Source organism: Panicum hallii, chromosome 4 (assembly GCF_002211085.1).
Source record: "Panicum hallii strain FIL2 chromosome 4, PHallii_v3.1, whole genome shotgun sequence".
NCBI lineage: Eukaryota > Viridiplantae > Streptophyta > Magnoliopsida > Poales > Poaceae > Panicum > Panicum hallii.
In genome coordinates, this window is record NC_038045.1 from 23,617,497 (window position 1) to 23,689,585 (window position 72,089).

Genomic DNA, 72,089 nt, shown 5'->3' on the forward strand with positions numbered 1-72,089 from the left:
TCCGGGGTTCCGCGCGTAGCGCCAACCATCTGAAATATAGAAGTTGTCCATTAGCATTCACCAATACTTACTTCTATTTTCAGAAATCATATCATACCAACATAGCTTTATTTGAACAACGCAAGGTAATGAATCCAAGTCACAAGTGTTAACTTAACCATCCAAATAGCAACTCAGATTTACATAACCATCTGAAACTTGGCCCATAATACATCACCTGGTTCCAAACCAAACCATACATAGGGTTGCCACATATTCTACAACAAGTGGCTCGCAAGTCATCTAACTACTCACTCCATTACCACACTATCTACATCTAAGATGCTGTCAACTCAAACGAAACTAAAAGTCATCAAAGTTACCCACAGATGACTGACTACCGGAAGAGGAATGATGAGGACTAAGCACAGGATCTCCATGCTCAGAGTCGATCTCAGAAACTCCTTCGACCTCTTCAGGGTCTTCTTCTTCTTCTTCACTCTCAAACTCATCTACAACAGGCTGAACTGGTTGCTCATGAAGCATGTTGATATGGTCAATGGCTTGGCCAAGGGTAATGAGAGTATCGCTCTCAACAATTTGTTCCTCTCGATGCTGAATGGTTTCTTCCCGCTGAGTAATAACCTCTTCCCTAGCAGTGACAGTAGCTTGAAGTTCCTCAATCTGTGTATTCTGCCAGCCAACTTGATTACGATACCTTTGAGCTATGTTGGTCAAACGATAAATACCGTGCTGCTGAAGTGTCTGGTAATGATACTGTGCATTCATAAATCTGACTGAGGTGCATAAAGTCTCTCCGGCTAGAGTTCCCAGTAAGTGGTCACAGTATGTCAATCTGAAAGTCCATTCTGGGTCACGAGAATCCATGGCAGGAAATAAACCGATAGGATATCCTGCAACTTCCTCAGGATGCTGATCGCAAAAGATGTGGATAGCTTCTATAGCTGCTGCTTCAAAAGTATCGGCAAGGCGATGACCAATCACATTTACTTCAATCGGCTGCCACAGAGATAAGGTAGGATGTGGAGGAACAGTCATTTTCACCCTACAACGGGGAACACCCTCTTCTTCATACTCTACTCCATCATAAGGTGGAGGCTCGGTATAGCCAAACACCTGGAGAGATTCCCACAAAAGACGAGGAAAACTCTCCCAATGCAAAGCATTGGTATGAGCGTGTCCTGCGGAATCCCAAAAGAACCTTGGAAGCTCGGCCATCTGAAATAAGGATTCAAATGGTGAGATTACAAGTTTTCACCACACACCTTGAGAAGACTGCGGATACAAATGTGGGTTAGATTGATAGATTGATTTGGACAACAGCTATCCTTACAGGGTAAAAGAAACAAGATAACCTACCCTGATAATAGCAAATTCTGAAGATCGAAAGATTGTTCTAGATCTTGAGAAAGAGATGATTAGGTAGAAACGTTAACCTGAAAACTACCCAATTAACCTTTTCAAACTATACTGGTTACTAACATACCCTCCAGATATCATTGAAGCAACAAGCCATCCCATTCATACAATCAAATCAAGGAATATGCATGCTGGTGTTACACGTCCTCACAATTCAAAATAAACGCCAAATATGTTTTGGACTTACGTGATTAGTTTCGGTGGCACAATATAATTGTCTCTCCCTATAATAACTAGTCGGATATCCTTATTCATCTTAACCTATTTAACCGAGGTTAGCATACCTGCAGAAAACCACAATATATGTGAACCTTTCATGCCAGCACTCATGAAAGCGTCCTCAATCATTACTGTTCACTATAGAAACAGCATCTGTACAATCACCGCCGTACAGACGACGTTAACATACGTTATCGAAACAACGTATTCACAAGATACCGCAAAATGTGGGGGTAATGTTGTTCATACCCTTCTACTGACCATATACTCCCAATATAGTCAACCGAAGTTGGTACATTGGCAGCATCTCAAGTAGGCCACTGCTTGAGAAACAGCGTTCGGTTCACATCACCGACAGGAAGGCTAACTCCCCAGTTAGCTGAGGATCCTTACCTTCTTACCTTACCATCGAAGATGTCGTTACAGAATGTAAAGTTGGGTTGTGCATAAATTTAAGTTTTGATAGAAAAATAATGCTTTTAGTTAGGGTTATATATACATATTATAGCCACCTCTATTTCCCTCATAAACATTACCCTAGGCTTTACGTACTAAGCATAATCCTTAACGAATCCAACATGACTTTGCCAAACATTTTATTGTTCAAATTTTTATACTGAAGGCATTTTTAAGGTAAAATGTATCTCCAGAGTAACCTTATAGCTCTGATACCAGCTGTGGCAGAACCAACCTGAATTATACCAGCTCAAGCACGCGAGTCCACTCCAGAGAGCTTCAACATACTTCAAACGGTATAATCCCTTGGTCTGTCGGGTAGCGTCCCGATAAACCACCGATACAGGATCGAATAAGGTTACCTCACATGAAGGTGAGTTCAGAGATACAGTCACCATCATATTTTACATCACAGGAAATTATTTTACAAAAGTTTCCACCCGTAGTACTAAGTTCCACACTTAGCAAAGTTATTACAAAGTTTGTAGAAACGGCAAAGGTTCAAACTAGGAGTCATTATTACATACCAGTTTTAAAGTTCAAGCAGCGGAAATTCATAGTATGATAACTATACACGTCGCCAGTAAGGACGTCATGCTAAGCCATGGCATAACATCACTCGTTATGATCAGGGTTGGCCGGGGACGGGTCCCACTCCATGGACCAACCATCAGGCAAAGCATAAGGCCAAGGCATGGGGTAAGTAAGGTCTTCAGAGATATTACCTGAAATAAATACATAAAACAAGGCTGAGTTCTGTAATACTCAGCAAGGCTTACCCGGAGATTTGGGTATACTTATCCCATAACTAGACTATGAAGGCTTTAATGAGGAGGTAAGTTTTGTTTCAGCCGAAAAGCAACAAAGAGTAGGTCCTTACTTTCATATTTTAGCTTTCAGATTCTAGTTTCTTTAACCATTCTAAGTAAGCACCTGTAACTACTCAAGCAAGGTAGAGTCTTATAAACATACACCAGTATTTCTCATCAACAACATTACTCTTGTTACTCTATGTGGCAAAAGAGTTAAGCAGTCTCAATCTTCGTGAGAAACGGACGATTCGGAATCAAATTTTAACCCTTGCAAGGTAAACCTAACTCACACGCTTGGAACATCAACAGGTCGTTCCGAAGCAACCGTTTGCCTTTCATTCCGGGTCGTGGAACAAAGCCACCACAAACGACTGCTGGACCGTACGCACATCCAATGTGCAGGACATACGTCTGTAGCGCGACTACATGACCGTATTCCCGTCTGCTTTACAGAACGTACTCCCACAGTCGGTGCGTGTAAACATAAAATAAAAGTCGAGTGGTGGGGGATGAGTCCACTTGCCCGGCCGATTGGTTACTAGGCTTACCGCTTACCATATTTTGCGGCATGTGGCTAGTACTTTCAAACGCTTAACTGCCACTACCACACACTGCGACCTTAACCAAATTCATCAACACAGACGGGGTATTCTTTCTGTCCAAGATGCTACTTATAACCCCGTCCGTCATCCTTATAGTGATTGCAGAATTGTAATCAATCAATCCCTATATCGCGCGAGTGATAGGAAATCACTCGACTTCTACCGGTCCTATTAGCATAGCACTAGTCGGACTCAGTTTCTAATATTCAGTACATGGGTTCCTAGGGAGATGCATCTATGGTTTCTAGACAACTCCTAAGAACTTAATGCACAATTATATATATAAAGGTAAATGCAGTGTAAATAAGATAGTGGGTTTATGTCCGGGGCTTGCCTTCACTGGCGGGGCTGGGGTCAGAAATGTTAATAATTTCTTCCGAACTCGGGTTCGGGGCTTCGGTTGATTCTCCGATGATGTTCCCGGCGTCTTCAGAGACTTCTTTTTCGGACTCGGAAAGATCTGATAATCACCGTCGGCAAGAAACGTCGAGTCTACATGTGATGAAAAAGATGCAATTAAGAAAATGCGTAGATTGTCATTCTACTTCACGACAAAATTACAAGTCAAGAACATAACATCATATAATAGCAAACAACACAATTGCCCTTTACTGGGCAGTCATTTATCGAGTATTAAATAAATTACTGAGTTACATTAAGTAACAGGGTCATCTACCCCAAACATTTAGCTAGCTATAAGAAGTAACATGGTTGACTACTAAACTAATTACACTTAACATTTTTATTTAATTAACTAGCTAATCACCTTGAAAAATCCTAAATTATTATTTAATATAGATCTACTAATCAAGTTTTATTTATTTTAGCTATTTTACACCTAATCATAGGTTGAAATTTTGTAGTTATGCTACACTACTTAGGAACAACATCTTAGAATATTTTCATAATTTTCCATGAATAGAAGCTAGCATAAATGACTCATTTTTGTAATTAACCCAAAATTTCATAACTTGAAATATGACCTACTATTAATCCTTATATTTTTTCACCATGGATTACACATTCAAAAAGGAAGTTATGATAAAAATTTCAAATACAAACATCAACAGAAACACCTTTAATTAAAAATTTAAGCATTTCATCAACATATAACAAAAAGAACTCGAAATCTAAGCAAATGAACAGTAAAGTACTTGAACTTTTTACACAGAGCTATACATAGCACATACAATCTAAGTTCCAAATTTCAGCTATAACACATGCCTACAACATGAGATACAACTAAAACACTTATTTTCTAGTATTTAATCTACAACAGAAATTATACATATATAGCTCAAGTACATTACACAAAAGTAGTCGAATTTAACTCAAGGATTCTAACAAAACTAGTTTGGCCTTTTTCTGAATTTTCTACAAATTTCTATGTATTTTTGAAGTTCACAGCTTTTGAATTGGGGGGGGGGGGCTCTGGAACTTTACAGGGACACCCTTAACATTTTTGAAATCCTTGCACTTATACCCTTGGCTCGTCGGGGAAGAAGGGCAGAGGGGGTGTCGGCCAAATTCCGGTGAGGAAACGGTGAGGGGTTGAAGGAGAAGTGGTCAGCGAGCACTAGGAGGTCAAGGCGCACCTGCTAGAGGTCTTGGGAAGGGGAGGGGGTGACCGGAGAGGGCATTCCCACGGTGGCCGAGGCGGCGGCGGAGGGGTGCTCATCGACGAGGAGGTTCCCAGCGAGGAGGAGGGCAAAGCTTGGGCTCAACAGCTGCAGGAAGATGTGGGGAAGCTATTGGAGCAGTTGAATTGGGCGGAGGAGGGGCGGAGGCAAGAGCTCGACGATAACAGAAGCTTACCGGCAGAGGGGAGAACGGCGGGGAGGTAGTTCCGGTGGAGGTCCGGCCTCGGTAAGTGACTAGTGAGCGTCAGTGAGGTACGGGGAAGCTTTCTAGGGAGTTGTGGTGGTGCGGAGAGGATTGGAGCGGGCTGCCCACGGTGGACAGGAGGGCGCCGGAGTTGAAGGGGATGGCGGCGGTGGTGCTCGGGGTTCCGGAAGCAGTGCTACTCTTGAACCAGAAGAGATGATGCGAGGGGGCGCGCATGGGCAATGCCACGGCGATGGCGAGGTGGCGGCGGCAGAACTGCGGGACAGCGTGGCACGCGCGCGAGAGGGCTAGGGAGGAGAAGCTAGAGCGGCGCTCAGGTTGGGGGCGACGCGCGGAGTAGCTAGGAGCTGGAGGTGGCGCCGGGGAGCGACCGAGGCGCAGCACATGGCCAGGGAAATAGTGCTGACACCGGCAGCAGGGGTGCAGCGGCGGAGCAGAGGAGTTGCCAGAGGAGGAAGAAGAGAGGAGGAGGTCCGAGGGACTTAGTTGGAAAGTGCAAAAACCTCAGGGACCTCACTGTAAATAGAAATTCCCCACTGATCCAGAGCTCTAATGAGAAAATGGTCAAAATGAAAGTTGTAGAACTTTTCAAAACATATAACTTTGCTTTAGGGCTCAAGTTCAGTAACCTAAAGTACAAAGTTTTATTTCACCATTTTGCACTCAAATCAAACTTTACATAAGTTTGTCCTAATAAAGTAATTTTTATGAACTCTTGGGCTTATTTGTAAGCATTTAAGGCTGTTCATGATGACATTCACCTTTTTCGCTTTGACCCTTGGTAATTTTTGGAAAGTTACTTTATACTCCAACTAAATTACATAAAAGGGTTTGTATTTTCATAAATTTACACAAATACCCTTATTCTCATAACTTTATTAGATTTTCACACAATTTCACACACACCAAACATTATTTCTATTGGTTTGATCTATTTGACACCTAGGGTGTCACAGTCTAGTTCTTAAAATCCACTAATGGTGTTTAATGGAGTTAATTTGGTAAATTAGGATCACCCCCATGCTATTTAATGTAATTAGTTTGGTTACTTGGAGTAACTAAACATGTTACTCAATGCAATTAGGTAGTTTAGTTTGTACTCGATAAATGATTGCCCAGTAGGGAAGTAGATGATAGGTTTGCGAAATAGAATATTTGTTTATTGGATTGCAACTTTATTATGAAATGAAATGAAAGTGTATGCATTCCCTAAATTATAATATTTGCATATCATGTAGACTCGACAACTCTCGCTGACGGAAATTATCAGCTAATCCCGGAACCACAAGAAGGAATTTCTGAAGACCCCGGGAACATCACCGACGATTTAACTGAAGCCCCGAACTCCGGTTCAGAAAGTTTTAGTGTTGACATCTCTAACCTCAGCCCCGCCAGCGAAGGCAAGCCCCGGACATACACCCTATTTTCATACACTGCAATTTAAATATTAATTTATTGTAATGAAGCATCTAAGTTCTTAGGAGTTGTATGGAAAACCTAGTTGCACATTCCTAGAATCCTATATACTGTATATTAGAACTTGAGTCCGAATAGCTGCTATGCTAATAAGACCGGTAGAAGTCGAGTGATTGCCTGTCACTCGCGAGCTTTATAGGAGTTGCAATGTTACAATCCTGCAATCACTATAAGGATAACGGATGGGGTTGTGATTATGATTCATGACCTTGGCAGAGACCCCGTCTGTGTTGATAAAAGTTTGATAAGGTCGCAGTGTGTGGTAGCGGTGGTTAAACGTTTGAAAGTACTAGCCACATGCCGTGAATTATGGGTAAGCGGTAAGCCTAGTAATCAATCGGCCCGAGGAGTGGACATACCCCCCACCACTCGTAATTTGGTTTTTCGCACACGCACCGACATGCGGGGGTACGTTCCTCACAGCGGACAAGAGTACGGTCATATAGTCGCGCTACAGGCGTACGTCTTGCATATTGGATGTGCGTATGGTCCTACAGTCGCTTGTGGTGGCACTGATCCACGAGTCAGAATGATAGGCAAACGGTTGCTTCGGAACTATCACTGGATGTTCAAGTGTGTGAGTTAGGTTTACCCTTGCAAGGTTTGAAAAATTCGATTTTGAATCGTCCGTTTCTCGCGGAGATTGAGACTGCTTGATCCCTTTGCCACATAGAGTAAGAAGAGCAACCTTATGATTATCAAAGATGATGTTTGTTTAAAAGATTCTACCATGCTTGAATAATTATAGTTGCTTACCTAGAATGGATAATCAACTAGAATCTAAAAGCAAAAATTTGAAAATTTAGGACCTACTCTTTGGTGCTTTTCAGCAAAAGACAAACCCAGAACTTTTCACAAAGCCTTCATAGTCTAGCTACATGGCTACGTATACCATGAAACGGGTAAGCCTTGCTGAGTATTAGAATACTCAGTCTTGCAAGTTTAACTATATTTCAGGTAATCCCCCGGAGGACTCTGCTCTGCCTGTAGCCTGGCCCTATACTCTTCCCGATGGTTGGTCCGTGGAATGGGATCCGTCCCCGGCCAACACAAGTTCCTCCGAGTGATGTTGGGCTTGGGCTTAGCTCGATATCCGTTCCGCGACGTCTAATAGTGTCATACTTTACTTTCCGCTGCAAATACTCACTCTTTTAAACGGTTTTGTATAAATTCTGACTAGTTAGGTCTTACTATTATATATATGCGAAACTAATGTAATATTATGCCTGTGATGTAAAATTGTCGGTGTTTATATCTCTGGACTCGCCGTCGTGCGAGGTACCTTGTTTTGATCCTAGGTTAGGTGGTTTTATCGGGACTTTACCCGACAGATCACGGGGTTACACTGTTTGAAGTGCGGTTGAGTCCTTGCTACCTTTCAAGAAAAGAACAGCGCACTTGAGTCAGTGTAACTCAGGTTGGTTCTGCCACAGCTGGTATCAGAGCTAACAAGTGTACACCGGAGATATGAAATGCCTTAAAAATGCTTTTACTATAAAATCGGACCAACAAAGTATTTTACAAAACTATGTTAGTTTCGTTAAGGATTGTGCTTAGTACGTAAAGCTCTAGGGTGATGTTTAATAAGGGAATTAGAGGTGGCTATAGTATAAGTATATACATAACTCTAACTTCCAGCACTACTATTTTGTTAAAACTTAAATTTTTGCACAATCAATCTTATATTTTGTACCGACGCTCTCATCGCGAAGGTAAGAAGGTAAGGATCCTCAGCTAACTGGGGAGTTAGCCTTCCCGTCGGTGATGCAAACCGAACGTTGTTTCTCAAGCAGTGGCCTACTTGAGATGCTGCCAATATATCAACTTCGGTTGGTTATATTGGGAGTATATAGTTAGGCATAGGGTATGGTGATCGTTGTTCATACCCCGCATTTTGCGGTACCCCCGTGAATACGTTGTTTCGATAACGTATGTTAACGTTGTCTGTACGGCGCTAATTGTACAGATGTTATTTCTATAGTGAACAATAATGGCTAGGAACACTTTCATGACGTGCTGGCATGAAAGGTTCATTGGATATATATATTGTGATTTTCTGCAGGTACACTAACCATGATTCGATAGGTTCTGAACGGTTAGGATTTGTCGACTAGATATTATAGGAAGAGACGTACCTATATTATGCCACCGTAACTAACCACGTAAGACAAAGATTACTGGGCAGTTATTTTTGTTTGTGAGGATGTAGGACGTGCATGCATCTCTGAACTATTGTTTGTAAGTTAGAATTTGTGCTTATGTTGTCATAAGGATATCTAGAGTGTTGTTATTCACAAGGGCAGTCTTGAAATAGTTATACGGATAGCTATAGGGTTAGTATCTTGGCATCTTTCATCCTCAAGATCTATACTATCCATCTGATATCCAATCTTTACTGTTACCAAAATCAGATGTCTCGTTTTCTTCATCTTGTGAGTTCTCAGTCGGATGAATACTATGATGCATTCCAGCATTTCCATGAGCTTGACTCACATTTTCCCACAGCCTTCTTCAAACTTTAGGAACATTATATCCTATCTAACATTTGAATCCTTTTGATTCAGATGGCAGATGTTCAGAGCATCTATTGGGATACTGAGGGATATGCTCACACTGATTGCCTGTATTGGGAAGGGTTTCCGAGAATTCTGTGGGATACACTTCGTATTTATCACTACCCGGATCGACCCCAGTATAAGGGTCGTGCGTTTAGTGAGGTCGGAGTCCCTCGATGTCATGCCACTGTCACTATTCCCCATCATCCTACCCTGGAATGGCAATATATTGAGATAGAGGTTGTTGAATATTGTCTCGTGGATGCTTTTGAAGCAGCAGCCCTCAAGGCTATCACCACTTTTTGTGAACAACATCCGAATGCGGTAGCAGCTTACCCCATTGGACTGTTTCCAATAGTTTTTGCACACGATGCTGAGTGGATCTTCAAAACAACTTATCTCGGACATTTAGTTGGAGATCTAGCCGAGGAGACCCTCAGGGCAGTGATCAGGTATATGAACGCTCAGTACCGCCTCCAGTCACTTAAGTAAAGGTTTATGGATGATATGGTGAATCTAGCCCAGGATTTTCATAGGAACCTTACCCTAAAAGATGACCAGATCCATTCGTTTGGTCAAGGAATTATAAGGAGGGATACTACTATTGGGCATTTGGAGGTGCAGATATTGGAGAGTGATGCTCAAATTCTCCAACGCAATACGGTAATTGACTTTTTGCAAGAACAAGTCCATGATTTGAACCAAGAATTAGGTGACGTCCTTGGACATATTGAGATGCTCCAAGAACAGCAAATGCCTCCTCTTGTGCCCAATGAGCTAGACGAAGAAGAGGAAGATTCAGAAGAAGAACCTGAGGAAATTGAAGGCGTGTCCGAGATAGATTCGGAACATGGAGATCTAGAGCCCAACCCTCAGGATGATGACTTTTCTTTTGGGAGTGCGTTGTCTGTGGGCAATTTAGATGACTTTTAGGCAAAATGGTGCAACTGATGTTATGGTCCTAAGATGTAGCATGTGTAAATAGGAGGGATGTAATATGACCACTAGGATAAGGTCATTTGTTGTAACATCATGGCTTATAGTAGTTGAACTCTAGTTGTGTATGTACTTTAAAGACTACCAGAAGTATGTACTATGACCACCAGTTGGGTTTCACAATCATTGTCCTTATCCATTTCTCCATCCTATCTATGACTGCTGAGTTGATTCGATGAGATGGACGCGAATTGTATACATTTCTCAAACTCATTGTGTATGCTCATCATCGTTCTTATGCTATTTCGATATGTTGTGCCATGCATCATACCTCTGACAATGGAAGCAAGAATAACCTATTGTATTGGACATCTTCCATGTTTTTCAGATGGTTGGCGCTACGCGTGGAACTCTAGAAGGTTTCAGGCCAGATCAGGCTAGCAGTTCTCAACAACAGCCACCGCCACCACCAAATCTAGCAGAGGTTATGGCACGAAAGACTGAGCTTCTCAATCTTCTAGTGCAGGCACAACAGAACCATCATCGCCAACAACCATGAGGAGGTCGTGATGACCTCAACCCTCAAGTGGCAAGCTATCAAGATTTCTTCAGTACCCAGCCCCCATTGTTCAGTAAAGCGGAAGAACCTCTTGATGCTGATGCCTGGCTTCGTACTATTGAATTGAAGTTCGCCCTTCTTACTATACCTTGTGCGGACTCGAGTAAAGCTCATTTTGCCGCCCAGCAACTTCGTGGCACTGCCCGTTTGGTGGGATAACTATTGCGCCATGCAGCCTGCCGGACATGTTATTTCCTGGGAGGAATTTCGGACTGCCTTCAGGGCACATCATATTCCTAAAGGACTGTTGGAGCGGAAGCTGAATGAATTCCTGGCACTTACCTAAGGCACCCGCATGGTACTGCAGTATGCGCAGGTATTCAATCATATGTGCCAATATGCGAGTTATCACGCTGACAATGATGCCAAGAAGCAGGATCGTTTCCGTCGTGGCCTTAATACCAAGTTTAAGGAACGCCTAAACCTTGTTAAGGCTAATACTTTTAGTGAGCTGGTTAATATGGCCCTAACCCAGGATTACTACATCATGGCACATCATGCCGAGAAGAAACAGAAGGCCCCCACTGGACCCTCGAGTACTCAGTCACCGAGGTATCATTTTGTTCCCAATGCGCGGTTCTGAATGCCGCAGCGGAATACCCCACCTGGCAGATTGGTTTTCCGCCCGCCTCAACAGCAAGGAGGATATAGACCTACAGTGTCTCCACAACAGCCGCAACAATTTGGCCCAAGGCCAAATGTTCAACAGTTTCAGCAGGGGAGCAGTACTAATCGCTGTTTCAACTGCGGGAGTGCAGATCACTTTATCAAGGATTGTCCTCGGCCTAGGAAGCCTTTTCAAGGGTAGGGTTTTAATCAGAACAACCAGGGCAAGGGCAAGAAATGAGTAATGCAAGTCCAGCAAGGGTGAGTCAATTTCACCACCCTTGCAGAATTTGCAGAAGGAGCCCCCATAATGACGGGTACATTTTCTATCGACTATAAACCTGTTATTATCTTATTTGATTCCGGTGCGACCCATAGCTTCATTAGCGATAAATGTGGTGCCCGAGTGGGACTTAATTCTTGTCAAACCAAGGGGTGGTATAGGATCTCTACCCCTGGGGGAAAGATTAGTTCTAATCAACTGATTAGATATGTGTCAATATAGTTGGGTAGTAAGGTAATAAAAACTGATTTGGTTTTGCTGCATTTCGAGGGTATGGATATCATACTTGGGATGGATTGGATGACAAAACATAAGGTGCTGTTAGATATCTCTTCCCGAGTTATTGAGATTGACTCACCATGTGACGGAGCTATTACCCTCTATCTACCCCAACAAGAGTACTTTTACTCTTGTGTTTATGCAACTACAGACATCAAATTAGAAGACATTCTTATAGTCTGTGAGCATCCCGATGTCTTTCCAGACGATTTGCCTGGGATGCCACCAGATCGGGACGTCGAGTTCGTTGTTGAGCTCCAACCTGGCACAGCTCCTATTTCCAAGAGGCCATATCGTATGCCGCCTAATGAATTGGCCAAGCTAAAGATCCAACTTCAAGATCATTTTGATAAGGGTTTCATACGCCCAAGTGCTTCACCTTGGGGATGCCCCGCCCTATTTGTAAAGAAAAAGGACAATAGCTTAAGGCTATGTGTTGATTATCGTCCACTCAATGTGGTCACTATCAAAAATAAGTATCCTCTTCCCCGTATTGACATCTTGTTTGATCAACTAGCTGGAGCCAAGGTTTTCTCTAAGATTGATCTACGCTCTGGTTATCATCAGATCAAAATCAAGCCTAGTGATGTTCCAAAAACGGCTTTCTCGACCAGATATGGACTTTATGAATATCTGGTTATATCTTTTGGACTCGCTAATGCACCAGCATACTTCATGTATCTTATGAATTCAGTCTTTATGCCGGAGCTTGATAAATTCGTCGTAGTTTTCATCGACGATATTCTGATATACTCTAAGACTAAAGAAGATCATGCTGATCATTTACGTGTCGTTCTCCAACAACTACGTGATCACCGCCTTTATGCTAAATTCTCTAAATACGAGTTCTGGCTTGATAGTGTGAAATTTCTGGGGCATACTATCTCCAGTGAAGGCATATCGGTTGATCCAACTAAAGTTCAGGAAGTTATGGATTGGAAGCCTCCAACTTCAGTCCATCAAATCCGTAGCTTCCTTGGATTGGTAGGATATTATCGTCGATTCATTCCAGATTTCTGTAAGATAGCCAAGCCTATGACGGATTTCTCTAAGATAGCCAAGCCTATGACGGAGCTACTCAAGAAGGAGATTAAATTCCATTGGGATGAAAAATGCGAAGAAGCATTTCATACACTGAGAAAACTTCTAACCACTGCTCCAGTATTAACCCAGCCAGATGTTACCAAGCCTTTTGATGTCTATTGCGATCCTTCCGGAACCGGACTTGGTTGTGTGCTTATGCAAAACAACCGGGTTATTGCGTATGCTTCCAGAGCACTCCGGAATCATGAATAAAATTATCCAATTCATGATCTTGAGTTAGCAGCGTTATTCACGCTCTCAAGATTTGGAGACATCATCTTATGGGCACCAAGTGTAATATTTATACTGACCATAAGAGCCTCAAATATATCTTCACTCAAGCCGACTTAAATATGAGGCAAAGGCGCTGGTTAGAATTGATCAAGGACAATGATCTTGAAGTACACTACCATCCCGGCAAGGCTAATATGGTTGTGGATGCACTTAGCCGCAAGGCACATTGTCATTGCTTATCCATAGAAGCTTTCAGTAAAACCCTCTGCTATCAAATGAGAAAACTCAATCTGGAGATTATTCCTCAAGGTAGTCTAAATCTTATATCAATTGAACCTACCCTTCAAGATAGAATCATCATGTCACAATTGCATGATGAAGGTATCAAATTATCAAACAGAAACTATCTTAGGGAGAAGCAAAATATAGGTGTTTCCACACTGATCATCAAGGAGTTCTACGGTTCAACAATCGTATTGCTGTACCTAAGAACCGTCAACTACGTAAACAAATCCTTGATGAAGCACATCTGTCCAAGTTTTCCATTCATCCTGGTAGTACTAAAATGTATCAAGACCTTAGGCGAAACTTTTGGTGGACCAGGATGAAAAGAGAAATTGCTAAGTATGTGTCTGAATGTGATACCTGCCAGAGAGTCAAAGCCAATCATCTGAAGGTATCAGGTACACTCCAACCACTGCCTATTCCATTTGGAAGTGGGAAGACATCAGTTTCATCGTTGGCCTTCCCAACACATCTCAGAAACATGACTCTATCTGGGTAATCATTGATAGACTCACCAAAATAGCACATTTTCTCCCTGTGCATACAACTTATACTGCTAAGAAGTATGCCGAAATCTATCTTGATCAAGTTATTCATCTGCATGGTGTCCCTAAGATGATCATCTCTGATCGAGGGACACAATTCATTGCACGCTTCTGGGAGCAGTTTCAATCATCTCTCGGAACCAAGCTAATTCGAAGTTCTGCCTACCATCCACAAACTGATGGACAAACCGAGCGAGTTAATCAGATTCTTGAAGACATGCTCCGAGCTTGTATCATTCACTATGGTATGAACTGGGACAAATATCTAGCCTTGGCCGAGTTTTCTTATAACAACAGCTATCAGTCCAGTCTTCAAATGGCTCCATTTGAGGCGTTGTACTGTCGAAGATGTTGAACTCCTTTGAGTTGGTCCGAAACTGTGGTCCGAAACTAGTGAACGCAAAATCTTTGGACCAGACTTAGTTATCGAAGCTGAAGATAAGGTTAAGATTATTCAAGAAAATCTTAAGGTAGCCCAGTCTAGACAGAAAAGTTATGTGGACCAAAGGAGAAAACCATTGCAATTCCAAGTAGGAGACTATATCTATCTTCGAGTATCACCTACCAAAGGTGTTCAACGTTTTGGCATAAAGGGAAAGTTAGCACCCCAATATGTTGGACCTTTTGAAATCACTGAAGCCTTATGCCCAGTGGCTTATAGAATTTGTCTTCCTTCTCAGTTAGCAGCCATTCACGATGTCTTCCATATATCTCAACTCAAGAAGTGCATCAAAGTGCCTACTGAGATTCTTGAATCACAAACCATCAAGATCGAGCCTGATCTGTCTTATACCGAACAACCCATTTAGATTCTTGATACCAAGGAAAGAACCACTAGAAGAAAGAAGATTAAGATGTATAAAATCTTGTGGGATCATCATACTGAAAAAGAAGCCACCTGGGAAACTGAAGACTATCTTCAGAAGAACTTTCCCGAATTCCTTAAAACTCTTTAGGTATCTATCTTCCTAGTTGTATCATTCCTCTAATCTCAGGACGAGATTCTTTTTAGGGGGGAAGGTTGTGACACCCTAGGTGTCTGAATGTAGCAAATAGAGGGAGCATTTGTAATGTATGTATTGAATTATGCGAAATTGAGTGAAATGTGTGAGAATAAGGGTTTATGTGTAATTTCTCAAAAATACAAGTACTTTTGTGCAAAGGTTTTGAATTACAAATGTAAATTTCATTTCTACTAGGGATCATAGTGTAAGAATGTTAGTCATCATTACTTGGCATAAAAACTTGTATTCAGGTCCAAAATCTAATGAAATTTGCCTTCAATAGGACAAAAACTTGGTAATTTTGAATTTAGCCCAAGAGTTCAAAAATAAAACCTTATTATTTGAGTTTTTAAATTTGAACCTTAAAGCAGAGTTGTAGTTTTTAAAAAGTTCTACAACTTTTATTCTGACCATTTTCTCATTTGAGCTTTAGAATAGTGGGAAATTTTGTTTCACAATGAAGTCTCTGTAGTTCCTATAATTGCAGATAGGACCCTAGGATCTCCCCTCCTCTTTCTTCCTCCTCTGTTTCCTCTGCCGCCGCAGCAGCGCCGCCGCTGGCCACCGTTGCCGCGCCGCCTGAGGCCAGCTCCTGCTTCAGCACTGCTCCACGCGTCGCCAGGGAGCTCGGCCACCGCCTCAGCGCCTCCCCGCTGTCTTCTCCCGCGCGCGCCACGCCGCTCCGCCGCTACCCGAAGCCGCCACGTCGCGCCACCGGTCGACAGTAGCTGCTCCGGCTCGCCGTGCCTCTTCTTAGCCCTGCCACACATCTAGGAGCCCCCTTCGACTACTTTTATCCGCTCGCGCGACCACATTTTGCTTTTTCGGCTTCTTCTCCGATCATCACCCTGCCGGACCACCGCCGCACTCTCTGCTCGCCGTCGTCAGCCGCCTCCGCCGCCCCACGCCCATAATTCTGTGCTCTACTGGCACCACTACACCCCACTGAAGCTTCATAGCCAATTCTTCTCCATTCTCTCATGTTCGTGCCACGAGAACGCCGCCGCCGCCGAGCTCCATTGCCGCCGTGGACAGCTCGCCCCGCCCCTTCTCAAGCCACACCAGCACCTCTAGCCACTTCGCTTTGATCCCGTGAAGCTCGCCAGCCCCTCCATCACCGCCCTTGAGCACCGCATCCACCTCGCCGTCGAGCTCTCTCTCGCCGCCGTCCCGGGTCGCCGTAGGGACCCACCCTTCCGGCCGTCCTAGCCCCCGCCAAGTAGCTCGGGTGAACCGCCTCGACCCCCTGAAGCTTCTCCCCCATCTTCGATCCATCCCTGGTGAGCCACCCCACCAGAACGCCGCCATTCCCCTCCCTGCCCCTGCTCTGCTCCGGCCAAGGACCCAATTGCTGTGATTTCAATCTTATTAGGGTCTTCCTTGTAAAAAACATAGGGGTATCTCGAGAATGAATAATTATGCTAGATCCTATCTATGAAAAATTATGAAAATATTTTTGAATGATATTTCTGAGTTGCTTAACATGTCCATAAAATTTCAGCACCTGAAATTATCTGAACTCAAGATATAAATAGATCTTGAAATAATAGTGCTAATTTTGTTTATTTTTTTAGCACTGTTCCTGTGGAGATAAAATTCTGATAAATTTACAGAAGCTTTATTCATGCTTCATCAGTACTCAATTAAATTTATAGCTCCAGTACTACAGTGGTTTGATCTGTGAAAATAAAACATGTTCTAGGTGCTAATTAATTGAAATATTTCTTCTAATTGATGTACTGCATAAAGTATTCTGAAAATTTTAGGATAAGATTAATTCAATTAGTTCTGTTTATACTAATATTTGTAGTATTAGTAATCACTCCTGACTTAGGGTTTGCTTATTTGATCAAAAACAAGAGTTTTTAATAATAATGACCCCATTTCTTTAAAGAATAATTAGTCTAGTTCTTAAAATCCACTAATGGTGTTTAATGGAGTTAATTTGGTAAATTAGGATCACACCATGCTATTTAATGTAATTATTTTGGTTACTTAGAGTAACTAAACATGTTACTTAATGCAATAAGGTAGTTTAGTTTGTACTCGATAAATGATTGCCCAGTAGGGAAGTAGATGATAGGTTTTGCTAAATAGAATATTTGTTTATTAGATTGCAACTTTATCATGAAATGAAATGAAAGTGTATGCATTCCCTAAATTGTAATGTTTGCATATTATGTAGACTCGACAACTCTCGCTGACGGAAATTATCAGCTAATCCCGGAACCAGAAGAAGAAATTTCTGAAGACCCCGGGAACATCACCGGAGATTTAACTGAAGCCCCGAACCCCGGTTCGGAAAGTTTTAGTGTTGACATCTCTAACCTCAGCCCCGCCAGCGAAGGCAAGCCTCGGACATACACCCTATTTTCATACACTGCAATTTAAATATTAATTTAATGATGCATCTAAGTTCTTAGGAGTTGTATGGAAAACCTAGTGGCACATTCCTAGAATCCTATATACTATATATTAGAACTTGAGTCCGAATAGCTGCTATGCTAATAAGACCGGTAGAAGTCGAGTGATTGCCTGTCACTCGCGAGCTTTATAGGAGTTGTAATGCTACAATCCTGCAATCACTATAAGGATAACGGACGGGGTTGTGATTATAATTCATGACCTTGGCAGAGACCCCGTCTGTGTTGATAAAAGTTTGATAAGGTCGCAGTATGTGGTAGCGGTGGTTAAGCGTTTGAAAGTACTTGCCACATGCCGTGAATTATGGGTAAGCGGTAAGCCTAGTAACCAATCGGCCCAAGGAGTGGACATACCCCCCACTACTCGTAATTTGGTTTTTCGCACACGCACCGACGTGCGGGAGTATGTTCCGCACAGCGGACAGGAGTATGGTCATGTAGTCGCGCTACAGGCGTACGTTCTGCACATTGGATGTGCATATGGTCCTACAGTCGCTTGTGGTGGCACTGATCCACGAGTCAGAATGAAAGGCAAACGGTTGCTTCGGAACTGTCACTGGATGTTCCAAGCGTGTGAGTTAGGTTTACCCTTGCAAGGTTTGGAAAATTCAATTCTGAATCGTCCGTTTCTCGCGGAGATTGAGACCGCTTGATCCCTTTGCCACATAGAGTAATAAGAGCAACCTTACGATTATCAAAGATGATGTTTGTTTAAAAGATTCTACCATGCTTGAATAATTATAGTTGCTTACCTAGAATGGATAATCAACTAGAATCTGAAAGCAAAAATTTGAAAATTTAGGACCTACTCTTTGGTGCTTTTCAGCAAAAGACAAACCCAGAACTCTTCACAAAGCCTTCATAGTCTAGCTACATTGCTATATATACCATGAAACGGGTAAGCCTTGCTGAGTATTAGAATACTCAGTCTTGCAAATTTAACTATATTTCAGGTAATCCTCCGGAGGACTCTGCTCTGCCTGTACCCTGGCCCTATGCTCTTCCGATGGTTGGTCCGTGGAATGGGATCCGTCCCCGGCCAACACAGGTTCCTCCGAGTGATGTTGGGCTTGGGCTTAGCTCGATATCCGTTCCGTGATGTCTAATAGTATCGTATTTTACTTTCCGCTGCAAATACTCACGCTTTTAAACGGTTTTGTATAAATTGTTACTAGCTAGGTCTTACTATTATATATATGCGAAACTAATGTAATATTATGCCTGTGATGTAAAATTGTAGGTGTTTATATCCCTGGACTCGCCGTCATGCGAGGTACCTTGTTTTGATCCTGAGTTAGGTGGTTTTATCGGGACTTTACCCGACAGATCACGGGGTTACACTGTTTGAAGTGCGGTTGAGTCCTTGCTGCCTTTCGAGAAAAGAACAATGCACTTGAGCCAGTGTAATTCAGGTTGGTTCTGCCACATCCACGAGTGTAATTGTTATAACAGTGGGGTGTGTGAAATGTGTTGTAATAAGGGTATTTAACCCTCCTTCTTCTTAATATAATGAGGCGCAGCTCTCCTGCATTTTTAAAGAAAAAACATTCATCAGTACTAAGCAAAGTTATGCGAGTTCAGAGTACTACCAAGCAATGTAATGCACATAAAAGAGATTATTAGTAAGAAACTTCAATGCAAGTTAAAACATTAATCACTCCCAAGTAACAAAATCCATTCAGAGACAACTTCATGGACTTGATCATTACGAAATATTCGATGAAATATATCACTATGAACGAAATATTCAATGAAACACATCAATATGAATCAAATATATTTAGGCTGTTACGAGTTAAACATAACTATTTCATCATGAATTGTTCAAGTTTATGACCATTACTACTAGTTCATGATCACAAAACAAATAGCTATCATCACCCTAACTAAAACTGATGACTAAGCCACCATTTTCGAGTGAGGAACAAAAGTAAATGGTTCTAACAAGTTAATTGGCTCTTACGACGCTACTGACTCAATGCGCCTTACCACCACGCTTGAATAGGCAATTGACCATGATGACATGATGAAGACAGCAAGGGGCTGGATGGCTTGGAGGAAGACGATGACAAGAGTGGCGGTCGTGCTGCCAACGTTCCCACCACCACTATCATGGCCTTTTGTCATACAAATTAAAATGACATCGGCATATGCAATGAAGGTGGCAATGCCAGCGCATTTTGCGCATATCATAACCCATGACCTCTATGACAACATGCACCATACCATCTAGCACCGTACCATCTACTATGACTACGAGCCCTAGCGCTGCCTTGAGCTCCATATGGATGGAGGAGTAATGACTTATGTGTCATTCTATGGCATTTTGAGGGTAGGGGGTAAGGAGGTGGGGATGGTGGCCAGATCTAGGAGAGGGTGAGGTGGTGACGAAATCTACAGCGGTGGTAGCGGTGGTGGTTGTGGCCAAAAAATTAGGTTATGGTGAAGAGAGAGAGGTAGGAGTAGTGATAAGGTTGGAGACGAGGAGTTACAGTTTAGGGTTGGATGACCAATGGTATATACAGCATTATCCCTAGCAGCATGACATGTGTGCCGGCATAAGGAAAGTATCCTAGCTGACACTGTGTTCCGGCAGGACGAGTGAGTATCTATGCCGGTATTACGCCCGAGCCCATATGAGCCTGTCATGTCAGCCTCCCAAGTCCCAACCAACACGGATGGGCCATCGGTGACCGTACAAGACCGGAGTGGATAGGGGTTTCTACAGTAGTGTATGTAGTGTATATATATATGGCTATTTTGTATTTCAATATTTCAATAGAACTTGCAACAGAAGCTCAGCCAAACAGTCTCTTTCTCATTGTAGCGGCTGTAGTCAATACGCTTGTCTGGAGTTGCCTAAAATTAACAGGTTGATTTCGCACCCTTCAGATTTGCAAACACTTGTGCTATAAACATCATGCACGTTTAGCTTGTAGGAGTAAATGTGTCCCTATGACATATTCCATTGGTATTTCGGTACAAGCAGTGATGCAAAGAAACATCGTGTATTCATATACCACTATTTATTCTTTCAGCGTCTATGGTATATTCCTAATAGTCTTTTTCTGCAGTTGCAAATGTTATCATGGTTTCTGGTTGCAGCTGGGCTTTTGTCCATGCGAAGGATCAATGACCAACCACAATGAACTGCCAATTCACTGATCTGTTCCACCTTTCCTCCAGCCCCTCAACACATTCCAAACATCAACCAGGGGCTTCCATCTGAGTTCCTCCCCAGCGCGGCGCCTCGCCTCAGCCTGCGCCTCCGTTTCAGCTTCGCAGTCTGAATTCCCTGCAACAGTATTCAAACAGAGGGCAGTTTTACGTTTCTGACGCTCATGTTTTGAAGCGACCAACACTGATTTGATTTACCACCGTAGCTTCTGGAGGATTGCTTCCGTTCAAGTTCCTGCTCCACCCTTTCGAGTCTCTTGGCAAAGTTCTTGGCTGCTGCGAACACGTTCTTGGGCCGTTCCCACCCACCACCGAAGATGCCATGGCCTTCCTTCGGCTGCGGACGGGACAGGAACTCGAGCATCGGCAGCTCCTGGCTGTCAACCCAATGGATGCAGTTCACGGGGCAGGACTCCACAGCCAGCTGCCCTTACACAACAAAATTTAAGAGATCAATTAATTAGCAAAAGCACTACGTGATACCTTGCTGGGTCGTAAAACAAAACAAAACAACCTGAATCTGTTGCTCCAGGTCTCCAAACTGGATCTCCACGTGTGCGCTGCCGAGAACGTCGTCCATGGCAAATGTCCTTGCAGCATGATGCACGCATTCCCTACATCCTTTTGTGATGCACCTGAGTTAGCTGTAATCTGCAACCATGGTCTACGAACAGAGATGTTGATGGTAGTACATACCTATGCACTTGTTCTCATCTACAAAGAGAGCTTGGCTTCTCACAGGCCCATTCCAGGAACTATATCCATCCCAGTGTGACCACTTCCAAAGCAGGCCGGCCCTACTCTTGCCATCAGCATGCCTGGAAAGGTTCCTCATCAATACCTTGTATGCCTCGTTCAGCAACAGTGTGTAGTCATGACCCTGAACATTAAGATACCAAATTTTCAAGGTTAGCTCTAAAACACATGCTATAGAATAAAATTGAGATTCCATGCTCACAGCGTAACAACAGCAGATATTATTTTCTTCTACATATCCTAATTACGAATAAAAGAAAAGGTTGGACAGAGGAAAAAAAATGAATGAAAGCAGAAGGTAAATTGAAGCCAAGGGAAACTGATGCACCTTGTAGCCAGCAATGTCGGGATGGTGTTGCTTCTGAAGTTTCCTGTAAGCCTCCTTGATCTCCTGAGGTGTGGAATAAACTGTGACCCCAAGAACCTGGTAGTAGTAGTCCTTCGTCCTTCCCCTGGCTGTGCTGCAGCACCTGATCACACTTCTTTGTCTGTAATTGTTTGGTCTAATCAGTTCATGGTGAACTGATCCATTCCCGAGCAGCAAATGACAGAGATCAGAAGCAGCAGAGGTGCCGAAGAACCCTAGCATTTTTTGGGTTGTGGTGATTCTTTCTGCCTTTGGTATTCCTGGCGACTGGACAGCTTACATTCAGATACTTGCTGCAGATATCTCCAAAGAGCTGTCCTTTTCATAGACTAGATATTTGCAGGAACTTTGTCACTTTCGGCACTTTTCAACATCTTGTGCGGATATTTGTAGAAGTGTATATGTAAATTTATATTGCTCGACAAGACAACACATTCCTCTTCCAAGTAAGAGATAAACACGTAATGGTCACAAAGAGCTCTACAAAATATACAGTACACGACCAATGCTTATTTCAGCATATCTATGCATATATAAGAGAGTGTACATGTGTTGTACATCAAGACATGCTATAGAACCCATCCATCCCACCATACAAGGGTACAACAGTGCCTATTTGAGCTGGCTATACATACATATTACATCTGTGGTCGTGTCTGGACTACATAGATTTTTCCATCCTTCACTACTCCCTCGACATCTTGAGGAGACCCATAAAGCTCCTCAATGGCATGGCCAGCCCGTGCAATACTTGAGAGGATTGAATTTCGGAATCCATGGTCTACTATAAGAGGGTCAGTTGTGTAGTCAAGTACAACTTCATCCTCCTCATCCATCGGTACACTGAAGAAACAAACAATTTATCTGTAATTTCAAACCAATCGTTAAGCACCTTAACATATATTCAAGGAGTATTCCCTACCTATCATATAATCCTGCTCCAGCATAACCTTCCAGATCCTCGCCGTTGGAGTCAGAACGAAAGATGATTGATCGCCTTATGAAGAGACCAATGGGCTTGCTTGGGTAACCAAGTAACTACAAATTGTGCAACAAACCAGGTAACTACACCCTTAGTAGCAATTACGCAATCCGGCCTGGTTGGGTACCTAATCAACATGAAAATTCCCCCCCCCCCCACACACCCCACACACACACACACACACAAAGTCCACCTATTTATTAATTTTCTCCACCTCTGTATAAAATATGTTCAAATCCAGTCTATTTTATGATTAAAGAATGAGGAAAATCTAATAAATGACAAACAAAAGGAAAGGGGGTAAGACGATAATGTTATTATTAACCAAAAGAAAAATGTTTCTTATAACACACTTTGAGTTTCAGTTGAAATTTTAGAGTGTGATACAGCACCCAATATATTACATTCATCAACTTCTATAGAGTCATACATGTTCATTCAAATCCAACTGAAGCCAGATTGCATGATATTCACCTAGCATAAGGCAATATACTAAGAACTAGATAGAGATGGTATCACCTTGGGCGAGTCGAGGTCATCTTTTTTGCAAATAAAGCTCATGGCACGACCAGGATAGGCGCCCACAAGGGTCTCTCCAAGCCCTTTAACCACTTCGGCATATATCTCAGAAGAATCCCCAGATGATGGGTTCGTAGTATGAATGACAAACGCATAATCTGCGCTCACAATTTCTTGCACGAGAACAGCCATCGAAAGGTAGTCATGATCGAGCTTCACCTTGCGTGTGCTAAAATATGCTCTTTCGTTCCATTTTGAAGCCCAGACCTAAAAATGAAATTGAGATATCCAATGACCATCAGTGAAAAAGGATTTTCCAACATTCACTTTTTACCATACATGTTTAGAACATATATGTAACGGATCTATATATTATCTGAGGGATCAAATGACCCCACGAATAAAGAAAGGCAAAGATGCTAACTTCAAAATTAATGCCCCGGGTGTTTCTAAAACTTAAAAGAAAATTATCAAGAAAGATATGAAGCATGTATCAGTTATTAGTAGTAAGTGTAGATCAGGATACCTTTTTAATAGCCATCCATGCTTGTTCCCAACGTTGATCGCCTTCATCGCCAGGCCAGGGCATTCCAGAACCTAGCATCTTCTCCTTCAGCTCATTAACCTGAGACACAAATGAAATAAGACATTCATGAAATACAAAAAGATCGATGTCATAACTAAGGCAAATATAAGCATATCGAGATACCATACCAATTGTGTAGGAGCAGCAAGGTTGAGAACAGCTTTTCTTATTTCACCTAGAGCACTAAAATCTTCTTGAGCAAGTCTGTTCTTAAGCTTCTCTATGTTTTGCGCTACTTCCTGCCAAAGAATAATCAAATATTAGGCAGACCATTTTAACATTTTTTTATGAAACAGGAGTAGAGGGTCCCCTCCTGATCTTTTTCCAATTGTAAGGAAACTGTACAGGAACTGTACAAAGAGAAAAAAGAAGAAACAGTACAAAGATCACAGACCAAAAAGAAAAAAAAGGATTAGTTGAAACTGCTCAACCAATCAACAAGAGGCTTCTTGTTATCATTTGCTTTGATAACAGTCAATTCCATCTCCTGTCTAAAAGACACCTTCACAAGCGAGCAAGGGAAGTTCTTTTACAATCAAAGATAATATTAGACAGCGCATTACTTATTTCAAGAATAGATGTAATTTAGCAACATTAGTTCATGGTAGAATGAGACTATGAAGCTATGAGCTACAACTACTGAAGATGCTACTTACAGAGCAGGCTCGTGAAAAAAATATAGTGATTTGAATGCCAAAAATGGCCCTTTAGATATTGGTGGACATTAAATTGCACGTTGCTATCTTCCCAGTAGTGTATTTTAAACATGTAAAAGAATCTGACTTCTCCAACAAGGCAACAACCATGTAGTTCTATTATTCAAGTATATACATCAAAATAAACCACCAACCAACCTTATTAAGCCCATCTGACAAAACCTTCTCAAAAGTGCCAAATGGTATCGCAACTGATGTTGGAACACCAACCCATGAAGGTACTTTTCCATTGAGGTATGCTATATTCCGAGACTTAGCCCCAACCTGAAAACAGAAAAGTGAGTACTAGAAGCACAAGGCCAAAAGAAAAGGAAACCAGCACAATAACAATTGGTTTCATCAAGTCTTCCTTAAGAATGGCAAAATTTTATATTACTTACCATTTCCTCAGAGAATTCTTCAGCTGATATTGCATATTTTCCAAGAAACTTCTTATTGACCAATGAAATAGATGGTACTGCATGGCCAGCTTCTGCATTTGGAGAACTTGATTGCTGAAGTTCACTTTCCGTGATCTCCCTATTGAATGGAAGATATGAGTTGCGAGCATCTGACAGGTTATTGTAGGTCGGCTGTGAAATATTGGCGAGTTGATATGTGGGACCACCCAGATGATGGCCTAGTTGACGATGTGCCAAAAGTGTAGTTCAATGATAAGTTGTGTAAAAGTATAAAGTATGACCACATGGTGATATTTAGGCAGGGATTTAGACACTTTACAGCATAAGTTTACATTAACTCTGTAATCAAATCTTGTCTGCTGTTGCTAACAATACCAAAAGTGTGCTTGGCTGTCATCTTTCCTTTTATTTAGTCGCACGGTTTGTAATCCCTGAACCTGGTTAGCAAAGGTGTTGCAAGTGTGTGCGCGCAATCATGTTTGGGTACTGTTTCTCCAAACCTGGCTAGCATGGGTGTTGCAGTGTGTGCACACGATGTTTAAGTGTTGTTTTTGTGGGAGTTTGTGCACTTTTTAGACTTTCTTTCTTAATATAAACAATAAGCAGCTCTCCTGCATATTGGTGGGTGGGGGGGGGGGGGGGGGGGGCGACAAAATTGTCTTACAAAATATCAAAACAGATCTAAGCTACCAAATGAATGACCTAGTCTGATAGGAGAAAATATTTAAAAGGGAATTAGTTATCAGCCTTTTGTAACCTAGCTTCATCAGCCATGAAGTTCAAAAAATAGCTTAAAGTACCTATAGGTGATATCTGAAGAAGTAGGTTTGAAGGAAAGCAGTTTCTGATGATATCCTTCAAGTTCAGACAGGGTGCTATGGTCAAAACAGGTCGCAAACAGTACCTTCAATAGGAACAGGATGGTATGTCACATTAGTACAAGGGGAACAATCCTAGAAATAATGCAATATAATTGTGGAGAAAGAACCTTGCTATTCCTTGCTCGGACTGACACATGGGACAGAACATCTGGCATATCAGGTGTAATCACACCAATGACTCCATCTGGTATTTCTTCCTCTCCCTTGACACTCTTTGCCACAAGGATGGTTGGTTTATCATAAGATTTGTTCTGGACAGCAAGTAACTCATCAACCACAACTACATAACCTGATACTTCAACTGGACTTATAACCTGCCAACTGTTAGCAGCAGACAGATGTCAGGTGCAGAGTAATAGGTATATTATCATATTTAATTTCTGCAGTTCACATAAAATTATTGAGAGGATCACTAGTATCACTTTTAGAAACAGGGAGTGTAGTGGAATCGAAATTCAACAGAAGTCATAGATTTTACATTTTACCTTCCAAGGTGGGCAACATTCCTTAGAACAGGATCAAATCGGTTCAGAAGAGCAGACAGAGTAGCAGCTGATCCACCACGTATAATTTCTTCTGTGAAGATATTGACCTGCCAGAATAATATTTAATAATAACTTTTTGATAAAATTATTTTTGAATTCTATAAAATACTCACTGCCCATTGGTCTACGCTGAGTAATGAGCCAAGATATTCAGCTGAGGGTTGCATCATATTATGGTATTGTTCTCCCTTGCTTGCAAGGGCAAGTCTTATTCTGTCAAGGAATGCTTTAGCAAAGAGAGCCCATTGGTCGTCTTTTTGCTTAGCCATTTCCAAGGCTTGGTTCCATCCCTTCCGGAAAAAACATTTAGACAGCATCCCCATTGTTAAGCGTCATAAAAGAGAATAAAAAACAAATTCAAACAAAGAATTGTTTCCAATGGCATAAATACCATTCTATAGAAAGTATCATTTCTGTATCCATGGCATTCAAAAAATTAAAGTGTACCTTTAAGCAATACAGGATGTCTTCATTGTCGTCAATTGACAAGGCAAGATTTTCAAGGACAAGACTGATAAAGTACATGATTTTCTGGATTAAGAAAAGGGCAACACGAGGTTACAAATTTGGATAAGCTAAAAAGTAACATGCAATACGGGGGGAAAATGCATCATTTAGACAATATTTGTGTGACCAACCTCGGGGGCTGCATTGTTAAGCTCCTCGTATGACCTTTCAATTACTGTCCTAAAAGTAGAATCAAGAGCAATGTCCAAAAATATAAGATCTTTCATGCGTTCAGGCGAATCAAGAAGTAAAGGGCGGAGTTCAACTCGAGCTTCCAACAACCCCTACGAAGTAGCATTTTGTTAGCAACAAGTGATTCACATAGTAACCACAAAAATTGGTGGATTAAATTAAAGAATTCAATCAGCTATTGGAGATCTGATTATTTGAGTTGTGAAAACAAACACCAGCATCTGCTCTTTGTTTTATTACAAACAGGAACTTGGATTCAATATCACTGACCTCAAGAAGTGGTTCCGTTGACTTGTCCTCAACATGGTCAAGCACAAATTCAAGCAATTCCTATACAGGTAATGTCAAAAATATTAGAAACTTAAAAAGTACATGTGTTGAGAAAATAAGGTGAGGGATTTTTACAGGAAATCCAGATGGCAAACCCTTCACTGGATTGATCTGAACACCAACCATGAAACCTTCACCCTGTACCCAAAAGTTAGTTCATTACATATGAGCACAGGTATCTAAAGCATTCTAGTGGAATGAAGAGGAATGAGAATGATACCTCCGATTTGTATCCCATACAAGTTGCTATAGCAGACTCAAGATCAGCACCAGAATGCACAGCCTAACAGAATGAGCAAATCAGAATAGCATTCATTCAAAGATTACAGCAGGGAAAGAATATTCAATCGCAGGAACGGTGACAAAATGCCCCTTAAAAAGAGACAAAATGGATGTCTTCTTTTTGGCACCAAGAAAAGGTACAACCTGACTGCAAATGATGCTGTTCTTATATTAGGACATTTGCATGATTAGTAGGATGACATGATATATTTTCACGAGCTTGGTTGTCCTGGGATGAATTAGATCCTAGGTTGTAGGTGTGGTTGACGGGAGGACATGGACCTGGACCTCATCAGTGGCTGCATCAGCGAAGGCCGGAACAGAAGAGGGAAAAGGATTGGGTTTGGTTCTTTTTCTCAAACGCGCAGGAGAGCTGCGCATCAATATATTAAGAAGAAAGAGAGAGGGGTAAAAGCCCTGGGTGATACAGTTAGGGGCCTGTATCATGCCCTTACATAGGACACCTGTAGAGACTTACAGATAGAACATACTGGGTGAGACCGGACCAACTAAGAAACAATCTAACCCACCCGATGTTCCTGGGCGAGGAGGTATGACACTCCTCGAGCCCCGGCTAAGGACCACTGGTGCAGATCCTCTTTACAGACTGAAACCACACAAGAAACATCAGGCCTAGCACCGTCAAAGACGCATCTATTACGGTGTTTCCAAATAGATCAAGCTGTCAGGATGATGATGGAATTTAAACCTTTTTGGACCTGGCTGTCCGCTCTTGAACTTGCAGCTTCCCACCAATCAAAGAAGGAAGGATTGGTCTATGGGGCTAAAATTTGAAGATTGAATTGCTGCAAAACACTGAACCAGACCTGTAGGGAGAAAACACATGCGACCAGCAAATGATCAACAGTTTCTTCAACCTGGTCACAAAGAGGGCAAGCTGCCGGGTGGGGAAGACCTTTTTTGGCCAGGCGATCAGCTGTCCAGCACCTATTTAGTGCAGCAGTCCACAAAAAGAACTTGCACTTGCCAGGTGCCCAAGTCTTCCATATTCTCTCCCAAGGGCCAAAACTAGTGGCTCCAACGAAAAATGCCTCATAAGCTGATTTGGTGGTGTATTGCCCCGTAGTAGAGAATTGCCACACATGCGTATCTTCTACTTCTGAATGCAAAGTAACTTCTGATAGGAGATCCCATAATGCAAGGTATTCCACTAGGAGATCCAAAGTAAGCGCCCCTTTTATGTCTGTAATCCATCTAGCACCCGTAATGGCATCAAAAACAGATCGTTTCCGTGCTCTGGGAGCTAATGCAGCAAACAGATGTGGCAGCATCTGATCTAGCCTCTGCCCATGCAGCCACCTATCCGACTAGAAGCAAGTATTTTTTTTTTCCATTTCCAACTTCAGAGATAACAGCCACTGAAAAGAAAGCTCTGACCTGCTTCGGGGCATGAACTGGGAAGAAATTCCAGACCTTATCAGGCTCGGTTTTTTGCAACCATAGCCACCGTAAATTGAGAGCCCAACTGAGATGCTGCAAACTTGAGATGCCAAGACCACCTAGCTCAATTGGTCTTGCAACCTTGGGCCAGGCAATGAGGCAATGACCACATCTAACCTCCTTTCGACCTTTCCATAAGAAACAGCGTCGACATTTATCTATTGCCTTCAAAGCCCAAGGAGGAAGATCCAATGCCATAAGCAGATAGATTGTCATGGAGGTGAGAACCAACTGTACCAGGATTTTTCGTCCAGCTTTGGTGAGTAAGTCCGCTTTCCAACTTGGAAGCCGATCAGCGATCTTATCAATCAAAGGCTGGATCTGATTTCTTGTCAACTTGTGAGGTGAGAAGGCTACTCCAAGGTACTTACAGGGAAAATCCGAGATCAGGCAAGGAAGGTTTTCTGGTAAGATTATTGTATCCTCTTCTAGGCATTGTATAGGGAGGACGGAACTCTTCTGCACATTAGTTCAGAGGCCCGAGGCCTCCCCAAAGAGCTGCAAAATATCCAGAGTAACACCAATGTCTTCTGCTGCAAGATGGAGGAAGATGACTACATCATCAGCATAAAGGGAGATCCGCTGCTGTAGTGCACGAGTAGCCAAAGGTTGCAACAGTTCCTCTTCCGACGCTTTTTTCACCATAAGACACAAAATATCGATTACAAGAATAAAAAGCATCGGAGATAAGGGATCGCCTTGCCTCAGACCTCTGCAGTGTGCAATTTTATTTCCTGGGAAGCCATTGAGCAAGACATGAGTGGAGGAAGAGGCTAGCAGCCCGCTGATCATGTCGCACCAAACAGGCCCAAACCCCAGGTTCTTAAAACCTCCAATAGAAAAGGCCAAGATACTGAATCGAAGGCCTTAGTGATGTCTAGCTTCAGAAGAATTCGTGTCTGTTTCTGTTGATGCAAGAACTTTGTGGTATGCTGCACCAACATGAAATTATCCAAGATGAAACGCCCTTTTATAAAGGCACTTTGATTTGGGGAGACCATTTGATCCAGGCGACCAGCCAATCTGTTGGCCATTAACTTAGTAACCAGCTTTGCAAAAGAGTGTACTAGGCTGATTGATCTGAAATCTTTCACACAAGTAGCATCTTCCTTTTTTGGCAGAAGTGTGATGTATGCAGAATTTAACAAATCAAAATTCCCAAATTTTCTGCTCCACACAGCCGACATGGCAGCCATAATGTCCACCTTGATTATCTGCCAACAAACTTTGTAGAATTTTCCTGTAAAACCGTCGGGCCCGGGAGCTTTGTCAGAAGGGATGGAATTGATTGTTTTCCACACTTCTTCAGTGAATGGCGCATCAAGCTCTTCCAAGTTCAGCCTTGGCGTGGCAAGCTCCTCCAAGTTAACAGTGAACTCCCGGTCCTGGGTTTAGTTCTGCTTGATTTATTAAAGAACAAATCCCCAATTATAGAGCAACGGTAGCACTAACCAATCACCTAACAAACCAAATCCAATCTCAACCAGCTGAAACAAACTCCTAACAATATTTATCTAATCTCTTGACTAACTTAATTATCAAGCAAAAGGGAAAATTCCAAATTACTACCCCTCAACTATGGCTGAATCCACATAACCCTCTAAACTATAAAATCGTTTACTCAATCCCCAGAGTTTCCAAAACCAGCTCATTACTGGCTTTGGCCACATGAACAGTGGATTTGCCTGTTTTGATAACCTGGACGGCCACATCATCAGTCATTGTCCACATCTGTTGCCGGATAACCCTGTCTCTCTTCTTCTCTCCCCTACCTGGCTATTTCGGCCATGTAAGGTGGTTGTTTTGGTCATGTAGGGTCGTTATACTTGGCTATTACTGTGTGTTCTGAGGGAAAAAAAAGTTGTTCAAAATCAAAATACAATGGACGGTTCACTGCAGATGCCAATGATTTCCCAGTTGATCATTATTCATTGGAAGGATATAAAGCTGTTACATGAATAAGGAAAAAATGAGGAGACTCAAGGACAGGTTCATACTGTACCGGGCATACTAGGGTTTCTGCGTATTGTGAGTAATGATGTTGTCAACACTAGAATATTACTACTGAAAGCATATATTGAATAGAACACGACATACCATTAGCAGAAAGGGCCACCGCTAATACATGATTTGACTATGCTCTTTATGGCAGATCTTTTTTTTTCCGGAACTGATAGCACAATATGTGTTTTTCTATGCTTTCTTTAGAAAATACCATATTTAATTTCAAAGATAATGCACAGATTTTTTACCTGACTTTTTTAATATCCATATGAAGTGTTTTACATACCTTCAGGCTTCTCATGTAATTTCCCAGGTCATGGAGTAAACCCTCCTTCTGTTCACTTCTGAAATTTGGTTCCGAATGAATCGCACGATCATAGCTCAAGAGACGCTCTTTGGTTATGCCATTTTTGTTCAAGGTGTCCCAGTAAACACTTATATCAAAATCACTCTTGATATACTCAATTAATGCCTGCCCAAGGAGAGACATAACCATGAAAACCTCAAAGCTTAAATACTTACAGTATTAAGAATTCAAAATATCCATTACCTGGCATATCACTACATCATCTGGGCTTGTATTGTTGTGCAATTTCTGGTGCCATTCTTCCATCATTCCACCTTTGCAGTCATTATTTCTCTATAAAAGCAGCAAGCATTTTATTATTATTCACAATGTCTATCTTTTGGATGGGAACTACCAATCGTATAATTCAGTGAAGCAATGAATAAAAGTAAGTGCATATTCACCTAGGACCATTAATGTTACCTGTATTACTAATATCTCATCACGAATACGTTGACCAACATCACCTTCACCTCCACGACCAACAGCAGCCATTATCATTCTTAATATCTCTCTGTACTGAGGATAAGCTTTGTACATATTCTCAAGATCATCTGTAAACCGATCTTGTGCTTTGCTTATCTCACTGCATAGTTATTGATCAATATGAGATGCCAAAGAATGCAACATGAGTTATGTTTTTCATTTATATAAATATCATATTCTCTGACTTCTGAATTGTATTATTTTTTTATCAAGACAAACAGCCAAATTATTTTGGGGCATTTGTGTTTCTGACCCTGCTTTGCAGTGGAATTGTGATTTTGTCCTCGCTTTTTTCAACCTTGTGATTTTGCCCTTACTATTCACAAGTCAACACGATTTTGCCCTAGTCAACGGTAAAAATGGGGGCAAAATCGCGTTGACTTGTGAATACTAAGGGCAAAATCACAACGTTGAAAAAATGATGGAAAAATTACAATTGCATCACAAAGTAGTGGCAAGAACACCAATTTCTCAGTTATGTTCCCCCACAAAAGAAAAGGACAACTTCTTATTCTTTAACTTTTTAAGCAGAGAGTAAACATTACTAGTAAATAATAAAGACAGGTATATACCGTGGCTTCACATTATAGTTCTTATTCCATGTTAGCTGCCTTGTAGCCATGAATCTAATCCAAACAAAAATTCCAACAATACCCAACAGTCCAGCATCTCTGGCTTGGTCAACTAGATCTGCTGCAATGTTGAATCTGTCGAGTAGAAGTAGTTTAGGAGAATTTTCCATGTAAAATTCAGTCATATTATTATGGATATTTTAGTGCCTGACCTGTGCATAAGAGATCGCTGGGCATCTTCCTCCAGATCTGCTATTTTTTCCAGCAATGCCTTAGCAGTGCCTTTACCAGCATCACCAGTGTCCTTCAATTAAGAACAGATCGGAGACTTCACAGTAAGAGACTTGTTGCACGGTCAAAACAAAGGAAATAGTTTGAAGTTTGAAAGGTAAAATGGACAGAAACAATTGCCTTAATATTTCTGGTATCACGGGTGCTGAAATCAAGGTAAAAATCAGAACCATTATTTTTTATCCACGTTTCACCGGACCGAAGAACGAATGGCAGCCCTTTGTATCCTCCATCATCAAGCTCTATCTCAACAACCTGGAAATTAAGAGCCTTGAGATGGCAGGAAGGCTAATATATGCAAAAAAAAAAGAAGAAAATAACAGGTTGAAGATGTTGTTTCCACCTGATAATGCAAACCATCCAATTCAGACTTAGTAAATTCAGTTTCACATGCCATGTCTAACAATTTTGAACCAGATGGCAATATGTTTGAAGGAGGTGCCTGCACAGTTAAATAACACCGCATTGGTACTGATAGCAGTGTTTAAAAAAGCTGCTGAGTTTGTGGCTTTAACTACTGGAAACAATTTTGAAATTTTACCTTCCACTCTCCAGCCTTTTTCGCTAGTGACCAGTGAAGGATAAGTGGCTCCATATGATTTGTTGCCAAGTAAACTTTTGATTTGTTTAGAACCTGGGTGGAGATTGCCTTAAGAAGAGAGAAGCTTAATTAGCATGGTGGAAGAAAGGTCTGGGAATATAAAGAATATCTTAAGGATCCTAACCAGTATCTGTTTACCACCGAACTTGAACAGTTTTTTGCTTAGGACTTCACATCCATCCTTCTTCTGTAATGACTTGGTGAAGAGATCAAGAACAGTTAGTTGTTTTGGTGCAACCTCTACTTGCTCTTCTATGACAGTATGCTTATGTTTACTAAGAATCTGCATGATATCTCTCTTTTTGCGCTGAATCCTTTCTACAGAGAAGTACTTCTTGTTCTTCAGCTGCTTGGAAACTTTACTCTCAATATTTCCTTTCAAAATCTTCTTCCTCAACTGATCAATCGGCATGCCCTTGTCCACCTCAGCCTGCAGTTCCTTCCTTGCTTCCTCAAACTCGACCTAGCAAATTGTGAGATAAGAACCTCCATAAAGTGTTAAGCCAACAAGCTATTTTACGCTGTTGAATCAATGCATTACCAGTTGCTTCTCAGGAGGATAGTTTGGCTTGCCTGCTTTCTCCCACCTTATATAAGCCTGGACTTGTACAAGGTCCTCTGGAATTTTATCAACGGTAATTTGAGATGCAGGAGAATCACTTTCAAGTGACTCAGGCGCTTCAGGTGCTTTTGTCAATTTAGCTCGAAGCTTCTCCAAAGAAACACCTCTATTTAATTCTTCTATTAACTCAGCTCGTGCAGCTTCATACTCCTCCTGGAGAAAAAATGCACCACCTCTTATTTTTAATCAACTTAGTACATTGAGTTCCTTCCAGACTGAAGATTAAAAAAATAGTACTAAAAGCTCGCCTTTTCTTGCTCTGGTGTGTATGACTGCTTTCCCTTTCTTTCCCACCGTAGGTAAGCTTGGATCTGCACAAGATCCTCTGGCACCAAGACAGAAGTAGCAGAAGACGAGGCACCAGACGCGCCACTACCATGATGGCGGCTCGACTGGAGCTGAATTTGAAAATTCTGGCCATTATTTTTAAACCTGTGCAATGTAGAGTTTTGCATAGTTGATACCTTTTGCATTCAAACAAACAAACAGTGCTACATGGTAATGAAAACAGTGGGGTTACCATTTGTTCTGTGTCTCATCAAAGATGAGGAACTCAATAGCTTGCACCGCAGGATCATCTATCTCAATTCTCAGAGTAGAGTTATCTCCTGACTGCACAGTTATGGACATTACTGCTAACCATACTGTTCTGTGGTAACAAAGAGATCCTTAATGTAACAAGACTGACCTTTAGAAAAGGCGTCCGAAGCGCCCTGTTCTTGTACACTGCCGTTCCATCAGGTCGCCTGGATGGGAGGAGCCAATCTCTGCAACCATGTAAGTCAATTATAGCAACCTCAATCTAAAAACATGCATGGTAAGTGACATGAGAGCATAAGGGATAGTATCGTCTTATCAAAAGTGGCAAGAGAAGGGCCAATCTCACCTCCTGTCTCTGCAAAGGGCACCCCAATGCAGAATCAGGGAGCCAGTGGTGTTTGTCACCTCCAGGTCGATCTCCGTCACTGATCCCTGTGATGCAGGGTTGACTGCAACCTGTCCCCACATAATGCACCAATTGTGTTATACAAAGCACAAACTCGTAGTCCTAGCAAATGGTGAATGAACTTGAATCCTGCGGCCGCACCTGGAGCTGGGAGTTGGAATCCAGCGTGAACTTTCCGACTAGCTGCAATAAGAGCGACGGAGAGTGAGGCACGCGAATCGTCAAACAGGAGGAGCGCATTAGCGAAAGACAGAGGGGCCCTTACGTCAGGGGATGCGCGGTCGGCGGGCGTGGCGACGGCGCGGGGCGCAACGGGGCCGCGGCGGGATGCGGCGAACGTGGAGGAGCGGCGCGGGCCCGCGCTGCGGCGGAGGGACGCCTGCTGCCTCGTTGCCGGCGAGGCGGCCGCGGGCCGCGCGCGGATCGCGAGCGCGCACCGCTCCGCCGCAGCAGCGGAGGCCGCGGCAGAGAATCCGCTCATGGCACGAATCTCAACGGCTCCCTCGCTTCGTTCCCTCACGCCCCCAGACGAATCTCAACCGCTGCCGCTCCGCTTCCTCACTCGCTTCCTGCAGGAACTAGAAAGAAACAAAAGAGAAGAAAAAGATCAGGCAGATATTATGTCACGGAATGCAGTGCACGGAGCCTCGAACAAGAACCGGGATCATCCCGATCAAATAAAAAAAGCATTTATCCATCGCACACTCACGGATGCTAGCAGGGTCGAGGCTCCGAGAGAGACGAAGAGAGAGCAAGCGAGCCTGCTGCTGGTGAATGGTGATGGTGGGAGGAGGTGGTGGGAGGCGAAGCGGGGTCTGCGGAGGAGGGGGAGTGGGAAATGGGCGCGCGTGTCAGCAGCGCCGCGTCTCGTGGCGCTGCTTGCTTCTCTCTCTCCTCTGTCCCGTTCCCGAGGAGTGTGCTTGGCTGGCGGGTGTGTGTGGATCTCACGGACTGGCGTGGGTGGACGCGACGCAATTATCTTCTCGCGGAGAGGAGGCAGCCAGAGAGAGAACCAAATACCGATTTTGCGTCCCACTCCCTTCCTGTTTCCACCATTTTACAAGGTAGTGCAGGCCAAATATCAATCGGAAAAGGTCCGAATATCAATCGGAAAAACTGAAAACATCACAAGTGACCTTTAAAGGGGTACAACAGAAAATATAGCACGGTCCTTTTGCGTTAATGTGGGGTTTTCCACTCAATTTCACGACGATGTCGCTTAGAGACCCACCTGTCATTGACTTATTTTGAATTGGCATAAGAATATAGGTGTTACTTAGACTGATAACCAAGCTTCGGACAAAGCGCTTTGCGACAAAAATGAAACAAACAATTTAGATATTGATACGGACCAATTAAATATTTTTATCGGTCAGAAGGGAATCCTCCATGGTTGCACACTTACACTGCTATCTAACAAATAATAACGTCCCTATTTGCCTTTAGTAAGAAAGAAGCGAACATATATGTGAACATAGAGGTTGCAGCTTTGGAGGTCTTCAACAACTTTGGGTTGAAATTTAGAAACAAAATTGAGTGCTAGTCAAGCTTCTTGTTTCTCTTTTTTCTTCTCAAAACATGTAACGTTGCAGTCTCCGAACTGTTCTTTTGTAAACTTTTGTTGTAAGCTAGCACCTCGTGCAGCTCAGGCCGGTTATCCCTTTTTGTAAAAAATGTGAATTGAGGAAGGTTTTAAAGACGAAACCTGGTGTTTTAACACGAGCTTTATGTGAATACAGCCTGCGCGTCCTGTGACTGTGAGAAAAGAAGAAGCACCCACTCATACCATGCCTCTTGTTAACTCTAGCTTTGTGTAACCAGAAACGCTTGCGTTTGTGTGAGGGTGATGGGTGGAGTTAGCGTGGTGCGGCGGTGCCTGTCGAAAATCAACGGATCTGCTGCGCCCTGCCCCGATCAGCGTCGCGACAGGCCCAAGAAGGCGGAAAAGAAAAAAATCTAATGGCTAGTAGTATACGCTAACGAGCTGCGCTCTCTAGGGGAAAGCAAAATCGTCACGAGATCCAACCGCAGGCAGCGCTGGGCCCGGCTGGGATCCCGCGGACGAACGCGAGGCGTCCACGTGTGCCGCCAGCCCACGTGCCTGACATCTGGGCCAGGCATCGAGCCTGCGATGGTTCGCTCGCGTGGCGCGCATGGAAGCACACGTGCCGCGAAGGGGGCGGGGCGGGTAGCTGATGGCGTGGACGTGTGCGGTGGACGGCGCAGCTGCTCGCCAAATCGGCACGGGCTAGGAGCAAGAAACTGCAACTAGGCGTTTGCTCGTGTTACCTCGTAGCATTTCCAGCAATATTCCTAAAATCAGATGCTCACTTCTTAAGTAAAGGCTTTCTCTATCTTTATCTTTTTAGCTAGTTTTTTAACCTCAACTCTAGCAGTAGCCTCTAAATCTCACCCTCTACTCTTAATCTAAAAGGTGGGACCTATTTGTCAGTGGATAGGGGGCTCTTGGAGGAATAAATTTGGAGGCCTCGCCAAAATAGAAGCTCTAGTAGAGTGTCGGTGTTTCGATCACCGGCTAGTAATTTGCGCAGCACTTCTCAGTGGCTCGTTGGCTAACAATCGAAGGCAAGAATTTAGACTGGTTCAGGTAAACGTTCTACGTCCAGCATGGGGTGGCTCACTTCGTATTCCTCACGTTCGAATGCTGCTTGCTTACAACAGGGCGCTTGCAAGCGGTGTGTCTATGTGTGTGCGAGCTGTGTTACTCTTTTTGTGAGAAGGCCTAGCTCTACCTTGTATATCACGGTGGGCTAAGATACATTGCCTGAGAGAGGGGGTGCCTTGACCCCTGGGGTAGGCTCCCTCGGAGTGAGGTCGGCTAGCCTACACGTGTCCATCTAGGGCCCTTCGGTTGAACATGCTCCGCCGCTTCCCGTATCGTGACCTGTCCATCGGATCGCGGTGCCACCTGACACATCCCTGGATCCGCGTGCCCTTCCCTGTGGCACAGGGGATGGCGCCCATCGTACTTGCGGCACGCCCCTGCTTTGACGCGCCGGGGGCGGGCCTCCTGCTTGGTCGGCACGCCAGGCCTCCTTGGCGGGCTCGGGAGGTCAGGCGCCTTGCTCCTCTTCCGGCTGCGGGGTCCAAGGTGGGGTTCGCTAGCGCGGCTCACCTCCCTTACCCTACACCTGTCGGCAAAGGGTGACCCGGTACAGGTTGTCCCATCGCCCTATGGAGGGTGCGTGGCCAGCGTGAGCGCCAGCCATGGTGTCAAAATGGTCCGGCTGACCGGGGGCGCCCCTCGGTCTTCCGGTTCATGGGTGGCGCCCATGCCCGGCTGTCGGGGGAGGGAAACGCGCATGTCCCATCGTATCTTAGGGAGTTAAGGTGAAGCGTCCCCTCATTAGAGGTGACTAAATGTGATACAAATATCAGTCCCAGGAGGCTGATAACACATTTATTACATCAGATGGTTCATTACTGTACAAACCGTCAAGGTAGCGGGTACTGAAGCGCCACTATCAAGAGGGACAACATAAGGACTAAAAGCCAAACTAAAGTGCCAACAAAATCTAAGATAACATCAGAGTCTTGCACCATGTTAAGCTTCCTGTGGAGACCCTGAACCACAGGCAAGGTTGGGTGCAGGACGGTGACCTACTCGACGTCTTCAAGAACGAAGTTCAGATCCTTCTCTGTAAAAACTAGGCAAGAGTGAGTACATACGTACTCAACAAGTCCAACCACACCCAGGAGGGGAATAATAAAGAGCATGCACAGGATATATCAAGGATAAGGCTAGGGTTCATTTGCGATAAAGCGAGGTTTTACACATGCGAGGGTTCATTTAATAAAAGAGTTTTCTCAAAATATTTCCGTAGTAATCGAATAATAAGTGGGGTTGATCCTACACAAACGATCCAAGTTTTAATGTTACCAGACTCCACATCCACAGTAGCTCACGGCACAGCTGCCGGATACTTTCAAAACAACTCACGCCACAAAACCAACCATCCCAAAATGTCTATTGAAGTGACCATGCCGTAACTCATCCAATACCGTGGACACGACTATTCAAATAGATTTTACACTCTGCAGAGGTTGTACACTTTACCCACAAGTAGGGTACCGCACTACGAACAACTTAGTGTCGCTACGGATCCTAACAAAGCCATTACCCACCTTAGCTGAATCTAACTAGCAAACACGGAAGCAACCATGGGGTTAATGACCTATCAACAAAGTCATAACCGGGACATAACTCACATAGATCGTATTCCTTCTCCATGATCTCCCATTGCTCATCAGCTCTCCTTTTGCCTAGCAGAACAACTAGTGGGGTTTATGCTAAGCCGTTGCCCACACAACGGTCGAGTGGTTGTACGATAAGTGGGTTAGGCAAGATGGCACCTCAGTTCATCCTTACATCGACAAGACGGACATCTCCCAACCATACTCAACCACAAAGGTACAAGCTCACCAGTGGTATTTCACACAGGAAACACCGTCCATCTCATCAGATTATACCCTTCTTTTATTTTCCTGAAATCCCGTTTTATCTTTTAAAACACTCACACCATTATTTTCGATAAAGCGCGTTGTGGTCATAATTAAAATATAATAGAGGGAATAAAAGGTCCTAAGCATCTCTAGCAGTAGTTAACGTCCAGCAGAGCAAACCCTATACAGACATTAATCTAGGTCATCAAGGAATCGTTATAGCAATCAAGGGGTGGCTATCCAACCATGTCTTGCAACAATGCATTTTATAAAACAGGCCAATAGGTTATGTTTATAAAACTAGGATAAATATGCATCAAAGGATGGGATTGGACTTGCCGTCCTCAAAGCCTTCCGGAAGCTCCTCCTCGAGGTACGGGTCTTCAGGCTCCGGCTCGTGGTCCTGCTCCTCCTCGGTCACACCGTCGGCTACAACACACAAACAATCACACAATAAAAACAAAGTTCGCCGACGAGCTTAAAAAAAGAGAGGGAAATAGAGAGCTTCGATTAAAAAAATAGAGAAGACTATTATATTTGTCGGATGTGGATCCTGAGACTTGGAGAAAATATTTGATGCGTGGTGGAGTTTGGAATCGATTCGGAACAGAATGTCGCATGAACTGATGAGTTAAAGGTCATTTAGGGAGTAGTTTAAAAGGACGAGGACCTATTTGTAATGAAATAAAGAGATAGAAGGAGCTCTGGTTAAATATTTGGGAGAGGGAGGTGGAGGGCTGCGGACTGCATAAGGAGAAAAAGTGGAGGGGGTTATGCATAAGTCTGCCTTTCTTCTTCCTCGAGACAGAACAGGAGGGGGAGGGGAACGGTAGGATGGGGGGGCGGCCAGGCCATGGGCGGCGGCCAGGCCATGGGCGCCGACCCCCTAGTGCATGGCAACGCCCGAGGAGGAGGGGAAAATGGAGAGGAGACCCAGGGGGTCCGATTCCGGCCCTCACCTCGTGCGGAGACGGTCTACGGAGGGCTATCCACGGAGATGGGTGGTGGCTGGCAATGGTGAGCGGCGGCGGCGAGTTGCAGCGTGAGGTAGAGGAGGGGAGGTGCTGGGGCGGTGTGGGCGGAGTGAGGGGCGGCTCGGAGGCTGATTTATAGGTTGTGAGGGAGAGGGGAGATGGCCAGCATGGGAGGGTCACGGGCAGTACATGAACCTCGCCATTAATGGCGGTCGGGATGCTCGGGGATAAGGCGCAAGCTGCGAGGGTGAGGGGATGGGATGGAGACGGGCCGGCGCAGCAGCGGGTCGCACGCCGGCTTGGCATGCACGAGCGGCAAGCACGCAGTGGCACAGCGAGTAGCAGCGGCCGCGGCGGCCGTGGCGTGACGCGGGCAGCGTGATGCGAGCACGCGTGCACAGCCAGCAGCGGGGGCAGCAGCGGGTCGTGCACTGGCCTGCACGTGCATGCAAGGAGCGGGTTACAGCTCGAGCAGGCAGCAGGCACCACAGAGGAGAAAAAGAAAGAGGAAGCCAACGCCGAAAAAAAAAGAGTCTGGGAAAAAAGTTAGTAGAGAGAAATAAAATGGATTTGAGCAAAATATGAGAAAAGAAAAGAGGGGACATGCGCGCGGCACCGACGCACGTGGCCGGGCAGGCGCATGTGGCCGACCGTGACACGATGGTGATGCGACGGGACGGCGGGGCCGGTGGAAAAGGAAAAGGGACGGGCGGCTCCACGGAAAAAGAGGACTGCGCGATGTCGGGACTGCGGAAAATCGGGGGTTGGGCTTCGGGAGCTCGAGCGGTGGAAAAGGTTAAAAAAATTTAAGCAAGTGATTGGTAATGCAATTTAAATAAGATAAAAACACGGGCGTTACAAACCTACCCTACTTAAAATGAATCTCGTCCTCGAGATTCGGCTGGCTCCTAAATAGATGGGGAACTCTTTCTTCAGGGCATCTTCACGTTCCCATGTAGCTTCTTCCACTCCGTGTCTGCTCCACTGAACTCTGCAAATCCGTACTTCGGAGTTTCTTGTCCTTTTTGTGACATTGTCCAAAATTTTGATAGGTACTTCCTGGTACCGAAGACCTATCTGTAAATCTATTTCTTCTTCCAGTACACGCTCTTTCTCGGGTACCCTCAGACATCTTCTCAGTTGGGATACATGGAATACTGGGTGTATGTCAGCCATTCCTTCTGGTAGCTCCAGACGGTATGCTACGGCTCCTATTTTCTTCTGTACTCGGTACGGTCCAATGTACTGAGGGGCTTGTTTCCCATGTACCCGAAATCTTTGAGTCCCTCGAATAGGTGAAACCTTGAGATAGAGGAAGTCTTCTGGATTGAAGCTTATTTCTCGTCTCTTCTTGTCTGAGTAACTCTTCTGTCGAGATTAGGCGGCCTTTAGTTTTTCTCTAATTTCGGCCACTCTTTCTTCCGCTTCCTTTGTGAGTGCGGGTCCAACTAGGGCACACTCTCCAACTTCTGACCATATCAGGGGGGTTCTGCACTTTCTCCCATAGAGAGCTTCAAATGGTGACATGCCCAAGCTTGCTTGATATCCGTTGTTGTACGAAAACTCAGCATAGGGTAAACTTTGTTCCCAATCCTTGCCATAAGTAAGGATACATGCTCTTAGCATATCTTCTATAATCTGGTTCACCCTTTCTGTTTGACCATCGGTCTGCGGGTGATAAGCTGAACTGAAATCCAACTTGGTGGCCTTGGCCTTATGCAAACTTTTCCAAAACCTAGAGGTGAATTGGGTTCCTCTATCCGAAACAATTCTGCTAGGCACACCATGCAGCTTCACTATATTGTTCACATAGAGCCGGGCTAGCTTTTCTCCACCATAATTGGTCCGTACGGGTAGGAGGTGAGCGACTTTTGTGAGCCGGTCCACTATCACCCATATGGAGTCATGTCCTTTCGGTGTCTTGGGTAAACCCACTACAAAATCCATTCCTACCTCATCCCATTTCCAAACCAGTTTTTTTAAAGGTTGCAGTAATCCTGCTGGCTTCTGATGTTCGGCCTTGATTCTTTGGCAAGTATCACAATGGGTGACGAACCATGCAATGTCCACTTTCATTCCACTCCACCAATACTTTTGTCTTATATCCACATACATCTTGGTGGATCCTGGGTGAATGGAATATGCCGAGTTGTGGGCCTCATCCATAATAGTCTGTCGGAAGTCTCCTTCCTTGGGTAGGCAAATTCTTTCTTTGTACCATAAGGTTCCTTTGTCATCCACTCTATAATCCGGTGCCTTATTTTCTCCAGTATGCATGCGGATTTTCATCAAGTTCTTGTCTGAACCTTGGGCCTTTCTGATCTTATCCTCCAGAGTGGGTTGAACACTCAACTTGCGACTGGAACCATGGGGGGCGATGTGCACATTTAATCGTGCCATTTCTTCTTGTAGGTGGGCATCCTTAGGTCCATAAGATTTCCGGCTTAAAGCATCTGCTAACACGTTTGCTTTACCAGGGTGGTAATGAATTTCCACTTTATAATCCTTAACTAGTTCTAACCACCTTCTTTGCCTTAAGTTCAAATCTGGCTGGGTGAAGATGTACTTCAAGCTCTTATGGTCTGTGTAGATCTCACACTTATTCCCAATCAGATAGTGTCTCCAAATCTTGAGGGCATGCACTACGGCTGCAAACTCCAAATCATGGGTTGGGTAATTCTGCTCATGAGGCTTGAGTTGTCGGGAAGTATATACCACTACTTTCCCATCTTGCATAAGGACACATCCTAATCCTTGACGGGATGCATCATAATAAATGACAGAGTCTCGTTGAATATCCGGCATGGTTAATACCGGGGCGGTTGTCAGTCTTCTCTTCAACTCCTGGAAGCTTCTCTCACATGACTCAATCCAAGTGAACTTCTTCTCTTTCTTGAGTAGTTCTATCATGGGTCGGGCTATCTTGGAGAATCCTTCAATAAATCTCCGGTAATATCCGGCTAAACCGAGGAAGCTCCTGATTTCACTGACATTGGTTGGTTGCTGCCAATTGGAGACTGCTTCGACTTTTTCGGGCTCCACTGCTACTCCTTCTGCGGTCAAGATATGACCAAGGAATGCTACTTTCTCAAGCCAAAATTCACACTTACTGAACTTGGCGTAGAGCTTGTGCGCTCTCAACTTTTCCAAAACCACTCGTAGGTGCAGCTCATGTTCTTCGACACTCTTAGAGTAAATAAGTATGTCGTCAATGAAAACTACGACAAACTTATCTAACTCTTCCATAAACACCTTATTCATGAGGTTCATGAAATATGCAGGTGCATTGGTGAGTCCAAAGGACATCACCGTAAACTCATATTGCCCATAGTGGGTGACGAAGGCCGTCTTCGGAATGTCACTTTCCTTAATCTTGAGCTGATGATATCCTGACCTTAAGTCTATCTTGGAGAAGTACTTGGCTCCCTTCAGCTGATCAAAGAAGTCATCAATTCTGGGAAGAGGGTACTTGCTCTTGATGGTGACATCATTTAGTGCACGGTAATCCACGCACATCCTCATGCTTCCTCCTTCTTCTTGACGAACAAGACTGGAGCTCCCCATGGTGATGAGCTCCGTCTAATGAAACCACTTTTTTGTAACTCTTCCAGTTGTTTCTTTAGTTCTGCCAATTCAGAGGCTGCCATCCTATAGGGTCTCTTAGCTATAGGAGAGGTTCCAGGGACAAGGTCAATGACAAACTCTATATCCCTATCTAGCGGCATTCCCAGGAGTTCTTCAGGGAAAACATCTAGGTATTCATTTACTACTGGAACTTCTTCCAAGGATATAGCTTCCATACTAAAAACCATTGGGTCCGGTCCACTTCCCCGAGTATGGCAGGTTACTTGTACTCCTTCTGGGTTGGTTAGGTGTACCACCTTATCAGCACAATGTGACATTCAGGTAACTAGAAATATAGACACTAGATTTCAGTGTGAAAAGTGTATACTTGCTATGGTGTATGTGTGTAGTATAAAGGAATAGGGGTATAATTGTAATTCTGAAAAATATAGGCCCTTTAGTGACAATTGGGTAATAATAGGAGATAGCATCAGAACCTAGGAAAAATGTGACACAAGGTGTCAAATTTATATCACCATAGGAAAGAAAGTGCAAAAGATAGGTTGAATTCTATGCAAAATGGGTCTTTATGTGAAAATAGGGACCTAAATGAGATTAATGCAAAAATATGGGTCCTTTTATGCAAATTAAGGAGGTATAAAAGTAACTCTTAAAGTTCACTTAGGGCCAAAATGTAAGAATACAAGTCATCATGACATCCCATGAAAACTTGTAAACATATCCAAAATTACATCAAATCCATCTTGGTAAGGACAAAAGTAATTCAAATTCTACTTTTGTTCAAAATTTAACATGTAAAGCTATAAGCTTTGGTTTTTTGAACTTGAACCCTAAATCAAAGTTGTAGGGTTCAAATAACTCTCCAACTTTCATTTTGGGTATTTCCTCATTAGACCTCTACATCAGTGGAAAATTTTAGTTTACCGAGAGGTCCCTGAGATTTCTAAAATTTCCAAACAGGACCCCCGGACCCCCTCCCTCTCTTCTTCTTCCTCGGGCACGTGCTGCTCTGCTCTGTTTTCCCCTGCCGCCGACGCAGTGCTTCGCCTCTTGCCACCGCTCCACCTCCTGCTGGGATGACACCCACGCGTCGCCCTCTCCCTACCCCGGCCCTGTTCCCCTCCCCTGCTGCCCTCCTCCGCACGCGCCACGACTTTCCCGAGCCACCACCGGCCGCCACATCATCGCCGCCGTTGCCAGCTCCTGTTCGCACCCACAGTGCCCCTCCTGGCCTTAACACACGCTCAACGGCTGCTTTGTGATCTTGTTTACTCGTTGCCGCACTTCTTTTCCACCGCATTTCCTCTTCCCCGAGCTCACTCCCTCACCGGACCTCCGCCGCCACCACTGCCCACCGTCGTCAGCCACCCCCATCGCCTCCGAGCCTCGATCCTGTGCTACCAGAACACCACCGTGACCCACTGGTGCTCTCCAGCCCGTTCAATTTCATCCTCTCGCATCTGAGCCTCGTCTTCCACAGCTCCGGCCAGCACGAGTTCCGCCGCCGTCTCCTGCTCGCCGTGGGCAGCTCACTCCAAGCCCTTCCGCACCACGACAACCCCTCAGGCAGCTCCCTCTCGACCCCGTGAAGCTCTACGACCCCTCCATTGGTTCCCTAGTGCACCGCATCGACTTCCCGACGCTCACCGGTGTTTACCGCCGCCGCCATTGTCACTGCTCCCGCCGGTTGCCCCTAATCCGAAGCTTGTGTTCCCAATTGATTGCACCAATACCTTCCCCACAACTCACTGGAGCTCATGCGCAGGTCCTTCACCGACGTCGGCCGCCGGAACATCGCCGTCGTCATTGACCCCTCCGCCGCCGCTTCGGGCTCTCGTCGAGATCCCCCTTTCCCGGCCACCTCTACCCTCGACACGTGGTGCAATCAGACCACCGTAAGCCCCTGAAGCTTCCCCTCCCCTCGGACCTCGCCGCCAGTGGCCCTCCCCGCCGGAACAGGCCGGTCAAACCCCTGTCTTCCCCTCGGACCACGGCCAGGGACCACGGGTTGGAAGACTCAAAAGCCTAGGGGGCTATCTGCAAAGCCAAGACACATAGGAATAGTGACAGAAGGACCCCCCTGTGTTAATTTTGCTGCAGATTTTGAAATTCCATAGCAATTCAAGAAAAAATCATAAAAATGCAAACTAAAATTTGTTGGATTCCTTATTTTATGATATACAACTTTCCTTATAGGTTGATTTTCAGTTTCTGAGCAGTTTGTGCTCTAATTTAAATGCTAAGTTTAAGTAGTTGTAGGCTAAGAAAATGCATAATAAATAGCAGAAAAATGGTAAAAATATAAACTCAATTGTGTTAGTTTTGCCTTGACATGTAGGACTTAGGAAAAATACTTAACCTACTGTTTGTATAATATTTTCATAATGTGTGAGTTTAATTAAGAATAATACCTATTTAACCTTGTATATTCAATATCTGTGGATTTAAATGTTCAAAAATCATGAAAATATTTTGAGGTATTGTTCTTGAGAAGTGTAACCTGTCCCTAAATTCTCAACCTAGGATTAGGTGTAAAACCACCAAAACAAATAGAACATGCTATGACAATGTTATACTCTTATCTAAATAAATTAAGTCCATAGTTAAATAATAACCTAGGGTTAGTATAAATAATTAGCAAAGCAATAGAGAAAGTTATTAAATATAATTAGTTTAAATATTTAAAACTAACTCAACATGTTACCCCATGCCCTTAGTTAAATATTTAGGGTAACCAACCCTGTTGCTTAATGTAACTAGATAAAATGGTTAATACCCGATAAATGACTGCCCAGTAGAAAAGTAAATGATATGAGTAATGAGTAAATTGTATTTCCATTAGATTGCAACTTTATCATGAAATAAAATGAAAGTACATGCAATCATTAACCTACACCTTTGCATATCATATAGACTCGACGACTCTCGCCGATGGGGACTACAAACTAACCTCGGGACAAGGAGTGGAATCAGCTGAAGACCCCGGGAACACCGTCGGAGATCTAACTGAAGCTCTGAACCAAAGTTCGGAAAACTTTGACATTCCTGCCCCCAGCCCCACCCAAGAAGGCAAGCCCCGGACATAACCCCTACTTTATTTACACTGCAATCTATATTATTTATACCTATCTATGCATTACGTCCTTAGGAATTGTATGAAAAACCCTAGTTACATTTTCCTAGGAACCAATGTATTGAATACTAGCTCTTGAGTTCGAATAGCCGCTCTGCTAATTGGACCGATAGAAGTCGGGTGATTTGCTGTCACTCGCGCGATATAGGAGTTGCAATATTTACATTCCTGTATTCACTATAAGGATGACGGACGGGATTTATGTGAGGTATCATGGTTGAGATGATACCCCGTCTGTGTTGGTGAATTTGATAAGGTCGCAGTGTGTGGTAGCGGTGGTTAAGCGTTTGAAAGTACTAGCCACATACCACGAAATATGGTAAGCGGTAAGCCTAGTAACCAATCGGCCCGAGGAGTGGACATACCTGCCACCACTCGTATTTGGTTTTTCCTGTTACTCGCTTCGACGTGTGGGAATACGTGTTGCAGGGCAACCAGGAGTACGGTCATGTAGTCGCTCTACAGACGTACGTCCTGCACATTGGATGTGCGTATGATCCTGCAGTCGCTTGTGGTGGATCTGATCCACGAGTCGGAATGAAAGGCAAACGCTTGCTTCGGAATAATCGTTGGATATTCCAAGCGTGTGAGTTAGGTTTACCCTTGCAAGGCTGAAATTCGATTCAGGAATCGTCTGTTTCTCGCGGAGATTGAGACTGCTTGATCCCTTTGCCACATAGAATAACAAGAGAAACTTTATGGTTATCAAAGATGATGTTTGGCTAAAGATTTTATCATGCTTGAATAGTTATAGGTGCTTATCTAGAATGATTAATCACCTAGAATCTGAAAGCTAAAATTTAAGATTAAGGATCTACTCTTTGTTGCTTTTCAGCTGAAAACTTTACCCACAACCATTAAAGCCGTCATAAGTCTAGTTACATGGCTAAGTATACTATGAACGGGTAAGCCTTGCTGAGTATTAGCATACTCAGCCTTGCATTGTGACTTTTTGTTCAGGTAATCCCCCTGACAACCCTGCTCTGCCTATGCCATGGCCTTACCCGCTGCCTGAAGGTTGGTCCGTGGAGTGGGACCCGTCCCCGGCCAACACAGATCCTACCGAGTGATATCATGCCAGGGCTAGCATGATATCCGTACCGGCGCCGTGTACAGTGCTCGTGTTTTAAACTCCGCTGCCATAACTTGAAACTTAAAACTGTTTTGTAATAATTCCCACGAGTTGGGATCTGATGTTACTTATAAACACTCATGTAATATATCTGCCTGTGATGTAAAATATGATGGCAATTGTATCTCTGGACTCACCTTCGTGCGAGGTAGCTTGTTTGATACTGCGTTCGGTGGTTTATCGGGACGTTACCCGACAGGCCAAGGGATTATACCGTTTGAAGCACGTGGAGCCCTCAGGAATGGACTCATGTGCTTGAGCCGGTGTAATTCAGGTTGGTTCTGCCACAGCTGGTATCAGAGCTAACAAGTGTACCCTGGAGATATGAAATGCCTTGAAAATACTTTTGGTATAAAATTTGACCAACAGAGTATTTTGCAAAACTACGTTGGGTTCATTAAGGCTTGTGCTTAGTACGTAAAGCCCTAGGGTGATATTTAAGGGAATTAGAGGTGGCTATGGTATATATATAACTCTAACTCCCAGCATTACTTTTCTGTCAAAACTTAAATTTATGCATAACCCAACTTTACATTATGTAACGACACCTTCGATGATGAGGTAAGAAGGTAAGGATCCTCAGCTAACTGGGGAGTTAGTCCTCCCGTCGGTGATGCGAACCGAACGCTGTTTCTCAAGCAGTGGCCTACTTGAGATGCTGCCAATATATCAACTTAGGTTGGTTATATTGGGAGTAGGTGGTTCGGCGCAGGGTATGGTGATCGCTGTTCATACCCCCTGCATTTTGCGGTACCCCCGTGAATACGTTGTTCCGATAACGTATGTTAACATTGTCTGTACGACGGCAATAGTATAGATGCTATTTCTATAGTGAACAATAATGATTGGGGACGCTTTCATGATATGCTGGCATGAAAGGTTCGTTGGATATATATTGTGGTTTTCTGCAGGTACACTAACCACGATTTCAAAATTAGGATGGATAGGACTTATCGATTAGTTATTAGTGAGAGACGTATGTACTAAGCCACTGAAATTAACCACGTAAGTCCGAAGATATTCGGCAATTGTTTTGGTTGGGAGGTCGAATTGTACGTGCATGCATAATACATTAACCAACAAAATGAGTGCCTAAATCTGTTGTTCTAAGGTTAGATAACATGTTGTTCATTCTTTGTATGGTCCAATAAAATTTTTAGTTGAGTACCTTAAGTATCCATCTGATTTCCAGCTTTTGCTATTATCAGAATCGATTGTCTCGTTCCATTTACATTGTGAGTTCTCAGCAGGGTAAATATATCTTACCATTTGCATTCTTGTCGTAGATGGCCGCCCCTTCGAACGTCTCCTGGGATCATGCAGGGCATCTTCACACTAATGCCTTGCATTGGGAAGGTTTTCCTTGTCTTCTATGGGAATCATTAAGTTTGTTCCATTACACCGAGCCTCCCCAATACGACGGAGTGGAGTATCGAGAAGAAGGTGTTCCTCGATGCCAAGTTAGGATGACGATCCCTCAACATCCTTTCCGCTCCCAATGGCATCCCATAGAAGCTGATGTGGTGGGGTATCGTCTTGTTGATACCATCGAGACTGCTGCTCTGGAGGCTATCAATATCTTCTGCAACCAGCATCCAATGGAGGTTGCCGGGTATCCCATTGGTCTGTTTCCTGCTATAGACTCCAGTGATCCAGAATGAAACTTTCGGATAGACCATATTGGTCACTTGTTGGGAGATCTGGCCGAAGAAACGATCCGTAGCATCACCAGGTTCATGAATGTTCAGCGCCATTATCAGATTTTTTTGCTTCATAGCATGGGTCAGTTGACTGGTGTGGCTCAAGGTCACTATCGGAATGCTGACCGTCAAGTCACTCAGATAGTGGAACTTCAAGCCTTGGTGACTCAGAAGGATGAGATCATCGCAGCCCAAGATGAGACCATCCTTCATCGAGAAGATCAGATCAACGAGAGTGATGCTATCATCACTCGGCGCAATACAATCATTGAGTTCCTCCAGGAACAAATTCATGATCTGATCCTTGAGGCTGATGATGCCCAAGCTCACATTGAAGAACTGCAGCAGCAACCGGTACCTCCCGCTGCACCCGCAATACCTGAAGGTGGAGAAGAAGATCCGGAAGAAATTGAGGGAGTCTCAGATCTTGACTCCGAGCATGGAGATCCGGAACCCAATCCTCAGCCAGATTACTCTTCATCTGGCAGTCAGTCTTCTGTAGGCAATTTCGATGATTTCTAGTTGTCCAATCGTCGACTCTCTAGATGTAACTCATGTAAAATGTGATGACTTAGGTAGTAAGTAGCTTATCTAGACCTTGTGCCATTTGTTGTAATATAGATGGCCTATGTATGAGTCCTTCGGATGGGCGATGTTAAGGACAATCAGAATCTGGGATGTAATATAAGCCTTGTGTTTTATCATCTTGTCCAATATCTTTATTTTCTGAAATGAGTTGATTGAATGGAGTATATGCATTGCTTATCTGAGTGGTGTACCTTCTGAAATTGGGAGTAAGGCTATGTGGTTAATAATGGATATCTCCTTTGTTTCAGATGGTTGGAGCCACGCGCGGAACCCCGGAAGGCTTCCGGGCAGATCAGGCCAGCGGTTCTCAACAACCGCCACCACCACCTCCAAATCTAGCCGAGGTTATGGCTCGGCAGACCGAACTTCTCAATCTGCTGGTACAAGCACAGCAGAATCAACAGCACCAGCAATCACGAGGAGGTTGTGATGAACCTCAGGTGGCCAACTACCAAGATTTCTTCAGTACCCAGCCCCCGCTATTCAGCAAAGTGGAGGAGCCCCTTGATGCCGATGCTTGGCTTCGCACCATTGAATCCAAGTTTGCTCTTCTTACGATTCCATGTGCGGACTCTAGCAAAGCTCACTTCGCTGCCCAACAACTACGCGGAGCTGCCCGTATCTGGTGGGATAACTATTGTGCCATGCAAGCTGATGGTCATGTTATCTCCTGGGAAGAATTCCGGAATGCTTTCCAAGCACATCATATACCTGAAGGACTAATGGAGCGGAAACTGAATGAGTTCTTGGCACTTACCCAAGGCACCCGCACCGTACTGCAATATGCACAGGCTTTTAATCACCTGTGTCAGTACGTAGGCTATCACGCGGATAGTGACACCAAGAAGCAGGACCGTTTCCATCGGGGCTTGAGCACTAAGCTCAAAGAACGTCTGAACCTTATAAAGGCAAATACATTCAGCGAGCTGGTTAACATAGCCCTGACTCAGGAGGATTGCATCATGGCACACTGTGCCGAAAAGAAGCGAAGGATTTTCACTAGACCCGCGGGCGTTCAACCCTCGCGGTATCGATTCGTTCAGAATGCACCGCCTAGAGCGCCACAGCGGAATGCTCCGTTTGGCAGACTGGTTTTCAGGAAGCCTCAACAACAAGGAGGGTATAGACCTCCCATACCTCCGCAACAACCACAACAATCTAGCCCACGGCCAAATGTTCAACAAGTCCAACAGAGAAGCAGCACTTATTGCTGTTTCAATTGCGGGAGTGCGGATCACTTTATCAGAGATTGTCCGCGGCCTAGGAAACCTAATCAAGGACAGAATTCTAATCAGGGTAATCAGATCAAGGGCAAGAGGCCGATGATACAAGTCCAGCAAGGGCGAGTTAACTTCACCACCCTTGCAGAACTTCTGGATGGAGCTCCCGTCATGTCGGGTACATTCTCTATTCACCACAAACCAGTTATAACATTATTTGATTCAGGAGCAACTCATAGTTTTATTAGTAACAACTGTGATACCCGAATAGGACTTGATCTTTGCCCTACCCAGGGGTCATATATGATTTCCACCCCCGGAGGAAAGATCGCTTCCAACCAAATGGTTAAAAGTGTACCAATTCAGTTAGGCAGTAAATTAATCAAAACTGACTTGGTACTATTAAACCTAGAGGGTATTGATGTCATACTTGGGAGAAATTGGATGACAGAACATGAAGTACTGCTAGACATCTCTTCCCGAGTTATTGAGATTAATTCACCACATCAAAGAGCCACTACCCTCTATCTGCCTCAGCAGGAGTATCTGCACTCTTGTACTTATGCCATCACAGACATCAAAATAAAAGATATTCCTGTAGTCTGTGAGTACCCCGATATCTTTCCAGATGATTTGCCTGGAATGCCACCAGACAGAGACATCGAGTTTATTATCGAACTTCAACCTGGCACCGCTCCTATTTCAAAAAGGCCATATCGCATGCCTCCAAATAAGTTGGCCGAGCTAAAAATCCAACTCCAAGATCTTCTTGACAAAGGTTTCATACGCCCAAGTGCTTCACCTTGGGGTTGTCCTGCTCTCTTTGTAAAGAAGAAGGACAATAGCATAAGGTTATGTGTCGATTATTGTCCACTCAATACGGTCACTGTCAAAAATAAGTACCCTCTTCCCCACATTGATATCTTATTCGATCAACTAGATGGAGCTAAAGTCTTTTCCAAGATTGACTTGCGCTCTGATTATCATCAGATCAAAATCAAGCCTTGTGACATTCCAAAAACGGCTTTCTCGACTAGATATGGACTATATGAATATCTGGTTATGTCATTTGGGCTTACTAACACACCGGCATGTTTCATGTATCTCATGAATTCAGTCTTTATGCCGGAACTCGATAAATTCGTCGTGGTCTTCATCGATGACATTCTGATATATTCCAAGGCTAAAGAAGACCATGCTAATCATATACGTGTCGTTCTTCAACGACTATATGATCATCGCCTTTACGCCAAATTCTCGAAATGTGAATTCTGGCTGGATAGGGTGAAATTTTTGGGACATACTATCTCCAGTAAAGGCATATCGGTTGATCCAACCAAAGTCCAGGAGGTTATGGATTGGAAGCCTCCGACTTCAGTTCATCAAATCTGAAGTTTCCTTGGATTGGCGGGATACTATCACCGATTCATTCCAGACTTCTCCAAGATAGCTAAACCCATGACTGAGCTACTTAAGAAAGAGGTTAAGTTCCATTGGGACGACAAGTGTGATGAAGCATTCCAGACCTTGAGAAAACTTCTAACAACCGCTCCAGTACTAGCTCAGCCAGATAATACCCAGCCTTTTGATGTCTATTGCGATGCCTCTGGAACTGGCCTTGGTTGTGTTCTTATGCAAAACAACCGGGTCATTGCTTATGCATCCCGAGCACTCCAAAATCACGAGCAAAAGTATCCAACTCATGATCTTGAATTGGCAGCTGTTATTAATGCTCTCAAGATCTGGAGACATCATCTTATGGGTACTAAGTGTAACATCTACACTGACCATAAGAGCCTCAAATATATCTTTACCCAAGCTGACTTGAATATGAGGCAAAGACGTTGGTTAGAACTGATTAAAGACTATGATCTGGAGGTACACTATCATCCTGGCAAGGCCAATGTGGTTGCGGATGCACTTAGCCGCAAGGTGCATTGTGTCAGACCCGGGGCCACGGGGCTGTGTACATCAAGGAGTCCATATTGGGCTAGGGGATAGGACTTGTCCTGTACCTTATTTATGTTGTATTCTACCCGCATGCGGAGTAGAACTAGTCGATACAGAAGAAAACTACTCGAGTTGTACTTGAGTACGATTCCTAAGCTAGTATCAGGCTAGGATTCATGTAACCCTGTCCCCCCGAATATATAAGGGCAGGTAGGGACCCCCTCAAAACAGAAGATCACCAGATCAACCCCAAGGCAATACAAACCATCATACAAGACGTAGGGCATTACGCATATTGCGGCCTGAACGTGTCTAAATCTTGTGTTGTCTGCACCTTCGAGTTCCTGATCTCGGCGCACCCCAACCTAAAACCTACCACCTTGGGTATACCCCTCGGTGCGCAGCCGGATAAAACCCGACAGCTGGCGCGCCAGGTAGGGGAGCGCATCAGAGATCCGCTGGAGAACTCGATGGCTCTTTTCAAGTTCCCCAGTCCCGTGCTCCCTGAGGGCACAACTTTTGTTTTTGGCTCATGGGTCTGTGTTGCCAACGGCGTAGGTGGATTCCGTCGGCACATCATTGACGACACCATCAAGCTAAAAACACTCGCCTCAAGGCTCGATGACTTTATCGATAATCTCGATGAGTTGCTGTTTTTTGTTTCTGCCAGGGAAACCGAGGCAGAGTCTGTCACTACTGTTCCTTTCTCCGCGTTGGAGAAGGACTTGGACTCTCTGCTCGAGGCCGGGGGTTCCGATGCCACCGCATGTCGGGGGGCGGAGGATCACCTGGCCACTTGTGGGATGATGATCACCACCACCTTCGAAGGAGGAATCGTTCATTGGAAGGGGATGGATCTGTCCGATTTACTCGGGCATGAAGACCGCTTGGTAGCCCACCTTGAACCTCTACCTTTTCAGGAGGGCAGGGCGTTGGCTACCATCACCGAGGGCTCGACTGAACTAGTTGAAGCCCCCTCTGAAGAACTTGCAATCCGCCAGGTGCTAATGGCGGAGGAGGGGGACGATGACGCCCTCATCCCCATCGGCGCGCTTGACGGGATATCAGAAGACGAAGACACTGCCGATGCTGTCGACGAGAACGACGAGTGCGACGCGCGGCGTGCCAGGAATAGAGCTCGTGCGGTTCGTAGAAGGCGGGCCAACGAGCGCATACGTTCTGCACAGCGCAAACTCGACACCGAATTCGCCGTTGCAGATGAACGAGGCTTCAGGACTCCTGTGGCCAATATTGCTCGGGTAACAGCGCTACTCGAGCGAAGTAACGATCCCAATGTTCGACAAGCGCTCCGCTACGAACGGGCATGGGTCCAGCTGGACCAGCAGGCCTCGGCATCACGCGTTGGGGACGAGCACGTCGGAGACAGCCGGAGCCAGGCCCCAAGTCGAACAACAGGTAATCACCCGCGACCCCAACGCAGCAATAACAATGATGGTGCGGGTGGGAGTCAGGTCACCGGAGGGAGGCGGCATCCACCTCCGGCGAACAAACTGAGGCAGCCCAACCGTCCACGTCAACAACCGGACCTTCGCCAGAAGATCAATGACGGGCGCGACGTCCGGTCAGTCATCGACTCGAGGCGACGGGAACGCGAGGTAGCTGAGCGGGACGATGCTGACGGCAGCGATCGTTTTCCTGTGTTCACAACGAGATTCAACGGCTACAAGTACCCGGAGGGCTTCAAGCCGATCGGCATCACTAAGTATGACGGTAAGCAGGCCCCTCAACAATGGCTCCGCTGTTACTCCACCGCCATTGAGGTGACCGGCGGCTCCAACACTACCAAAGTCGTCTACTTTCTGATGGCTTTGGAACCTACACCGCTGACCTGGCTGGAAAGCCTCCCCAACGACTCCATCGACTCCTGGGAGGGCCTCAAGCAGGTTTTCATCAACAACTTCCAGGGGGCGATAACCCGTGCAGGAACCCGGCACGACCTCGCTCAGTGCAAGCAGGAGCGTAACGAACTCCTCCGGTCCTACACCCGCCGTTTTTTAGACGTGCGGGCCACCATCGCCAACAACACGGAGGAGGACATCATCGACTGCTTCTACAATGGCTTAACGGACCCAGGTATATATTGTGATTTTGGGCGTAACAGGCCGAAGATGGTTGCAGGACTACGTGACATGATGCACGACTGGTCCGAACAAGAAGAAAAGATGCGTGAGAGGTTTCCAAGACGCACCGACCTCAACCAGAAGCGCAACAACGACAACCGGGCTGACAAAGGCCAGCGGGACTTTTCGGGTTCTTCCCGAAAACGCAAGCCAGACGATCTCATCGTGGCTGTGGAATGTCCTTCGCGGGGCAAGAAGTCGACCACGCAGGAGCAGTTTGAGAAACTCCTGCAGAAGAAGTGCCAATGGTGCGTCAACTCCAAACATGCAGCGATCGACTGCTTTCAGCTCAAGCGCACCTTTGGCTCCCTTGGAAACGGCAAGAAGAACAAGTCGACGGGCAAAGAGCCCGAAGACGAGGACCAAGAAGATAAGTCTGAGACGGCCAAATTTCAGGATGCCTCCAAGACCGTCAATGTTATCTTTGGTGGTGATGAAGATTTTTGTTCCAAGTGAGAACAGAAGTTGCTGCTACCGGAAATTCTATCCATCGAGCCGGCAGTACCACGACCACTCCGATGGTTGGAGGTCCCCATATCATTTTCCCGTGCTGACCAGTGGACCAGCTTTTCCGAGCCTGGGAAGTTTCCACTGGTGCTGGACCCCGTGGTCGCAGAAGTTAAGCTCACTCGGGTTCTCATCGATGGTGGGAGTGGACTTAATCTTATCTTCGCCAGTACGCTGAAGAATATGGGTTTGGACCTGACCAACAAGCTTACTCCGAGCAAGGCTCCTTTTTACGGTATTGTCCCTAGCAATGCCACACACCCGCTTGGAACGGTCGTTCTCCCAGTCACTTTTGGGACAAGGGAGAATTACCGAACCGAGTTCATCAAGTTCGAGGTGGCCAACTTCGAATCTTCCTACCACGCTATACTGGGGAGGCCGGCGCTCGCTAAGTTCATGGCGGTGCCGCATTACGTCTACTTACTTCTCAAGATGCCAGGACGCAGCGGCGTGCTCACGCTCCGAGGCGACTTGAAGAAGTCCTATGATTGCAACCAAGAGGCCATCCAGTATGCATCGACTTCCCGTGTGCCAGATGCTTCCGGAGAAGTACTCGCGGCCGCACAGCAACTTTCTCAAGCCGAGCTGGACATCCCGACGAAGAAGGCGAGCCAATCAGACGTCAAGTCGACAGGCGATGTGGCCCTCAAGTCGATCCAACTCCAAGAAGGCGACTCATCCAAGACACCCATCATCGGCGCGAGCTTGGGTGACAAATAGGAACTCGCGCTCATCAGTTTCCTGCGGGCTAACCGAGACATATTCGCATGGAAACCATCGGATATGCCAGGGGTGCCCAAGGAGCTGATCGAGCATAGTCTTAATGTGTATCCACAAGCTGTACCAAAGAAGCAACGACTTCGTCGTTTTGCCCCCGATAAACGGGAGGCTATCAAACGGGAAATAGCTAAACTCCTCGCGGCTGGATTCATTAAAGAAGTAATCTACCCAGAGTGGGTAGCTAACCCTGTTCTTGTGTTGAAAAAGAATAAAGAATGGAGAATGTGTGTCGATTATACCGATCTCAACAAGCATTGCCCGAACGATCACTTTGGGCTCCCTCGCATCGATCAGGTAGTCGACTCAACCGCAGGTTGCGTACTGTTATGTTTCCTTGATTGTTATTCAGGGTACCATCAGATCGCACTCAAGGAAGAAGATCAGATCAAGACCGCGTTTATAACCCCGTTTGGAACTTATGCATATAAAACCATGTCCTTCGGGTTGAAGAACGCAGGCGCTACCTATCAGCGTGCAATTCAGATGTGCTTCGCTGATCAGTTGCACCAGAACGTGGAGGCCTACGTGGACGATGTGGTCGTGAAGACCAGAAGTCCCGAGGGCCTGATCGCGGATCTGGAGGAAACTTTCGCCAGCCTAAGAAAGTACCGATGGAAGCTCAATCCGACCAAGTGTGTTTTTGGCGTTCCATCGGGTAAATTGCTCGGGTTCATAGTCAGTAACCGGGGCATCAAGGCCAACCCTGAAAAGATCACCGCCATCACTGATATGGGGGCACCTGCCACAATCAAAGATGTGCAGAAACTTACAGGGTGCATGGCAGCTCTTAACAGATTCATCTCCCGGCTCGGGGAGAGAGGACTACCTTTTTTCAGACTCTTAAAGCGCCAGGACAAGTTTCACTAGACAGAGGAAGCCGAGCGGGCCCTGCAGGATCTCAAGCAACACCTACAGTCGCCCCCGATCCTCACAGCTCCATTGCCGGGTGAGACCCTCTTACTTTATATTGCGGCGACAACCCGCGTTATCAGCAGTGCCATTGTCGTTGAACGCTCCGAGGAGGGCCATGCTTTTGGCGTGCAGAGGCCCGTGTACTTTGTCAGTGAAGTACTCTCAGAGTCTAAGGTGCGGCACCCGGCAATCCAGAAGCTTCTCTACGGCATACTAATCACTTCAAGGAAATTACGCCACTACTTCGAAGAGTACCAGATCACTGTGATCATAGATTACCCGCTGGCGGATATCCTACATAACCAGGGCGCCATGGGTCGTATTTCAAAGTGGGCAGTAGAACTGGGGGCTTTGTCGATCGACTTCAAGCCACGCACTGCAATCAAGTCCCAAGCTCTAGTCGACTTCATGGCAGAGTGGAGGGAAAATCAAGTTCCAAATCCAGTGGACAAGCCAGAGCATTGGACCATGTACTTCGATGGTTCTCTCAAGCTCGATGGCGGCGGCGCTGGAGTTTTATTCATTTCTCTAAGAGGCGAACAGCTCAAATACGTTCTCCAAATCCTCTGGGAGGTATCCAACAATGAAGCCGAGTATGAAGCCTTGCTTCACGGGCTTCGTTTGGCGATATCACTAGGGATCAAACAACTACTTGTATATGGCGATTCACTTTTAGTCGTTCAGCAAGTCAACAAGGAGTGGGACTGCAACAAGGAGACCATGGAAGCCTATGTACAGGAGGTACGCAAGCTAGAAAACAAATTTTCTGGCCTAGAAATTCATCATGTGCTGCGGGAGCACAACGTTGCCGCTGATGCCTTGTCTAAGCTGGGGTCAACCTGAGCACAAGTCCCAGCAGGGGTATTTGTACATGAGTTGAAGCAACCGTCCATTAGCCCTTCACCACAGGTCTCCACCGGCACTGGCTCTGTACAGCCAGAATGGGAGGTTATGCTGGTTGGCGAGGACTGGAGAGGACCCTTTATCGACTTCATCTGAGATCTCGTATTACCGGCAGGGATGGACCCCAAGGGCGCTGTTGCCACCCGCGTCACGTGACGGAGCAAGGGGTTCATCCTAGTCGAAGACAAACTTTATCGGCACGGCGCACGATCTGGAGTGCTCATGAAGTGCGTCACAACAGAAGAAGGTCCGGACATATTGCGGGAGATACACGAGGGCGTGTGCGGCAACCACGCAGCGTCAAAGTCACTGGTCGGCAAAGCATACAGAGCCGGTTTTTGGTGGCCCACCGCCATGTCCAACGCCGAGGATCTGGTGCGAAGATGTCAGAACTGCTAGTTCTTTGGCAAGGAAACTCATGTCCCGGCCCATAGCCTCATTACTATACCGCCTTCCTGGCCGTTCTCTTGCTGGAGCCTCGACATGATTGGGCCCTTCACAACGGTGCCAGGAGGCTTTACTCATGTTTTGGTGGCTATCGACAAGTTCACCAAGTGGATCGAGTTCAAACCGATCGCCAAACTTACTCCAGATAGGATGGTCGACTTCATCTCTGATATCTTGCATCGTTTCGGCTTCCCCAACACTATTATCACTGATTTGGGTTCAAACTTCACGGCCAACCAATTCTGGGAATTCTGTGAAAATTCATCCATCGAGGTCAAGTACGTTTCGGTGGCACACCCAAGGGCAAATGGGCAAGTCGAGCGGGCAAACGGCTTGATCATTGACGGCCTCAAGAAAAGACTCTACGATGCCAATAGCAAGAAAGGCGGGAAGTGGATTCACGAGTTGCCACATGTCATCTGGGGGTTCAGGACTCAACCGTCCAAAGCCACAGGGCAGACCTCGTTCTTCCTTGTCTACGGCTCCGAGGCGATCCTTCCAGCAGACATCATGTGGAAATCCCCAAGGGTCGAGATGTACAACGAAGGCGAGGTGGACGAAGCACGACAACTGGAGCTAGATTCTGTCGAAGAGGCTCGCTACTCTGCTCTCGTTCAGTCAGCCCGTTACCTACAGGGGATCCGGCGATATCATGATCGCAACATTAAGGAACGGTCGTTGAGCATAGGCGACCTTGTCCTTCGCCGCGTTCAGGATGAGTCGGGTTTGCACAAGCTTAGTTCAAGATGGGAGGGACCGTTCATCGTCAAGAGGGTCACAAGACCGGGATCTTATCGACTACAATAACCCGACGGTCGGGATGTACCCAATTCATGGAATATCCAACACCTGCGACGGTTCTACCCCTAAGCAGACTTGTTGTCAATTCCTATATGCGCCAAAGGCACATTTTTCTTTTCTGGGTCAATATGGCGGCTCTGTGCCACATAACCCGAAATGTAAATTCTTGAATACAATGCGGAGGCTTTGGCCATGCTCAAGTTTTATACAAATCGACCACTTGCTACAGGCATATGGGTCGTCGCGATGACAATCGTGTTCTTTCAAACTGGTTAGGCTCATCTGGCTCGGGTTCTATCTAACTTATTTGACATGTCCACATGATGGGCTACATCAACTACTCTTGAAGTCGTCGCACTCAGGGTAGTTTTCGACTGTTTGCTACGGGCATCCTAGTCGTCACGCCACAAACTGCGCATTCCGGGCACGTTGGTTTCCCTTGGTTGGATTTTCTCTAGCTTGCCCGATGAGCTCACGTGAAGAGCTATATTGACTACTTTCTGAGTCATTGCACTCAGAGGTAGCATGTCCCCACTACAGAGCAGACGGGGCTCTCAGACTTCATATAAGGCTACAGGAGGACAAAGATGGTTTCTTATATTACAAAAGTCATAAACACTGAGGGTTCAATCCTGGACCATGCTTTCTACAATTTTTTCAGCTACTGGCCGGACCTCTAGCAAGTACTCATGGAAGTTTTCATCAGTACAATCGGCAGCTGTGTCCCCTGCGAGTACTTCCAGCCGAGCCTTTGGCTAGAAGGATTTTACAAGGCCTAAAGCATGACCCACGTATGTTGTGGCGGCCTCGGTGATGAAGCTGAGGATCTTTTGCGGTGCTCCGCGAAGTCGATCCAGCAGTGGTGGCTCATCTTCAGCGCCGTCTTCCCGAGGGTCCACCATCTCTATGAGTTCCTGGGCTGCTGCTTTTAAATCGTCAAGTTCCTTCTGGCGCTGCCCCTTCTCTTCGCCCAGAGTCTTGATTTGCTGGAGGCAGTCGACGAACTGTGTCTCCGTGTTGGCCATCATTTTCTGCAGATTCTCGACTTCATCTGCGCGGCGATTGAGCATGTTCTTCAAATCAGTAAGCAACCCCTCTTTATAATTTAAGAGTTTCTTAAGTTCTGCGGTGATAAACAGGTTTCAGACCAAGGAGTTATCGAGTACGGGTACGATTTCGAGAATGGAATTCAACGTACCTTGATGGGTCTTTTGCTGCTCCATGAGTCAGCCTTGGAGCTCAGTGATGGTCCGCTCGAAGCCGGCCTGCTCCTGCATTAGTTCGTCAATTCGCTTGGCGGACACTTCCAGCTTCATAGCCTGCTCAGCGGCTTTCTGGCTCATATCCTGCACATTTCCGGACGTTAGAGACAAACAACTCGAGCATGCAGCTATCAGCGATTTAGCCAAGATTTACCAGGGCAAACTTATCAATCGCCTTGATCATTTCTCGCACACGGCTTAGGCCGTCCCCTGGGAGGTGCATCACTTGGAGTGCGTCTTTGATCTCTCCTCCAGGGGTTGGTAACACGGTTGCTTCGCCAGAAGTACATGCACCCTCCAAGACTGAAGGCTGCATGGTCTCTGCAAAGGACAGGTGTTTAACACAGTGATGATTACGGCAGAAGGCAGCTGGATCATCTACCTGCAACCTCGGCGGGCGCGGCAACGGCGGCCTCAACTTGCTCATCGCCATCAGCTTTGAGTTCCGCGTGCTGGAGCTCGGGCGGCGGTGAGTCAGCCAAGGCCACATCTGCCTCTTCTGCTGATTCCGGTGCGTCGGCTTGCTCGGGCGAGGGCTCGGGAGCTGGAGGAGCCAACTCGAGTTCTGGCTCGTCCAGCATCACTGCCGCTGCTGATCTGTTCAAGACAATAGTAAAGCATCATTACTGTGATTACCATACATGGCTAAGGGCAAGATCCAGAGCATTACTTACACTTGGGATCGGATTATCGTTGGTTTCCTCAACATTAGTTTCAATGGCCTCTTCACCATGGCGCTTGCAGCCGGAGGTGTAGGCATACCAGCCGAGGGCGCCAGTGGCCCCGGCGTGGCGCTCGCCACGGTGATGGCCACGGCACTCATTGCTGGTAGCAGGGCTGTCCTGTCCGAGGGCGCGAGCTGCCCCGGCGCGGCACCCGCCACGGTGATGGTTACGTCGTTTGCAGGAGAGGATGACGGGTCCGCCCCAGCAGCTCCCGCAGACACGACTGCTGGTGCATCATCCCCGGTTGAGGGTATTCCGACTACCTTCCGTCGCTGGGGGCTGGGCAAAGAAGACGAAGGACTACAAAATAGTGTTATCAGTATTCAGCAGAACAACTCGATAACTTCACAGCTTGATAGGCACTTACCTGGCGAGGTCAGCGGCGCCGGCTTTGCATTTCTGCATCTCTCGACGCTGCCGAGGGATCAGAGGCGTGTCGTTAGACCACTCCATGGATGATCCGGAGGAGTTGTTTGCTTGCGCCCTTCTCTCGTTTGGCCTGCTGCTCTCGGTCGACTCGTTGCCAGCGGTCTTCGCTTTTTCTGCTGCGGCCGCGGCGCTGGGCAACAAGTGATAGGGTCGGGGCAGATCGGGTTTGCGGTGGGTAATTCTGGTATAACGCCGTTCGATCCTGTGATAAGTTTGTCAGTCAGTTATACTTCACAACATCAAAGAAGAAGTTGAGAGGTCGACTACTTACTGATGGTGGCAGGTTCTGGGTTGAAAATCCTGCTGGAACGTATGGGAGGGTTTCCACGTCCAGTAGATTTCGCTTGACGCGAACAGGCGTTGCGTCATCTCTGAGCTCCTCTGCGCACATACGAGATGGGTCTTCAGTACCCATGTACTCGAATCCTAATGTGTGGCGCTGTTGGATGGGTTGGATTCGGCGTTTGAAGAATGACATCATTACAGATGCCTCGGTTACCCCCGCCTCCTTGTGTGCAGTGATCAACTCAAGCAGCTCCTTCACCTGGTCCATCTCTGCCTCAGCAGGCTCCAGGGTCCATTCGGGGCGCTGAACAGGAGATCTGCCTAAACGCGCAGGGAGTTGGGGGGCGTGGTTCGCAATGTAGAACCATTGCTGTTTCCACCCGGGGACATTTGACGGGAATTTGTAAGATATGTATTTCTCACTGGCATGTTGCCTAAGCTGGATGCCAGCGCCCCCTATTGCAGATGGATCTTTTGAGGTGGGCTGGGGCTTCATGCGGAAAAGATAGCGGAAAAGAGCCCAATGGGGCTCAATTCCAAGGAAGGCTTCACAGAAGTGGATGAAAATTGAGATGTCACAAATTGAATTAGGGTTGAGGTGTTGCAGCTCAATCCCATAGAAATAAAGAAGGCCACGGAAGAATGAACAAGTGGGGAGGGCCAATCCCCGTTCAGAAAAAGAACAAAAAGAGACAATCTCATCGACATTTTCCATGGGGAAGGGGTCGCGAAAGGGAAGGCGCCAATTGATGAGATTTCTTTCCTGAAAAAGGCCCCCCAACACCAAATTTGCGAGATTGTGGCGAGAATACTTACTAATTGTCCACTCGCCGGTTGCCGCTTGCGCTTCTTTCAAGTCCTTCTGGTTGGTTTTCTTCGGCGCCATTTTGAATCCGTTAAGCCACGAGTTGTTCGCACAATGCTCGGGGCTACGGTCGCAGGCTCGAAGGACTTCGACTACGCAGGGCGGTGGAGGGGCGACGGCAAGGTGAGATCTAATTGGGGTTTTGTTTTTTCCCTGGCGGCGGTGTATGATCTGAGAGCACGGAAAAAACCCTAACTAACTGCGGGGTTAAATAACCAGTGGTCAGGCAGTGGTTTACTATGCAAAAGTTGAAGCGTCGCACAAGGGGAATACTTGGAATACGAGCGGTTTTTTGGTGGATTTTTTGGGCAGTTATTTGATTAACCATTTTTTCAGGGTTAATTGTCCCGAAAAAAGAGGTTTTTTCGAATTTCGAGTTCAATTTCTGCCAATTACATCATCTTGGACTATATTTTCTTAACAGGGAACATTTTTGCCACGACTTTTGGATCCTTTTTTCCAAAATTTGAGAAATTTGGATTCAAGGCTCGGGGGCTGTGAGACATGTGGCATCGACTACTTATTTTTCGAAAGTACTTGAAAAATAAGAAAAGAAGACTCAAGACTAATTTGACCCTCAGCCTGATTCTTCGATTCAACCTAAGGCTCGGGGGCTACTCCATATGGAGTGCGATTATTCATCGCACCCCATGTAAAAGAAGGATTTCGGGGCATGAGCACCACATAGCTTCGATGCAGCCAAACGAGTACTCGAAGAAGGATTTCAACACAGAGCTTCAAAAGAAGTCGAAGACTACTTCAGAAGTACTCGAAGAGCCTGCAGTACTCAGCTACGAAGAGCTCGGGGGCTTGTTAGACCCAGGGCCACGGGGCTGTGTACATCAAGGAGTCCATATTGGGCTAGGGGATAGGACGTGTCCTGTACCTTATTTATGTTGTATTCTACCCGCATACGGAGTAGAACTAGTCAATACAGAAGGAAACTACTCGAGTTGTACTTGAGTACGATTCCTAAGCTAGTATCAGGCTAGGATTCATGTAACCCTGTCCCCCCGGATATATAAGGGCGGGTAGGGACCCCCTCAAAATAGAAGATCACCAGATCAACCCCAAGGCAATACAAACCATCATACAGGACGTCGGGCATTACGCATATTGCGGCCTGAACCTGTCTAAATCTTGTGTTGTCTGCACCTTCGAGTTCCTGATCTCGGCGCACCCCAACCTAAAACCTACCACCTTGGGTATACCCCTCGGTGGGCAGCCGGATAAAACCCGACACATTGCCATTGCTTATCCATAGAAACTGTCAAGGACACTCTCTGCAATCAGATGAGAAAACTCAATCTAGAGATCATCCCTCAAGGTAGTCTAAATCTATTATCTATCGAATCTACTCTTCAAGATAGAATCATCATGTTGCAATTACATGATAAAGGTGTCAAAATTATCAAGCTAAAATTATCTCAGGGAGAAGCCAAATATAAGTGTTTTCACACTGATCATCAAGGAGTTCTATGGTTCAACAATCGTATTGTTGTACCTAAGGATTATCAACTTCGTAAGCAAATCCTTGATGAAGCACATCTATCTAAATTCTCTATTCATCCTGGTAGTACCAAAATGTATCAAGATCTTCGACAAAATTTTTGGTGGACCAGAATGAAAAGAGAAATTGCTAAATATGTATCCGAATGTGATACGTGCCAGAGAGTCAAAGCCAGTCATCTAAAAGCATCTGGTACCACTACCCATTCCGTCACAGAAGTGGGAAGACATTAGTATGGATTTCATTGTCGGTCTTCCTAACACGTCCCAAAAATATGACTCCATATGGGTTGTCACACCCTAAAATATTTAATTTTAGGATGTGACTATCTCTTACAATATGTTCATCTATCAATAGGATTTTCCGAGAATTTTAAAGGTTTTTCTGGCAATTATTCTATTTATCCTAGAGCAAGATCTTTTTTTATTTATTTGGAAAGCTCTAAAATTCTTTTTCATTAGTCCCAAATATTCTATTTGGATTCCTCATGTCCTAAATTTACCTCCCGATTTTCCTTGGAAAATTTTGGGATTGTTCCGGATATATTTTTTTTGGTTTGAAATATTTATCTGGACTTTTCCAGATTTATTTTGAACTTAAAAATATGTTCTGGAAAATATTTCTATTTTGATTTTCATCGCAGTCGGACCGAGCCGTATCTTTGTTGTATAGCCTTTTAACCTTGTCCTCTCTGAATCTTTAAAATGTCCCATCAAGCTCCCGATCCTCTAACCATTTTTCCCGATCAAGTCATGCTCGAAAACGACGCCTCGTGGCTCGTCTTCAGTATTTTTCCGACGATGTTCAATCACCATCAGATCCAGCGACTCGGCCTGATTTCTCTCTTTTATAATTCATGTTCTCGAACGAATCGTTCATGTTCAACCAGCGCTGTCAGCTCGTTTTCCTGTTCAGCCTTCACCCGAGCTCGCGCTCGCAGCGCCGCCACTGCTTGCGAGATCGTGCGCCCATGATAGAAGTCTCGAGCGCTGAGATCGCGCGACCCTCCTGCTCGCAAGGCTGAGTGCCTGAACCGTTGCGCCCCTGCGACCTCCTTCTGCATCGCCCCCGAGTTCCTGCAGATAGTCGCTCCTTTCCCCTGATCCTTCTCTACAACATCATGGCCCCACCTGTCATTTCCTTTTCCCCTTTTCGCTTTCTGTTCAGGCCCAACCCGTTTCGTTTTCTGTTGAGGCCCAACCCGTGCACGCGGAAAACTCGGACTCCTCGCACACAGCACCCCTATAAAGGGCGAGCCAAAACCCTCGGGCCGCAGCACGATCTCCTGCTCGCAATCTGTTTCCTATGCAGCGCCGTTGCCCTAGCACCTGCTGCCCCACGCATCCTCCTCCTCCGCTCGTCTCTGCGCAGCCGCCGCCATGCCCCTGCCGTGCGCCTTCCTCCTCACGTTCCTGCATTGCCCGGCGCCCTCACCTGCCTGCATCCCCCCTCATGCGCAGCCCCTGCATTCTCCCCCGCACAGCAAAGCACCAGCGCTGCCCAGCCCAGGCCGCCCCTGCACAGCTGCCGCCATGCATCTCCTATGCGCCCAGCACCGCAGGAACAAAGCAGCCGCGTCGCCCCTGCCCCTGTGCGCCGCCCTACCCTTGAGCCGCGCCCCCTGTAGGCCGCCCGCCCCGGCCCCCCTGCGCTGCCCTTCCCCTTGCCTTCCTCCTGCTGCTGCCGCACAGGACAGAACGAACAGGAGCAGAACCGCTTGGAACAGAACAGACCCGCCGGCACAACTTCCTCCGCGAAATTCGATCTCTACGATGCGTCCCCGTGGTAAGTTAGGTATGGAATTGAATCCCCTCGTCGTCCTCTTTCTTTTCCCCCACTTCCCGCGACCTCTCGTGCCCTAAATCGCCGGCAATTTGAGCTACAGTACCCGCTGGTCACCATGGGAGGCTGTTTCAAGCTTTTTGCAGATTGGTCCGTGGAAGATCCTGTAATTATCGTGTAATTTTCTGTGTCTAGCGAAAATTGCAGAAAACCCCTAGATCTTTTCCATCTTTTCAATCCAGCCCCACCATGAAATTTGTCAGATCTAACCCTAATCTTTTCCTGTTTTGCAAGCATTATTTTCTGTGTCTTGCAATTCTTTGCTGCTAGCCCCTGTAGTCTATAGTTATTTGCGTATAGGTCCTCGCAGCCCTGTTTTATGCGTAGTTTCCGCGTTTTAGATCCGTTTCGATCCGTTCTTTTTGCGTTAGTATTCTAGAACCCTAAGCTATCGTTTAGTAGCGTTGTTGTGCCGTAATTCCTGTTTTTAAAATTAAATATCAATTTAATTTGAATAATATCCTCTCATCTAGTTTTCCGAAAGAAAATCCAATTAAGTCTTTCCTCCGGTTTTCATAATTAATGTTAATTTGATTAATATCAACTCAAATGTGTTTGTAATTTAATTTGTTTAGTTCAACTCGAATCATAAGTTATGCGTTTAGATGTTCTCACAAGTTTTCTTTTCTAATTAATTATTTAATTAGTGTAATTTATACATAGAGAATTGTATATAAAATTTGACTAAGTTCTACTTCGTCTTTATAAATGCAAATATAATATGAGTTAATTATAATTAGGGATATTCTCTTTTGAATATCTTTTACATTAGTTTTCTGGATTAAAATAAATGAAAGCCTATCGTTCTTTTATTCTTTTATAATATAAATCTCCCGATAGCTGTATCTTTTCAACCCTAGCTCCGTTTTCCGCGTTCCTTTCGTCCTCGTGACCGTAGCATCGAGCCTTATCCTTTAGTTCGCTCTTTTAAAGCTTTCCTTTTGTTTGTTGTATTTGTTCTTAGTTGTTCTTGTTTGTTTGCTTGCTTGTATGCTTCGGTCGGATGCTTATGTGACGTTAGAAGAAGCGCGACCCAAGAGCTTTGAAGATATAGAGTTTCAAGAACAAGAGTTGAAGACTCTGAGTAGCTATTCTCTAAAAGAAAGGCAAGTGTTTCCTTAATCATGCTTTTGTCCTAATAATCACAATAAATACAACATTTTCTTTATATGCATGCATGTGTCCTAATTTTGATGGATCCTAATTAAGGATATGCCTAGTCTTTATGATCATTCCTTGTCAACCTGGGTTTTATCTTTATCATTGGGTAACTATTGCTTAGTTGCTATAACTGGTTCCGGTTCGGGAATAATATATAACCATGATGATGATAATGATGATGTTACACCTGTTTTATCCATGTTCATGCTTTTGGTGATGTTAATCACAAGATTATATGTTTAATCGGAACATGGAGAACCACCCAGGAAAATAGTGCAACCACAATACTATATGGCTCTGGTCTTGGCTAATTAATTAGAGACTCTAGCTTATGATAATCTTACCGAAAGGGCAAGAGGGGTTGCATCGTCGGGGTATAGCTCGGTCCTCTTGAGGGTATGATATGGTCCTGGGTAAGGCGTCTGCCTCATTAGGGAGAGTTATGACCGCTTTGACTTGAAACCTCAGCGGACTATCATAAGTTAGGGAATCTTTGTAAAGGCCTCGTAGTGAATCCCTTGCCACTCACCTCGGAAGTGTTTAAGAGGCTAGCTACCTCGGGCAAATCGGGAGACACGAATTGTGGGTAAAGTGTCCAACCTCTGCAGAGTGGAAAACTGATATATCAGCCGTGCTCACGGTTAAGAGCGGCTTGGACCCTCACATGATAATTAAACTTGAAGATGAATTAAATCGTGGACCATGGCTATGGTTGTGGTTATTGTGGACCATGTTTATGGTTATGGTTATTGTGGACCATGTTTATGGTTGTGGTTATGCTTATGCTGTATCTTTTCTTTTTCTTTTAAAGTGGGTTTTGGTATAAACTTATACCTTAGTAATCAGGTGCTAATAAAACTTGACCAACTAAAATTGCTTATCGCAGTAAGCCAGTCAGCCTTTCCTTGATTTTGGCCTTCATGTCATATAATTCCCAACACTTGCTGAGTACCAACCATAAGTGTACTCACACTTGTTATAATTGCTGCTCAGAGGAGAAAGTGATGTGAAGTCTTTTGAAGATTATGCTGAGTTCTAGGCCTGCGCAACCCCCCGGTCGATTGCCTGTGAAGTGTGGAGTCTTCGTTTCCAGGATAAGCTGTATAACTCTGATAATCTTTATAGTCTTTTAATTCTCTTTTCGTGATACTGTTGCTGATTATTCACTGATGAAGTCACTATATGTATGGAACTTGATCCTGGCATACATATAGTTATGCATTCGGTTTTGTCTTTAAAACCGGGTGTAACATGGGTCATCATTGATAGACTTACTAAAACTGCTCATTTTCTTCCCGTGCATACCACTTATTCTGCTAAGAAGTATGCCGAAGTCTATCTTGATCAAATTATTCGGTTGCATGGTGTCCCTAAGACCATCATTTCTGATCAAGGGGCCCAATTCATTGCACGCTTCTGGAAACAATTGCAGTCTGCTCTTGGAACCAAACTAATTCGAAGCTCTGCATATCATCCCCAGACTGATGGGCAGACTGAGCGAGTCAACCAAATTTTTGAAGACATGCTCCGAGCTTGTATCATTCACTATGATGCAAGGTGGGACAAGTGTCTTGCCTTGGCCGAATTCTCTTACAACAACAGCTATCAATCTAGTCTTCAGATGGCTCCATTTGAAGCACTATACGGTCGAAGATGTCGAACTGCTTTGAGTTGGTCTGAGACCGGCGAACGCAAAATCTTTGGACCAGACTTAGTTGTCGAAGCCGAAGATGAGGTCATGGTTATTCAAGCCAATCTGAAGACAGCCCAGTCTAGACAAAAGAGTTATGCAGACCAAAGAAGAAAACCTCTGCAATTCCAAGTAGGAGATTTTGTTTATCTCCGAGTATCTCCTACCAAAGGTGTTCAACGTTTCGGTATAAAAGGGAAGTTAGCACCCCGATATGTCAGACCCTTCGAGATTCTTGAAATCTGTGGCCCAGTGGCTTACAAAATTTATCTTCCATCTCAATTGGCTGCCATTCACGATGTCTTTCATATCTCTCAACTCAAGAAATGTATCAAAGTACCTACAGAAATCGTTGAAACTCGCGCCATTGAGATTGAACCTGATCTATCTTACACTGAACAACCTATTCAAATCCTGGATTCCAAAGAAAGAGTCACTAGAAGGAAAAAAGATTAAGATGTATAAGATCTTATGGGATCATCACACCGAAGAAGAAGCAACTTGGGAAACGGAATCCTATCTTCAACGAAATTTCCCAACCTTCTTTCCAACCAATTCCCAAATTTAATCGTCTGATTCTATTCTGCTTCAGAATCTCAGGACGAGATTCTTTTTAGGGGGGAAGGCTATGACATTCAGGTAACTAGAAATATAGACACTAGATTTTAGTGTGAAAAGTGTATGCTTGCTATGGTGTATGTGTGTAGTACAACTAATTGTAATTCTGAAAAATATAGGCCCTTTAGTGACAATTGGGTAAGAATGGGAGATAGCATCAAAACCTAGGAAAAATGTGACAGTAGGTGTCAAATTTATATCACCATAGGAAAGAAAGTGCAAAAGATAGGTTGAATTCTATGCAAAATGGGTCTTTATGTGAAAATAGGGACCTAAATGAGATTAATGCAAAAATATGGGTCCTTTTATGCAAATTAAGGAGGTATAAAAGTAACTCTCAAAGTTTACTTAGGGCCAAAATGTAAGAATACAAGTCATCATGACATCCCATGAAAACTTGTAAACATATCCAAAATTACATCAAATCCATCTTGGTAAGGACAAAAGTAATTCAAATTCTACTTTTGTTCAAAATTTAACATGTAAAGCTATAAGATTTGGGTTTTTGAACTTGAACCCTAAATCAAAGTTGTAGGGTTTGAATAACTCTCCAACTTTCATTTTGGGCATTTCCTCATTAGACCTCTACATCAGTGGGAAATTTTAGTTTACCGAGAGGTCCCTAAGATTTCTGAAATTTTCAAATAGGCCCCCCGGACCCCCTCCCTCTCTTCTTCTTCCTCGGGCACGTGCTGCTCTGCTCTGTTTTCCTCTACCGCCGGCGCAGTGCTTCACATCTGGCAGCCGCTCTGCTGCCGCCGCCGCTCCACCTCCTGCTGGGATGACCCCCACGCGTCGTCCTCTCCCTACCCCGGCCCTGTTCCCCTCCCCTGCTGCCCTCCTCCGCACGCGCCACGACTTTCCCGAGCCATCGCCGGCCGCCGCATCATCGCCACCGTTGCCAGCTCCTGTTCGCACCCACAGCGCCCCTCCAGGGATTAACACACGCTCAACGGCTGCTTTTGTGATCTTGTTTATTCATTGCTGCACTTCTTTTCCACCGCATTTCCTCTTCCCCGAGCTCACTCCCTCACCGGACCTCCGCGCCACCACTGCCCACCGTCGTCAGCCGCCCCCATCGCCTCCGTGCCTCGATCCTGTGCTACCAGAGCACCACCGTGACCCACTGGTGCTCTCCAGCCCGTTCAATTTCATCCTCTCGCATCCGAGCCTCGTCTTCCACAGCTCCGGCCAACACGAGTTCCGCCGCTGTC

At 45.1% G+C, this 72,089-nt stretch overlaps 2 protein-coding genes across 3 annotated transcripts; both read right to left on the bottom strand.

Annotated features, from left to right (window-relative positions):
- Window positions 1-20,588: 20,588 nt before the first annotated feature.
- Window positions 20,589-22,359, bottom strand: LOC112889806 (chaperone protein dnaJ C76, chloroplastic-like). Of its 2 annotated transcripts, none has more exons than XM_025956577.1 (5): window positions 21,943-22,359; window positions 21,555-21,738; window positions 21,373-21,479; window positions 21,060-21,282; window positions 20,589-20,976 (listed from the first exon to the last, which is right to left on the bottom strand). In XM_025956577.1, exons 1-5 carry the CDS (start codon window positions 22,201-22,203, stop codon window positions 20,840-20,842), a joined length of 912 nt encoding a protein of 303 aa, XP_025812362.1. In that variant the 5' UTR covers window positions 22,204-22,359; the 3' UTR covers window positions 20,589-20,839. The 2 variants fall into 2 exon arrangements, with proteins under 2 accessions (XP_025812362.1, XP_025812361.1); XM_025956576.1 differs by having other exon boundaries at window positions 21,057-21,282; window positions 21,943-22,358.
- A 30-nt stretch (window positions 22,360-22,389) lies between these two features.
- LOC112889805 (alpha-glucan water dikinase, chloroplastic-like) lies at window positions 22,390-36,208 on the bottom strand. The gene is made up of 33 exons (XM_025956575.1): window positions 35,961-36,208; window positions 35,517-35,829; window positions 35,393-35,434; window positions 35,192-35,301; window positions 34,994-35,072; window positions 34,826-34,917; window positions 34,554-34,737; window positions 34,225-34,458; window positions 33,808-34,146; window positions 33,624-33,731; window positions 33,426-33,524; window positions 33,203-33,337; window positions 33,004-33,095; window positions 32,792-32,926; window positions 32,157-32,319; window positions 31,938-32,027; window positions 31,674-31,859; window positions 27,861-27,923; window positions 27,716-27,778; window positions 27,581-27,640; window positions 27,250-27,402; window positions 27,059-27,142; window positions 26,725-26,901; window positions 26,552-26,658; window positions 26,174-26,387; window positions 25,986-26,089; window positions 25,165-25,303; window positions 24,923-25,048; window positions 24,197-24,307; window positions 24,009-24,107; window positions 23,483-23,749; window positions 22,904-23,019; window positions 22,390-22,824 (listed from the first exon to the last, which is right to left on the bottom strand). Exons 2-33 carry the CDS (start codon window positions 35,730-35,732, stop codon window positions 22,620-22,622), a joined length of 4,392 nt encoding a protein of 1,463 aa, XP_025812360.1. The 5' UTR covers window positions 35,733-35,829; window positions 35,961-36,208; the 3' UTR covers window positions 22,390-22,619.
- Between the last annotated feature and the right edge of the window lie 35,881 nt (window positions 36,209-72,089).

What these genes read in the sequence shown, in the direction of transcription:
- LOC112889806 (XM_025956576.1), bottom strand. Translation starts at nt 22,203, where the DNA reads ATGCTAGGGTTCTTCGGCACCTCTGCTGCTTCTGATCTCTGTCATTTG. An exon ending in CCGACATTGCTGGCTACAAG is followed by an intron (nt 21,739 to 21,942) that starts GTGCATCAGTTT and finishes CTTAATGTTCAG; the next exon opens with GGTCATGACTACACACTGTT. An exon ending in ACCTGGAGCAACAGATTCAG is followed by an intron (nt 21,283 to 21,372) that starts GTTGTTTTGTTT and finishes GTGTAAGGGCAG; the next exon opens with CTGGCTGTGGAGTCCTGCCC.
- LOC112889805 (XM_025956575.1), bottom strand. Translation starts at nt 35,732, where the DNA reads ATGAGCGGATTCTCTGCCGCGGCCTCCGCTGCTGCGGCGGAGCGGTGC. An exon ending in ATTCCAACTCCCAGCTCCAG is followed by an intron (nt 35,302 to 35,392) that starts GTGCGGCCGCAG and finishes ATGTGGGGACAG; the next exon opens with GTTGCAGTCAACCCTGCATC. An exon ending in CATGGATGGCTATTAAAAAG is followed by an intron (nt 23,750 to 24,008) that starts GTATCCTGATCT and finishes TTTCATTTTTAG; the next exon opens with GTCTGGGCTTCAAAATGGAA.